This window comes from Lepisosteus oculatus, chromosome 8, assembly GCF_040954835.1.
Source record: "Lepisosteus oculatus isolate fLepOcu1 chromosome 8, fLepOcu1.hap2, whole genome shotgun sequence".
Classification (NCBI taxonomy): domain Eukaryota; kingdom Metazoa; phylum Chordata; class Actinopteri; order Semionotiformes; family Lepisosteidae; genus Lepisosteus; species Lepisosteus oculatus.
In genome coordinates this window covers 10,082,866-10,149,856 of record NC_090703.1, presented here as the reverse complement: position 1 = coordinate 10,149,856, position 66,991 = coordinate 10,082,866, and the positions used below count along the sequence as shown (strand labels likewise).

General features: G+C 48.0%; 1 protein-coding gene across 3 annotated transcripts; it reads left to right on the top strand.

Annotated features, from left to right (window-relative positions):
• Nucleotides 1-14,100: 14,100 nt before the first annotated feature.
• On the top strand, nucleotides 14,101-47,102 carry tmem260 (transmembrane protein 260). 3 transcript variants are annotated; one of them, XM_015350642.2, is made up of 17 exons: nucleotides 14,967-18,134; nucleotides 18,752-18,850; nucleotides 19,861-19,892; nucleotides 21,538-21,689; nucleotides 33,792-33,969; nucleotides 34,570-34,683; nucleotides 35,017-35,196; nucleotides 35,560-35,600; nucleotides 36,232-36,318; nucleotides 37,570-37,678; nucleotides 38,030-38,202; nucleotides 39,533-39,704; nucleotides 40,287-40,426; nucleotides 43,198-43,374; nucleotides 43,688-43,741; nucleotides 43,908-43,998; nucleotides 44,189-47,102. In XM_015350642.2, the coding sequence occupies exons 4-17, from the start codon at nucleotides 21,655-21,657 to the stop codon at nucleotides 44,441-44,443; spliced, it is 1,806 nt and encodes a 601-aa protein (XP_015206128.2). In that variant the 5' UTR covers nucleotides 14,967-18,134; nucleotides 18,752-18,850; nucleotides 19,861-19,892; nucleotides 21,538-21,654; the 3' UTR covers nucleotides 44,444-47,102. The 3 variants fall into 3 exon arrangements, with proteins under 3 accessions (XP_015206129.2, XP_006632442.2, XP_015206128.2); XM_015350643.2 differs by lacking the exons at nucleotides 14,967-18,134; nucleotides 18,752-18,850 and adding an exon at nucleotides 14,101-14,147; XM_006632379.3 differs by lacking the exons at nucleotides 14,967-18,134; nucleotides 18,752-18,850 and adding an exon at nucleotides 14,348-14,956.
• Nucleotides 47,103-66,991: the final 19,889 nt, after the last annotated feature.

The window sequence follows — 66,991 nt, the reverse complement described above, 5'->3', positions numbered from 1 at the left end:
TCATTTCTGCTTCGACTGTAGAATTTAGGTAACTTTGCTGTAATATAGCTGCATATATTTTAAAGTCCAAGACCAACCTTGCCGACTTGAGAAAAACTTTTTAAGGCCTAAGGTCTCTCTACAATGTAGGCCGGCTGCATTCCCCAGTGCCAACAGGAGCCCTCTCCTCGATGTGTAATTATTCCGAGCGTTTATTTGTATTTCCACCAGGAAGAGACTCTGTGACAAGAGTGGCCTGTACTGGCTCCTGCGCTTGAAGATGCCATGTCGACAATATTTCCGAGTGAATGTTGTTAACTTTTTTGCTATTAAGAAATCACTTTTTTTTTTATTAACGGGGTCTGTTGCTACAGTTTCTCTCCCCGTGGCAGTTCATCTGTGGCGGTCCTCCTTAATGTCTCCCTGCACGGGCAGCGGTGTAACAAGAGGGGCGGGAGGCTGGAGCAGGGGCTCGCTACCCGGGCGTGCTAGCCACTGAGGTAAAGGAGGGACGGCAGCAAAGCGAGAAGAGAGAGCGTAGCAGAGCCAGCTGCCCAGCCCGGTGCTGAATGCGGGACACGCGAAAGGGGACCCCCTGTTTAAAGAGGACGGGGAAAGGGAAAATGAGTGCAAAATTGAGGGCTTCAGAGTCTCGGGCTCAGGCTGCCCGCCAGTCTCCTTCGGGAGCGCTACGATATATTCGTTTCTAGCGTTGCTTTGACAGTCTCGCCACAACCCGAACTTCACGGGGGAGAAACTGACAAATGCGATCGAAACACAGCGAGCCAAAACCCTTTCCCGAGTCAGAAACGTCGTGTGTATTCCCGTTTTTCTGTGCGGAAATATTAAATGAATCGTATTGTAGGAAATAATAAGGCAACTAGCCCTGCTACGGCCAAACAGAATGGCTTTGTTCTTCATGATCGGAAAAAAAAAACCTGAAACGCGTAATTTGCAAGAAACACACTAGATGGAGACAAATACTAGCCAGAACTCACTTTCACACGCATCCCCCGAATATCTCCGCTGACTTTCCGGTTTTCACCTGGCGCAGTTCTGCCTGCTAACTTTGGGAGGTGACAGGCATTGGGACCGATTTCGATTTTTTTATTTGCAACAAAACTACGCGCTTGCATGCCATCGGTTTTCCCGACGCCCTATTGATCAATACTACTCGGTTAACGTTTATAATGTCAAGAAATAGGGGTGAAATTCCACTTTGTTCACAATGCTGAGATGGTATTACCAGTAGTGTAAGCAGCCTTACGGCGCGTTCGGGCCTGGGGTGGACATCGCACAGACGGTCAGGAAGAAGCCGGGGGCTCAATGGAGAACAGGTGTCTCATCCCGTTCAGTATCTCCTGGAAATCTGTATCCGTCTGCGAAATGCGCAATCCGTTTCGTCAGCGACGCATGATTGTTCTCGTCCTCCACATACACAATTATTTGTATGTACCACATAAGGACCAAAGATGCACACAGGCTTTGTGTCACTTCTTTCGGGCTCCCCTGTCTTGTGTAAACATAATTTTAGCTTTCATTCAAGTGGTGGCGGTATTTTTTTACGTTCCTCTAATCCCTAGCAATCGCATCAAATGCACCGAGAAACCGATATAAACACACACAAACAACAGGTTCCTTTTTTTTTAATCCCGATTCTAAGAAGCACAGGCGGAAAAATAAAGGCAGGAGCTGCCTGTATCGCCAAGTATCGCGGAGGGTTTTGTGGAACGTGTGCGCATTCCGGGGGTACAGATTTCCAGGTGATACTGAATTGGATACGACAGGAGGCCCGGGCTTCTGCCGGTGTAGCTCCGCCCGACCCAGCACAGCCAGACGCTGAACTCGATACTGAAGACCCTTGTAGACGTCTGCCATAGTAAATGAATCTTTAAGCGCAGAAAAAAAAAACGTGTTGTACTGTTATCATACAGTAGCATGATTTCACAACGTTCTAGCGAAACCGCTAGAACAGCTTGCGAGGAATCTATGAATAACGAGAGCGACGTCACGGAAAAGCCAGTCTGGACGCCATACAAATTCGGGGTGCTAACCTTTCACAGAGAAAAGGAAAAACAGGCCACTTTCTGCCAACGGATATATATATAACTGCATAGTAAAAGGGGGGGAAAATCAATAAATAAAATGTTAAAACACAGCGAATTACATAAATGGAATTGCTGTGCGTTCCCATGAAGGAGTAATCAGGTTATGAGGTCAAAGGTCGTTGCTCAGACGTTCGGCTCCAGCACTGAACGCCTCCGGCACACTGTCAGACCGGTTCGTACAGCATAGAATGAAATGAGTTCCTAATCTCATTTAAAACAGTTCCTGAGAGGTTTGTGAACGTGGCTCATTTCCTGTGCCTGTCATGCTGGCTGTGTGCTCCTCCTCTCCTCAGTAGTTCTCCGCCCTGGTGGTTCTGTCTGCAGCTGGACCCGGAGCGACAGGAGGAGAAGCAGAGAGCCTCCTGTAAGGACAGCCTGGGGCTGGTGGACCAGTAGGACCAGTAGCTCTTCGCTCCCCTCTACCTGACCTGCTGGGACATGGGGCCCCTCTGACCTGTCAAGTGCTCTGGGGTGAAAAGTGTTAGTGTTGTTATTATTAAACTCCCTAGAGGCTGTTTCTTTCTGAGGCAGTTCAAGACATTAGGAGTGTCACAGGAAGCAATGACCCCTTCCTACACATCTGTCATGGTGAGTGTTCTGACCTTCTGCATCACTGTGCGGTTTGGCAACATGTCTGTCCTGGACAAGAAGCAGCCTGAGAGAGTAGTGTACATTCCCTTTCAAACCTTTAATAATAATAATAATAATAATAATAATAATAATAATAATAATAATAATAATAATAATTCCTTACTCTTATAGAGCCTTCTGCCCTCTTCACTCCACTCCAAGCTCTTTACAGGTAATGGGGAATCCCACCACCACCACCAATGTGCAGCCCCACCTGGATGATGCGACGGCAGCCATAGTGCACCGATATTCTCACCACACATCAGCTCTCAGTGTGGAGGAGAACAGAGTGATGAGGCCTGTTCAGAGAGGGGATAATTAGGAGGCCATGACCAGTAGGATATACGTTCCCTCTGTGGACTGAAACACACAGCTCTAAAGACCCTGGCCAGCCTCTGTTCACTTTGCTTCCCTCTGGTAGGCGGCTGGGGTCTAAGCAAACTCCATGCACACTCCCAGTTGTTATGGCGATAAAGTGTTGAAATGATTATGCTGGATTGTGGAATGTGTGAGAACTGTGATCTGACAAAGCTGAAACATCTCTCTCTCTCTGACAGGAAGGCAGGCTGTTCCTTCAGCGGAGTGCCGCTCACCTGACTGCTCGCGATGGAGGCTCAGAGCCAGCAGTCCATCAGGCGTCCATCATGTGTCACTAGCTCAGGCAGAGGGGGAGAGGGGCAGGCTGCTCTTTCTGTAACAGGCCTGACAGCGATTGTTGGGATTTGTGTCGTCCATCACCTGCAGTCAGTACGGGGATCAAAGACCTGGAGCTGAGAGGCACCTGGATGGGAGACGTCGGCTTGTTTCTGCAGGTGAGGCAAAGCCTTCAACAGGAACACTGTCCTGTGAATTCCCCTGTCTCCCTCTCTCTCCCACACGCTCAGTCTGGGTCTGGGTCTAATCGTACAGCAGTGTGGAGGAGCAGGCGCAGAAGAGGGCTGAGGGGGCTGCTTTTGGCAGCTGTAATCCCAGGGCCGACAGCGCAGACTGGGGGAACAGCCACAGGACAGTGATCGTGACAGCAGCCCGTCTCACACTTCCTGGGCAGGGCGCTCGGTGAGGCCGCTGCAAGTCACGGGCGGGCACTGGACTCTACAGTGGCGTGCGTGTGGACTGGCGGGACTGGGCTGAGCAGCGTGCACAAACCTGGGACTAGGCTGGAACAAAACGAAGAACTCGAGTCGTTTCCCAGTGGGGGCGCAGCTCAGTAATTAAACCTTCATCTGGCTGTATTTGATTTTGTTTCCCTTTCTTTGGTGATTTCTGCTCACTTCGCTATCTGACCCCGCGTAGACGACCCCCCCCCCCACACACACACACCGTCCCCCCTCCCGCTGGCGAAATGCCACAGGTGGCTGGGGGCTGTGCGCGCGACTGTCAATAGGATACCTTCACTGGCGCGCGGTAATCTCTGTAATTTCCTTGGTCACACCACGAGCTTCTGAGAGAAATGATATGCATATCGCAGGCTGTAAATAAGAGATAGTTTTTTCTTCTTAAATAAAATAAAAACTCACGCGCTCGCACTCGCACCCGCGCGCGCACACACACACACAACAACCGCATGTATGTCTCCGTTTTAATGTAGTCAACTTGGCAGTAATTTTAATCTCCCGGCAAATTGAACTGGTAGGGGATCGTGGCAAGCGTTGGATGAATGTTATTAATTCTCAGCAATATCTATCTTGTACAATTAGTCACTGTTTGCCGCTGAAAATGTCTCATTAATTATCTCCACCCGTTACTGAAGTTTCGCTTACCTCCTTCAGCTTGAAACGCGGTAGTCGGAGGTCCTTGTTTCTCTGTCCAATATGAAAACGCACCTCCGCAAACAAGGAGAAGGTCTTTGAAAGCCTTTTAATTCTCCTCTCCCCCCCCCTTTTTTTCCTTGATTCGAGCAGCAGCGGGGCTCTGCTCGCTGTATAATAGCTTTCATGGTATAATTGATCATTTTTAGCGCGGTAAAAACGTAACGCGCTCAGCACAGCTGTATGAATATTAAATATTAAATTTGATTTCACACTCGGCGTTAAATTGAACCCATCTTTCACTCTCAAACGCCTGCCTTCTCCCCGATCTTGTGCAGTTCCACATTAAGGGCAAATAAAAATAAACGCGTTTGTTTACTCGTTTATTTGTTTATCAATGTTGCGACTTCAAAGCTTATGGCTGGCAGACGTGACGCCTTTTTTTTCTTTAATGAATGTTTCACCTCCGTACGTTGTTTTTTTTTAATCTTCATTTCGCATTTTATGTTAGAAAATTCAAACCGGCTCGGCTCCGCTGAAGGGTTATTGGGGGTGATTTCTTTTTTTTTTTTACCTGTGGAATGAGGAGCCAGGAAAGAGCTGGAATGTTCCAGGAGCTGGGCTCCCTGCCACAGGCCGTCATCGCCTGTCTCCTGCCATTCGCCAAGACTGAGCCCTCCCAGCCCTTCAACTGCTGCTTAAGACTGGAGAGTCAGGATTTAGTTCCTGGTGGGCCCGGTCTCTCTAGTTTTTTTGGTTTTGCTCTACATGTGCTCTCGGTAACATACTTGGTCTCATTATTTCATTAGGTAAACAGATGGAACACCTCTGACCTGGCTGTGGCCAGTTGTGAAAGCACTTAAGATTATTGTTCTATATGTCTGATCAAGATGACCCTAGGCCTTTCAGGAACTGGTTTAAGATGCTAATATGTGGCTATAGAGACAAATACCCTTCTTTCTTTGTGTCCTGTGGATTATACACATTATGTAAGAATCATACAAATTATTTCAACTGCTGTTTCCCAGACAAACACTCCACCATAGAGCACCACGCTGACTTGTTCATTGAGAAGAAATTTGAGAATGCAACAATCTTTCAAGTCTCAATATGCCGGGAGTTTCCAGTGTTTGATTCTGGACCCTCTGGGATTCTGTGTTTCGCACAGTCGACGGTGAATGTAGACGTTGATACTACGTGGTCAGAGGAGAATCAGAAACCTGTGAGAGGACAGAGGCGACAAAGCCTCTCGAATTCTAGATTTCCTTTCCTCTCCAGTGCAGAGAAGCAGGGAGGGCACTGGTCACATCCTGAACCGAGCACCTAATAACCGCTGGCTGTCCTGCGGTCAGCCGTGAGGGCAACGCGTTGAAATTCGCTCTGTGGTGAATTCATTCTGCTTCACTTCCCAAGACAAGACCACTGTACAGGGAGCAGACGTTTGGGAGAAGAAGTCTTATTTTTGTCCACTCTGTCCTCCTCCTTTTCTTCACTCCTTAATGGAAAAAAAGGTGTTTGAGACATAAATGCTGTCATTTACTTACATGTTTTTAACTAACTCAACTGCCCAAACAGTGTACTGGGGCAACATGTGAACGTTCGTATAAATGCCAGGTTATCTGGGGAAGCATTTTCTTCACGTATTGAACATTTTCTCTGGAATAATCCCAGTGAAAGTCCAGGAACTTGTCTCTTAGTGGACATTTAATCTCAGGGTGATGCAGCTCACTGGATTCCACAGAATGCTGACTATGTGAAAACCGTGATGTTTGGCAAAGAGTCCGACTCCTGATCAGGGGAGATCTCAGAATTCCCTCTCCTACTGTCCCGTTTCCCCTTTCTCCTCGGCTTTAATTCCGTCTCCTCTTCCTTCCCAGCTCTCTCCCCTCCTCGTTCCCTCGTTCCCCCTCTCGCGCGGTTCAGGAGCAGCTGTGCCGTGACATCCACGGCACAACGAGGGGGCCAAATTACTTTAATTACAGAGTAATTGCGGAGTGTTGTGTTAATTAAATCTTGATCAGTTTAAATGAGTGAATTGATTGCTCCCACTTGGAAAGCACGCTGCGCCAGTAAAAGTGTGAGCCTCTCTCCTTCTGACGTTCCCTCTATCCCGGGTGTTTTCCTCGGTGCCTCTCCCGCTCGGTTTAGGATTAGCCCGTATCGCCGGGGAGGGGGTGGTTCACATCAACTTTGTCATCGCAGTCAGTTCCGAATCGCCATAACAAATACGATGGAAAATAATTTGAGGGGGTGGCTTTTGCTGTAATTTAAATTCAAATTTTATCTTTAGGTCCTGTTGTTTTCAGAAATTGAATCTTCTGATTTTAATTTGCCCTTGTTACGTGCAGTAGCTCTGGGCTATTTTACAAGACTGCATGATGGTTCTGTAATGCATTGTTTCTTTTTTTTTTGCTCTGCTTTCTTTTTTAATTTTGTTTCTAGATGTTTCATTTAAAAATGATTCAAACCCCCCAAAGAGGCAGCCACTTCCTATTACAAAAGGCTTCATTCCTATTACCTTGCTTTGAAGAATTTAACAATAAAGGATCTGTTTAAAAGACCATGTCCATATACACAACATCTTGTATATACCAGCATCACCAGAAAGGGTACAAACAAGAGGAAGGCATTTTGAAGGCTCATTTGGATTCTTATAGCAAATTGATCCAAGGTCCTCATTCAGCCATTTCTCACAAAAAGCTAGAGTATCAGCTTCAACAACATGGCAAAGGAAGCTTGTTCCCTACTCCCACAACTCATTGAGTTAAGTAATACCTCCTGGTCTGTAAATTAAATACACTCCTTCCTAGTTTCCACTGATGTATTCTGGTGTGCGTTTCACTGTCGATTCTGGAGGTCTTTGGTTGACTTGATCAGCGCCGATGAGGATCTTCAATAATCTGTTAATAATTCAATAATTCACGTTTTCAATAGATTAACATATTTAATATATTGAGAAACTATTTCATAGCCAAAGTGCACAATATTTCAGATGTGGGGCAGGCATGTTTGATGGCAATGGTCTTAGTTTACGGTCCTGACATACCTGTTTCCACAGGTTTGTGCAATTGTGTATCTAGGTGAAACGGATGCATAAGAAACGTGCGTTTTGTGCACAAGATGCATTCCGAGTGCGCCTGTGTTTGTGTGGACATGTGCTGTTCTGTCTGCATGCAAAAGTGGGATTGTGTCTGTTATTTCTCGATGGTCTGGAGGTTTTAAAGGGGTATTAGTGGATTTTCCCTGGTTTGCAGGGTATTTGGGTGGAGATTATAACTGATAGAAAGCATATGGTGGCAAGCAGGGGACAGAATGAGAATGGCGCAGAGAGGCTGTAACACGTTTCTGGAAAATCCAGTAGATTACCCCTGTGAAGGACGCTGTGTCCCAGTGGCAAGAGCTCTCCTGCAAGCAGGAGAATCCCTCTGATAATGTCCAGCTCGGGGATCACAGGGAGACTTTTAGGAAAGATTATCACAGTAAACATGCATGGTATTTATTACCTTTTCCTCCTGGATTTGCCACGATTACGCTTCAGATTTATTTCGCCTTCCCCGTGGTTTCTTTCTTGGTTTAGCATACCCCTCTCGGTTTCGCTGTGCTTTTACTGTGCCTGGTCTGCGCCATGGCTTCATTTCATGCTGCTGTTACCGTGATGCCACAGTAAACACTTGGAATTGAAGGGGGACGGAGACGCCCAGTTCACTGAAGGGGACTGCAGGCCCAGACTCTTGTCTCTGTGACCTCTGCTGCGTATACAGTATCAGCAGGTCTCTCAGGCACCAGCTGGTGAACGAATCACATCTTCCACAAACTCTTTACCTGCATTCACAGCATTGCTCCTCGAGACCCCCTCCTATCACATCCTGTCTGTCCTCTCCCACTGCTTGTGCCCATCCCCGTTTCTGCATCCCAGATTCCCTGCACTGAAGGTTGATAGAAGGATCCCACCTGCAGGCCGACGCCTGGGTGAGCCAGGGCCAAGTGCAGACTGCTGGACGGTCTTCCCAGGCCCACAGCTTTTCAGCTCTTAAGGACAGCAATACTTATCTGTTCTGTTTTCGTTAGAAATGATCATTCCATGGAAAGCAGGCTACAATCATTTTCCTCGTTGATAAAACACACATCCTTCATGCTCATTGCCAAAAAGACACTTTTTGAGACAGAGTTGACACTTTTGAGCTTGTTGGCAGAAAAGGGCTGTTGTGGTATAGCTATGGTTCAGCACAGGAGGTAACACCTTGACACACACGGAGATAGACACCCCCCCACACACACACACACACACACACACACTGCTTGCTGTTCTGTCCCCTTCACTCTCCCATTTAATCCTCGCTCTTACACATCATCTCCCTTTCCCAGTGCAGGCTATCTGCAAAGATAATGAATTTAATACCATTGCGCTTTACAGCCCTCTAATATTCTCTAATAGCCCTACGCCATATGGAGCCAGGGCTTTGTCCATTTGGGTAATTCCCGTCGTCCGACGAGCCCTGGCGATAAAGGTCTCTTGATTACGGAGAGGGGCTTGCTGATCCCTGCTCATGTGACTTTGCAGGGCTGCTCATACAGGCTGGCACAGATACACGCTGTCCGAAAGCTCCAGGAGTGCACACACATGTGCAAACGTGTGTTTCTGACTCCCCACTCTGAATAATTTTAGTTTTCTTTTTGAGGATCCCCTGACTTTGACAACCTTCTGGGTTTGAAGCAATCAGTACTGCTTGAATGTTGCACAGTCAACAACTCCTTCTTACAGTAATGCTACACTACAGGCACTCCTAAATATATTCTGTAAATTAGGTAACAGCTGTCCAAAGTGAAACCAACCCTCTAATCATGTGTCCTTCTGAGATGTCCTCTTCCTTGCAGGCTGTGGGCATGACTGTGACCCTAATGAGGCACAGGGAGTGGTAAACCGAAGACTCCAGAGCACAACACCAAGGACTTTCCACTGCTTAGCCTCTTTGGGGACTCCTATGGCTTTAAACACCTGGTCTTTCCTGAGCTGAAGAGGTGTGGAGCATAGGAGTTGATCGGACAAACCACTGGACTAATGTCCCAGATTCATCTGATCCACTCAGGATGGCTCCTTAGCATTATTTATTTCTGTGGTCACCAGAGGAGGAGACGTGCTGCAGCATGAACACTGCACCGGGGTAGATAGGCCATGAACAACATCACCGCAAGGCCTTTCCTACAAATAGAACCCCAGGAGGACACTGCATTCACCCAGTCTTTCGTGGTATCTCTGGGCAGAGGATGCAAGCAGGAGATGAAAGAAGGATGGGGAGCCTCCAGTCCTGACCAGGAAGCCAATGCCAGGAACAGGAAACAGGCACAGTGCAGTTAAGATGGACTATAGGATGATAGGGTGTCCAGAGTGCAATACGTGTGACTACTGGAATGCATTTGCCCATTATGGATGATCTCAAATACAGCGTTATAACTTTTCCATCACAGCTGGTGCAGTACAATGTCCAAGAACAATTAGAGCCATCCTGTTTTGAGGAAAGAGGACATTTGCAAAAATCAACCAGGGTTGCAAGACAGAGCTGGTCAAAGCCTCTGGACCACTCAGCAGGGCTGCCCTATGAAGAGACGCTGCAGAGCAGCCTGAGCAACGCTGTGGAACCCAGGTTTGCAAGTTATGGTGTGCAGTTTTGGATAGAACTCAACAAAACCACAGAGAGACGTCCTTCTTGAATAGTGCCGTCCGCGACTGCATTCGTTTCCGAGCTCCTGCTCAAGGTCACCCACCTGCCCTGAGCGGCTTGCAGGACTGTGCTGGTTTTGCAGCAGGAGTGAAGCGGGCTGTCTGGCACACCACTCCTGGTGCAGCGTGGCTGAGCGATGGGCTCACCAGTCCACTGCGCCCCCCCTCCTGCCAGCACTGCAGCCTGCCTGATAACCAGGCAGGGGGATTAACGGTGACATCACGGCGCGCACAGAGGGCTGCACAGGGAGGCGGGGGGGAGCGCTAAGACTGATTAGACGGGCAGGGGAGGGATTAAGAGCCCATTTCTGAGTTCTGATATGGTGACACAACCCCCATCTCACCCTAACATCACCTATCTTTCCTGGTAGCAACTCCACTGCTACTTCCAGTAGTTCCACTTGTTTCTGGCATAAACCGCCTGAGCACATACGTTCCTGATCACAAAGAGGAGCGATTGCCTCTTTATCTTTTCCTTCTCTTTTTTCCCCCCAAAAAAACTCCCAGTTTTGCTACTCAGACCCAAGAGCTTTATAGATGTTCATTCCTGGAAACTGTATTTTAGTGAAATACTAAAATATAATTACTACGTTTTTTGACACTATTATCCAGAGCAACTTCCATTAGCATAGCTGGGTATCTTCACCGGAGCCACTCCACCAAGGTACCCCATTCCTCACCTGCAATTCGAACCCACAAACTTCGAGGTGGCGAGTCCAGAACTCCAATCACTGCACCACCGGATGCTGGTTTTGACTGGGGTTCTTTTGTCTTTTGTGAGTGGTTTGGTCACTTTACGACCGACATGAGATGTGCAGATCTGTTTTCTTTGTAATCAATCCCTTGAGTAACATTTGAACACGGAAGGGGTTTTAAACTGCATTCTTGAGCTCATCCTTTATCTAGTTATCGCCCTGCGAGCCCTAGAGTTTTTGCAATTATACACCATGGTTGCAGCACCGTTTAAAGGGCAGACGTGAGGCGTGGACACAGAGGGGACTCACTGTGGACCCCTTGTCTGCCGCCGAGCCCCTGCAGGAGCGTGTGATCAGGGCATCTATGAGAGCTGGGCTGGATTGGGATCGGTCAGGATCACACCCCAGGCTTATGCTGGGATAAGTCAGTTTCAATACAAAAAAAAATCAGGAATTTTCCAAAGAGTATGAAGAATTACCGAAAGAAGACAACAGCTCACTCGTCTCCTGCTCAGAGTGGGTATACAGTAAGAGTGGCAGAAAAACTACAATCATAATTTTTCTGGTATTTTGCAGCCTATAAAAGGGTCTATAGCTTTGACCTACTAAGACCAGAGCACTGGCTGATTAAACTGGAACGTTGAGGAACGACTGTGGGTCGTTATCAGGAAGCAGAAGTATGTCAGTAGCTTTTGTGAGCAAGTTGACAAGAATTCAAATCCAAAATGGGAAAAAATATCTAAATATTATAGACCACATTTATGATGTGCACTATTGAGATATTTGATAGAGGAATGCTTTACATTTGTACAAAGTGATTGCACTTGTAGAAACCTGTCAAAGAGGGTTGTGGAGGCTGAGCCACTGGTAGCTTTCAAGAAGACTGGCAGTGGACTTCTTGGTATACCAGGAAACTGAGAGCCAGGTGGGCAAGATGAACTGATGTCCATCACATCTGGGCCTTGTTTGCACAAGAGAGACGCAATATTCAAGAATCTAGACAGGACGAATGGCCTCCCTTTTTACTCTGTTTTGCACTAGTGCTAGTGAGTACATGCCTTCTGATGGCTGTCTGGATTGGTCACACGCTGGGCTCTCCGTCCACAAGGGCTGAGTACAGAGGACCAGGGTGTGGGGGTCAGTGCTGTGTTTCCTCGTAATGCAATATCTGTTCCAGACTTTTGTGAGAAAAAGCTGTTGGGAAAGTGAGAATCCGGTGTTTTGTTTTTTGCTTCAGACCTTAAACCTCCAAGACCACATCTCAGGGACTCATTCATGAGGTTAGTTACACATGGACAAAGAGTGGAGGAGCTAGTTCGGGAAAAGCTTTAAAAAAACCCAAACTATTCACTTTGTGTCAACATCAGTAAAATGAGAAAATGAGAGATACTCTCACCACCGAAAATGGGTTATGTGTATCTTAAAGTAACAAGAAAGCATCTGAACTATTAATAGATTTGTGACTATGTGCAGTCAGTCTTCTTTCCACATTTGCAAGTCCTGACTTCTATTTGTCGTGTCTTAGTGAACCTAACCAGTATGACAGGGCCTGTCCTTGATGTCATCAGTAATATTAATCTTGGCAAAGCCTAAATATTGCAGAAGTACATTATTCCAGCTTAGGAGGCTTGTTCTTTTGCTGTTAAAGTTAAAGATAACTGCAAAGTGTTCACTTGCCTGAAGTAAATATCCAGTCATCCACTTTCAGTCTGGTTCAGCTGGCGAGGATAGTGGCCTGAAGTAAAAAATACTCGACACAGACACATTAAACAATGCTCCCCGTCCTTACTGCGCCTCGGGTATACAAAGAGGATTGAGTGACAGCCACTCACCAGCAGAGGTCGCTCTCTCACTGTACGAGGCAAAGGTGCCAAGTGCCTCGACGACTTCACTGAGCTGAGGAGGGAGCCCTGTCTTGGGGCTGCAGCACTCTGGCGCCCCCTGCTGCACCTGGTCCGAAAACAAATGAGGCAACGGCCTTTGACAAAACTATCTTATTCGCGAAACAGCGAGCTCAACTGTTATTGAGGCTTTTACAGTCTCATGTCACCTGTTTAACTTTTTTTTTAATTCTTTCTCACACTTCTGTAAGATTTTTTACTTACAAATTACCGATCCCGACGCACACTTCGCGACAGGCATGTGTGTAAAAAGGGCAGGGAGGTTTGTGATAGTGTGTCGCAAACCACTATAAATCGGTTTCTTCCACCCTGACCCCGCCGTGAAAGCAGATCCTGGTTTAACAAACTGGGGCTTTTGTTAATAAGGCCAGGAGACGACGCCCAGTTCATACAAAACTAACGAGTACAGCAGCTCCTAAGATTTTAAACGACCACAACAGTTTTCAAAGGCTTTAAAACTTTTCGCTTTCCTGTGTTTGAATTAAGGTTTACATGGTTTGTCAATATTTTAAAAGCATTTTGCGTAGCTCAAGTAAAGAACCGACAGTAAACCTGTAGTTTGCCATTGTCTGGATTTCACAAAGGGCTTTAACCTCGTTTTGTAATACCTTGAGTTTAAGAATGGTTGCGGTATTTACCAGGGCATGCCTTTTACCAACAAGTGACATAAACATCTTTATCTCAGGAAAAGCTTCACTGCGATTCTGAGATTTTCTGTCCTTTTCTTCCAGGGGAGAATGAGCCAATCTCGGTTCAATAACCTTGTTTACCTGGTTGCTCTGTCCTGTCCTAGCTTAGAAAGTAGCGTGAGAGATTTTAAACCACTCCAGAATTGTGCACAATCCAGGAACTTGGTCTTATTTACCAAGCGGGCCAACAAGAAGAAACGAAACTTTAAACCTGTTTACTTTATTATAAATGGAGCTATGCCGGCCGATTAGCCTACCCGTGTATGATATTATGAGAGATTTATGATAGGCTAATCGGCCGGCATAGCTCCATTAATAAGAAAAGTGCGAAATATATGGTCTTAGTGTGTTTCCGTTTTTAATTCCGGTTAAAAATGAAACATTAATTATCTTTCTTTCATTGTTGGGCTTCATCAAAACGACGAGCCTCCCTTCGCATGTTGTTAGATTTGTCACTTTAAACCAGTGGTCGCTTCGCAAAAAACAACAACAATAAAATCACGATCCTCGATAGCCAATACAGCGCCGTGACCGGTTCACAGCCGGCTGAACCCCCACCGCTTGCCGATAGGAGGCGCCCGCGAGTCGGCGCAACACCTCGTACACACTGGCGGGACCCTCTTTCAAAACTGTCGGTTGTACCATGGAGCCAACAGGCAGGGTAGACGGTGATCACAGGTGAAAATCGCTATTCAGTTAAGTGAAGCGGACATTAAAAGAACTAAGTGTGTTTTTATGTTTGTGTATTGAGATTTAAATACAGTATACGCATGTGTTTCAGTGTGCTTATTTACTTTAGTAGCCGATGTGGACCTTAACAAAGCTCCCCCCCCACTACGGAAGCTCAGATGGTATAGACAAGGAAGAGGACCAAAACGAAGCTTGTTTGCAAACACATGGAGCCGAAAACTAGCGGTCTACTCGGGCGATTTTTAAATTAATATTGTATTGCACGCAAGGTTTTTTTTTTCTTTTTAGAGGAAAACTAAACGTAATCGTCCGAAAAGGCGATGTACGCAAGTGCTCTTCGCATGCTAAAAAAAAATACAGCGCCAGAGACCTTACTCGTTCTGTGGCTGGAGATTCTCCCTGACAAAGAAAAAGACTGATCTGGTTTAACTGGTTCTCCTGCTAGCCTGGGACTGGAATTTTTATTAAGTGGTAGCTTCTGTGGGTCGAGTAGTGTTCATGCTGGCAGATAACGCACCCCAATATTATACCTGATTCCGGAAAACGCAGCGGCTGTTTATCGGAGCGGTCAGCGGGGTTATGCGATCTGTTCCCTGCGGTTTAAAGACCGGACAGTCTGTAGTCATATATACCAGCCCGGCGGTAACACGTCTCAGCGGGCTCCAGCGACATGTCGGCACCGCGGCCGGGCGGGCCGGTGTCCTGGGGTAGCTGGCTGCTGAGCGGCGCTACAGCCGCCGGCGTGGCGGCCGTGTACCTGCCTAGAGTGCAACGGACAGTCCCGGGCGGAGACTCAGGTAGAGTGAGTAGCAGTCGGAGAGGATAAACGCTGCTTTGTCTTTGACGTGTTTCACCTTCAATATTGATTGAACGGCAGCCTGATACCTGTCTACTGTGTAGATAGACTTGTACCCTCGTCCCCCGAGCAACGGGCGTCTCTCCCTTGCGTTCCTTTCACTCTGATATGGCGTTTTAGTCAATAGAAACATACCCACAATTACCCCTTTCAAATTATATATATTGCAAGCTTCTGGTTTCTTTGAGTTGAAAAGTTACTTTCGTAAATATGCTGAATGTTTTAGCTCGTGTGAATGTGTGTCGTTTCTGTACACAGTAGTGGGGCACAGGTGTTACCTGCTTCATCATGATGATCGACGTGTACCGTGTCGTTTACTACTCGACTGTGGAATAGTCCCGGTTAATTTAACGCGTTTTAATATGTTAAGGCCCTGAATTTCATTGGAACAGAAGTCAGAGTTAATCCGACGTTCACAGTTCAGTTCATACGAACATTTGATTGATGTGAAAATGAAAGTGAACACCTCTTTCATTTCTTTTCTGGAACAAGCGTTCGTTTTGATCCTATATCTATATAAACATGCCCCTTTGTAAATTCAAATGAATTCCCCTTCAATTTGACGTTACTTTTAGTGTAGCCCGTAAGGTCTTCAAACGGTACAGAGGAACTGAAACGCACTTAGTCATGTTTTGATACTCAACCATAGCAACTGTGCTGTTAGTGTTGCTGACAAGTAGGTGTTTAGCTACGAGGTAGCTCATCTCCATGTGCACTGCTTTTTCGTCAGAGCACTTAAATTGGACGTCCTGGGCTACCAGAGCCTGCTAGCAAACAAGATGGAAACCTGCAGTGCAGAAATGTCCATTGCAGCACCTTTTATTCTTGAATTGTTTTGAGTGGAATGATTTCAGTTGGTGCTGTCACTGTGGAGGGCTGGTTTGCGCAGTTGCCTCACAGCACTCATAACTTACGTTCAGTTCCAGACTGGAGCACCTTCTGTAGGGAGTCTGCATGTTCTCCACTGTGTTTTGGAGGGATTAGTCCAGGTGCTCCAGTGTCCTCCCCCCTCCTGATGGCAGACTCGCTAGGTTAATTAGTGGGGTGGGGGATAAGCGTCTTGAGTTGACTTCAGGTTGTCACGACCCTCATCGGGAATTAGGTTTCCTCATAATGGACGGTGAAAAGTTCAGATGAGTTGAGAGTCTGTGACTATTGCCCCCTGTTTCCAAGCACTGTCCTACAGAACGTTGCCAGGAGAGGTACAGCATTAGGATTCTGGGGTCACCACTAGATTTACACAAAGATGAGGATCCTGAGTTAGGAGCTTAGGGGTGTTTTTCCATGAAAAGGATAGTGAACATCTTATGTTTTGCATCTGCTGTTTTCAAATTAAAAGTTATTTTGGTTTCCTGAAACAGAAACTCTCTTTTTTTTTAAGTCAACACAAAGAAAAAAGCTTTTCCATATCAAACCCAGCTTTGGTTGAATTGTATATTTGCTGATGCAATAGACTGGCCAGATTTCTGTCTTTAAAAAAAAAAAATCCCTGTACTTATTTAACATATGTTGCCAGCGATGGATATTGTACCTGGCTGCAAACTGCTTCACACCTGTTAACGCTGATTTCGCTAATCTGGTATTTGCTGCCACTTTAACAAATTTGAAAGCCCTCAATTTACAAACTAATCCCCAAAGCCTGCAGTGTGCCAGAAGCCAGGCTGGAGTAAAGCTGTCTGAGGTGGACAGAGATTAAAGACAGGCAAGGGAAGACAGTGGGTCTCACAGCTCCCCCGTCTCACTGCTGCCCCGCTGGGGCTGACCAGGCCTCTGTGATCCTCAGGACAGGTCTCTGGGCCTTCAGAAAGCAGCAATAGGTTGTTTGCTGGCCGTCGGATGCACTGGAACCAGTGTTGGCCAGCCTTAGCCCTGGAGAGGGACTGTGTGTGATCTGTTTGTGATTTTCCAAACCTGTAATAAATGCATGGACTCAATTATAGATCTCTCCTGGCCAGCACTGACACGTTTCCAAGGTGCTGTGGGGGTGCTCTTGAAAGTGGCCATGTAGTGGCTGTGCAGGATCAGGGTCTGAGCAACCTTCTGCTGACTGTGTGGACACTTCGTTGCCGGTAGGGGATTTGTATTTGTGACCAGTGGAGCAGGATTGTAATCTGAAAACATTTTCTGTCTTCATCTCGGATGTGGCCTGTGCCCCAGCTCCTGTGGGTGTGCTCGTATGACGGAGGAATTGCACATGCAAACAAGATTTTGCAAAACACAGTTATCTTCTTAGTGTCTTAACGCCATTTATGCAGCATTTTAACCTTGATTAGCATACAAGAGGTGTTACGGAGACGCTCTGAAGGAAACTTTGCCGAAAGTGGAGATGCATGTGACAGAAAAGTGAAGATTATGGTAATAGATATTTTATTGTGGGGGATAGTGTTGTGAAAATGACAATGAAGTGACAGGGGCAGCACTCGGAGCCTGTTGTGAATTAATACACTCATTATTCAGAAGACATGTCGCACTTGTGAAGAGTCAGCGGATTCTCCCGCCGTCAGAATTAGAATTGGAAATGTGATCATGTGTAGGGAAAGTGATTAGGGACAGCAGTGCAGTGGGAGCCCCAGAAGCCTAATCCCTCTGACAGTTCACCCAGGGGTGCTGCAGAGCTCTTAACATATCCAGTGCATGTGCCCCCCTATCACCACACTACATTAAAGCACCTGATATTTTTACTTCATTATAAAGCTTTTGATTTTAAACCACTGATTGTACAAAGTCGAGGTGACCCATAAATTAAGGCCATTTTCATTAATTCGCAGTGGATGGCGTGGTAGTTAGCCCTGTGGCTTCAGCTTTTGGGTTAATTAATTTAATTAATTGATGGCACTCGAACCCGGGTTCGGGTCGAAGCTAGTTGTTGATTCATCCTGCACCAGCCTCCCGTATCTGTATGACTTTGCTCACAGTGGATCATTTCTAATGACTTATTTTGTCATGATGAATTGGAGCCGTGCACGGACTTTTCCGGGTTTCATCTGGAGAGGAGAAGTGGGGACTTCCAAACCCCCGAGCATCAGTGCATCTAAAGACAGAATTCCAGGCTGGATATAGACCGACAGCACTGCGGCCCTGTTACAGTCTGCACATGAGACCTGATTTCAGATAGAAAGGTTGGTGAGGACTGAGGGAGCAGCTGGCGCCCCTTGTCAGTGAGTTTCCCCGAGGTTTGGCCTGGTAGGAGATGTTGGCGAAAGGGCTGGCTTCCTCCCCACAGGCAGGATGCAGATGAACTGCTCCTTCTACAATGCCCGTATTGAAGCACTGCCTGGTAGGAGCTGAGCAGCGCCGTTGCACTGGAGCGAGAGGCTTTGAAACGCCATCCAGCCCATCTCACAGTCTTTAGGGATGGTAAAGGATGCTGCTCTGATAGAGCCAGTCTTGTGCGCCTCTGAATTCTCCAGGTCTCGATTTCACATTTTTAATCTCTTTAGGTGTGATTTGCCCCCGAGTGGCTCAGTGCAGCTCACAGTGAGGCTGTTGTCTAGGAATGAGAGTGTGGAAATGGCAGGATTATGAACAGACTGTCTGCTGTGCCCTGGAATCACACAGATACTTGGCTCCTGATTTCCTCCCCATAAACTCCACGTTTTGCCACATTTCCTCATTCCTGCGATACCCCCGGTTTTGGATTTTTAAAGATCATTTCCATCATGTTTAGCCACATGAATGAGTTGCTTTCTTAGTGCATCAGCAGATGGTCCTTAGTAACACGTAAAACTGTTTTTAGATGCCAAGGAAAGGATTGGGTGAGAAATCGATTAAAGAGAGAGTGACTGAAGAGCTGTCGATGCCCTGTCGTGATGTTTTGAGCAGGCACGTCTGCAAGGTAGAAAGGACGTGATTAATTGGTGCTGTTCGAATGTGCCTTCTTTCTCTAAGATCAGTTGACCTAGCTCTAGGGGGGATCAGAGGTCAAGCAGAAAGACACTTAAAAAAATTCAGGTTTTTTCATGCCATCTTAAAAGTCGTTAACAGGAGAGGGCAGAACGCTGCTGCTAAGTGACATTTCAGCCTGTTTGAGTTAAATGTTTCAAACAGTTAATGAGGGGTGTCTGCATCTGTGGCCCTTCAGTGTTTGAAATGCTGCACCAGGGAGGCAGTGCTTGCCAGCAGCAACGTTTCTGCAGTTTTCTTCACTTATTAGTGTTAAAATGGAGGGTATTTTAAATGCAGTGACAAGATATTGTGCGCATCAGAGTGTGTAGTGCTTCTTAGGGGATCTGAGCATGGAGACGGGGAAGGGAGGCTCTGCTTAAACTAAGCATGCGGCTCCAATTCAGCGAGGAATGATGTTTGATGCAGGTTAAAGGGATGGAGAAATGAAGACGGTAAAGAGCTGGGGGTTGGCTTGCCGAGCTGTAGCCCTGCAGAAACTGCAGACTTATCCCCTGGGTTACTGAGCCTTATCCTTGCCCCGGCGTGTTTAGCGCTGTATCTCTCGGCGCCTGTGTCCTTCCTGCCGCGGGGAGAGGCTGGAGGCCTGCCGGGGCCGTGGTGGGGTACACTGCTAGGCGGGGAGAGAGGGGCTTTGTTGCCTCTCGGTGGTGGGTGGGTGGGTGTGTGTGTGTTTGGCGGCGGGGAGGGCGACCAGCTGCGGAGGGGGCACGCAAGGGGAAGGCGGGCGCTGGGAGGAGGGTCGGGGGAGCGGGGAGAGATGAAGGGAACAAGCGTGCCGCTTAGGAAATGTCACGCTGGGAAGATTTGCAGGTTTTGATCCAGGCAAATTAATGCAAAACCCCAGTGCAAGTATTTGGATTGGGAAAACTTTGGAGGGGACTCATCTCTTAATAGTAATTATTGGGTTTACATTAATTTCGCTCTCTATTTTTTCCACAGGAGAGCTGATCACTGCTGCCTGTGAGCTGGGGGTGAGCATTAGCCGTATTGTTTAATCAATTCACTCATTAACTCTTATAAGCATTAAGGAAGTTTAATTAAGCATGGGCAGAAAGCAGATTAATTTACTTTCAGGCTACAGGTTTTTTTTCTATACACTTATTTTACCAAGTTAGAAGTGCAGAATGCTATAATTTGCAACCCGTTTTTTAAATCCAATTAAAGTCAATGGTAAGGCGATGGCTTTTGTAGGCTTTGCCTTATGTACGGTATAAGGCTTATTATACCCCCCTCTTTTTTTTGTGTGTGTGTAAGCCGCGAAGAATGAACTAAATCGGGTTAACAGTTCTAATAAGTTTTATTATTTAATAAAGTTTATTACGCCGCTGTGATCCTTTTAGGGAGGCTGTGTCGGTGTCACTATGCCAGTAATCCTGCCGTTAGTGCCGCAGTCCGTGTGGCCCGCCTGTTCGCCACGAGCTGCTGCCGCGGCGCCGCTGCCCTCGGCCTGTCCTCTGCCCCGCCGCTCTGTGCCGGGTGCCTGTAGCTCGCACCTCTGCACCCAGCTCCTTTTCACGACCCTGGGCGATCCGCTGCCCTCTGCCCGGCCCTCCTGCGGTACCACGGCCCCTCTGCCTTGCTCCCGGCCCTGCTGCTGGTCGGCCTCTGCTGTGCCTCGCCCTCCCGCGCGCTGTTGTGCTTCTGCATCTCCCCGTCCCCGTCTCTTGTCATCCCCCCTCCCTGCTTCCCTCTGCGGCCACCTTTTTCTCCTGCGGCTGGTGCCTCTGCCCGTCTCCTCCCTGCCAGCTCGTCCGCAGCTCCGTCAGCTGCTGCTCTCTCCGCCTGGGTCTCTGCCTGCTGCTTCCACCCTTCTCTTCCTCTCACGCTCTTTCCTGCTTGCTTCTCCCTGCCTCCCGGATCAGTTCTGCCTACCTGTGTCTTCGCCCCATCTGCCCCTCCACCCTCAACTTCTCCCCGCGCTTTTCCCACAAAGCTGGTTCAGTTTTCCTGGAGGGTGACAGAAGGCTTGCACGCTGAACTGGTGTCAAGTGCACAGCCTTCATTTGAGTCAATTCTCCCAGAGACCCACAGACTAAGATTGAAGAGACTTAATCAGCGATGGGGATGAGTTTGTCGTTAATAACTCTGTCTTATCAGTCTTTATGAGACTTAGGCTAATTGCTCAGATTGTGCGTGTCCCTAGAGGCAGCGCTGTCGGCTTGCAGCAGGTTAGCAGTGTGGAGCTGGCGCTGAGAAGCGCCGGGCGTGTTGGACTGGCAGGTCACCCTTGGAAGGAGACGCCTCGTGCTGCTGTGGGGGGCAGGGTGAGCTCTTCCGTGGAGTTAGGGTAGCTCTGTAGGAGCGCAGCACAGCCCTTTCTCTCACTAGGGACGCCCCTTTAGAAATAAACACGCAGCTTTCAATAAGGAACCCTAATTAAGAGTACAGACGTTTAATTAAGTAGCACTCTCCAGTCTGTCTTTCCTCTCCTGCTTTCGGGATCTCAGCTTTCCACAGCGCTCTCCTCCTCCTGTTTCTCTGGCTGGCCGTTTCCTTCTGCTCCTGTTCTTTTCCCCTTCCCGCTCAGCCTCGTGTTGAAATTGCGGTTTCGGAGCCTGGGCTGCGGCGCTCCTCGGCGTGCCCGGCCCTGACGGGAGTCCTCCTCTGCCCCTCCAGGTGGCCCACCCTCCCGGGTACCCCGTGTTCACCCTGCTGTCTCGCCTGGCCCTGGACCTGCTGCCCCTGGGCTCCCCAGCCTACAGCGTGAACGTGCTGGCCGGCCTGCTGGGCGCGATGGCAGCCGGAGCCTTGTGCTTCAGTGTCTGCAGGTACGCTCGGCGGCGCCGCCTTCATGTGCAGAGCTGGACTGCTGTTCTGTTTTGGCGCGTTTTCATTTATTTAGTTTCAAATGTGAAGTTCTGTACAGCTGTGGGTGTCATTGGTTTATCTGTAATTTCTCAGACCGAAGACACACATTCCCAAAATGACGTCCAGATAATGATCGTCTGTAAATTTTTGATTGGTTGATCTGTTAAGCAGAGACACATTGTGTTTTGTTATTTCTGCATGTTTTGTTTTCCAAACTGAATTGGGATTTCCAGCTCATGGCCCATTACTTTTGGTAATTTCTTTGATTGTAATTTTTTAATTTTCTGAGATCCCTAAAGCACCCAAGTTTCACATTACTATTATTTCCTGTACTCTTGATACAGATATTGCAATGTTCTTTGGTATACAGAGATATCCAGTGCTTAAGGTATAACCACTCTAATAGATGTAATAAGATATCTTGTGCTTTTAGTTTAATTCTGAAACTCTAGTATTCATTTTAAAACAGCGCTATAATAAGATTATAGTACTATAATTACAATAAGAGAATACTTCAGATTTTTTGTACCTGCTTGAAGGATAGGTTTGCTTGATAATGTCTTCGCTTAGACCACAGGTGAAATCATAGAGCCAGCCTTGTGTCAGTGGCATGTGTGAATTTATTCTTGTATTGGGCAGACCTTGCACTGCACAGCTGCAGGTTGTTTAGATGCTTTCCAGTCGTTAGTGACAAAAGCTCTGGAAGCAACGACAGTGTTGGCCAGGAGCTCGGTCTGGCGACGAACCAAGAAGATTCTTTGGTGCCACGTGGTCAGAGTTGGCTACCTGGTGCTCTTGAGGGCGCAGGACTGCGTGACAGCAGAGGGGTAACGTTAGGAGTACTGCGTCCAGGAAGTCTGGGGTAGCAGCCACAGCTGGGAGCTTCAGGGCCTACCGGGGTTGAAGCTGATACAGTTACCAAGGAAGGTGATGATCCCTGGTTCAGAACTCAATTTCCTGCTAATCCCCCCTGACCTGGAAGTTCTTTATCCTCTTAACCTTTCTGTGCTGTTGGGTGGAAGGTCATGGCCGGGACTGTGAGATTGCTGGGGGAGGTTGCAGACTTTCCCCATCTGTTTAAAAACACTGAGATCTTGAGTACACAACGAGTGAGTCTGCATACAAAACGGCATTGGAGGACTTCTGCTTCTGTTATAGCACATTGGCAATCACTAATTTAAATCTGTTACATTTATTTTTTAAGAACATTTACAAGCCATGACCTTAAAGAGTCTAGTACTGTTTTTAATTATGTTTTAATTTAAATATAGAATAGTTGGAATGGGTTGCATTTTAAAAGTCTTAGGTAAGACTGGGTTATGGCAAGTCGTAGACAGACACTCTGCTTTCCCCAGAGAACAAAGGATCTCGCCTTTTCTCTGCTTTATTTGATAACATCGGGTGAAGCTTCTGTTCTATGTAGACAAGCTTCTTTTATGAACAAGTAATAGGTTTATTCCATGCTGAAAAGAGAAGAAAGAAAACACAACGTTTCGGCTATGGAGCCTTGTTTGGGTGTGAGCGTCTCACACCTGAAGAAGGCTCCACAGCCGAAACATTGTTTTTTCTTTCTTCTCTTTTCAGCATGGAATAAACCTATTACTTGTTCCTTTGCAGCCTACGTAAGTTGACGCAGCTCCCCACCTGAAGAGCTTCTTTCATGCCTATTGATGTTTCAGTTAGACTGCTATAGCTTCATGTGTATCTTCTTTCTAATCCTCCCAAAAACCGTACCACTCGATCTCTGTCTACGGCCAGATTGCCATAATCCTTGTATCTGAGTGGTTTTTAAGTAATTAATTAGTACAAAAGAACAATTACAAATGAGCCATCATGCCAATTTGGTTGCTAGTAGTTTCCTGGTCCACTGCGTTCTTCAGGGTCAGCTTCACCCATCTAGGCATTTGGTTAATGAATCTGCTGTCTGAAGATGTGTCTTCAGTTTCTGTATTGATTTTCCATACGTATGCTGGTGTTTAGAAATGTGTGTGCTGTTGGAAATAGCAGTTTGTATAGAAGGCGTTGCTACAGTTCATAATTCCCTTTTGTAACCTGTGATGACCCCTGGCCCGTGACCTTTGAATGACCCCAGAATGACCCTATTTTCAAGGGATTAGGAGATACAGGGCAGGGCTTTCTGATTGTGACACTACAGTGGACACCTTACAGCATATCTACAGATAATGTAACCTTCTGATTACTGGGAGGACAGTATAGATTACAACACTTCATGTAAGATTTGTAGTTATGTATAAACACAGCATGTTGGTAAATAATAGAAGACAGGTTTATTTATCAATTTCAGGTTTTTGAAAACACTTGAATCTGATCTCTTCATTGTAATACAGGGCTGATGATTTTTTTCAGATTTTTCTGTGGTTCTGATTTGACCCTTTTCACCAAAATGTATCACAGAGACCAAAACAGAAGATACCATGTGGATTTGTTCACAGTTTGTGTACAACGGTGACACGGTGTTGCTCAGTACAAAGAGTCGAGCAAGAAATGTTTGTTCAGAGGCTCCTGGCTTCGGCTGCCAGTATATCTGCTGTAGGCACTGAAGGGCCCAGCTGCCCTTGATCCCTGCTCTGTATTCATCGCCACTGTCCAGACCCCCCAGACTGCTGCGAGCTGCGCTGTTTGCTCAGTGTTGCACTCCTGTCGCGTGTGTCACACCACCTACTATGCCTCAGCCTCCTCCCTGGCTCTGTTTGTCTAGCTGAGCACCGTGCTAATCTGCGCTGAGGGTCTCCCGAGGCCGACGCAAGGCCAGGTCGTGTCTCTGATCCGCTGGCTCATGAAAGCTGTGACCTCTGGCAGAAATCGAAACTGCCGTTTTCGCTCCCCGCAAGTCCAGAGCGCCATCGCTGTGCCTTTCCCCGCGATGGGGCTGGAGGGCGTGTAGGGCCTGGTTTACCTGTCCTTTATGGACAGCAAGTTGAGTGTTTTTTTCCCGTTTGGCCTGTCCTCCAGCCTGCTCAAGCATGCGCCCCTTTTCAGGCAGAAACTTATCTTGTGAGGCTTTTATTTTATGGCGGGGTTAATTGTAGTTCTCGGCCAAATGGAAAAAAACACTCAACTTGCTGTCCATAAAGGACAGGTAAACCAGGCCCTACACCCCCTCCCGCCCCATCGTGGGGAAAGCCAGCAGCCATATCACCCTGCAACTCACAACTGGAACCCACTGAAGCTAAAAAGGTGTGAGCCTGGTCAGTACCTGGAGGGGAGACCTCCTGGGAAAAACTAAGGTTGCTGCTGGAAGAGGTGTTAGTGTGTTAGTGGGGCCAGCAGGGGGCGCTCACCCTGTGGCTCACGTGGGTCCTAATGCCCCAGTGTAGTGACGGGGACACTATACTGTAAAACAGGCGCCGTCCTTCTGATGAGAAGTAAAACCGAGGTCCTGACTCTCTGTGGTCATTAAAAATCCCAGGGCGTTTCTCGAAAAGAGTAGGGGTGTAACCCCAGTGTCCTGGCCAAATTTCCCATTCCCTTACCAATCATGGCCTCCTAATAATCCCCCTCTATGAACTGGCTTTATTACTCTGCTCTCCTCCCCACTGATAGCTGATGTGTGGTGAGTGTTCTGGTGCACTATGGCTGCCGTTGCATCATCCAGGTGGGGCTGCACATTGGTGGTGGAGGAAGGGAGTCCCCATTACCTGTAAAGCGCTTTGAGAGGAGTGTCCAGAAAAGTGCTATATAAGTGAAAAGTGCTATATTATTATTATTATTATTATTATTATTTTTAACCCAATAATAAATTGCACAGCAATATGCGCTCGTTTACTCCACTATAGGGCTGTAGTGAAACGAATCCTCAGCTATCAGACAGCGGGCGCAGGGCAGGATGTGCTCTAGATGGGACAGCAGTCAGTTACCGGGCAGGTGCACTCACACTGCCACGATTCCTCATGTGGACCCAGGACCAGGACCCAGAGCTGTGGGGCAGCAGCGCTAAACCCTGTGGAACTACACTGCCACCAAATAATATCCATTTATGTATAGTTCATGTTTCTTTGTGTGTTTACTTTCTAATAGCTTCCAGTTTTGCTATGTAAATGTTTGCCATCTGGGCATCTTGAGAGGTATGTCACGCATTGTTCAGTATGCAGTCAGCTGTTTTAAAGTGCAAGGTGGGGGTTTCTCCAGAGGTCTGAATATAGTGGTCTGTCAGCGCTGCACGCCGAGAGACCCGGGTTCAGGTCCTGCTCGGGTCACAGCGGTCTGGAGCGCTGCGGGGTTCTGGCTCGACCCGCACTGGGCTCCGTTCCGCTTCCTGAAGTCGGCCCCGGGCCTGGCAGCGCCGTGCGGGCTGGGGTCAGGGAGAGGAAGCTCTCGGCGTGCTGCCTGACGGCAGCCAAGGCAATCGCCTCTCCCCCGCCGGGAGGAGGCCTGCGTGCACGCTGCAGGCCCTCAGCATCGCCGCGCGGCGAAGCTGCTGGAAGGGAAGCTGGTGTGCGTCACAAAGCGGTTTCAATCGACGGACTCGGGAGCACTTTCAGTCGTGTGGTTTTGTTTGCATTTTTCAAATCAAGAAAAGATTGAAACCGTGAGTAGTTAGTGAGCCCCTGTAAGTTTAAAACGGAGGGGCACATTTCTGTGAAGACTTTTCTTACAGTATGTAGCTGCACAACAGCAATGAGGGTAAGCTGAGTACACTAGGTGGAAAAATGTGTCTTATTTTCAGTTCTTGGGGAAGAGATGTTTCTTTTAATTGATGTTGAATCCCAAACGAATGGTGGCTGGCGGCACCAGTGGGTAAATCGACAGTGTCAGAAGCTGTTACTGATTCACTTTGTGCCCAGACTAACTAGATGAGGCCGTGCCTGCAATTGAACGAGCAGTTATAGATTTAAACACCTCTTATCCATTGTGTTTTTATTATTTATCTTATATTCTTTTATTGTTGATGATTTCTGGCTGCTTTGTGTCACAGAGACCACATCAACAGAAGACCACAAAATATAATCTCTCTCACAAGGGGGTGTTCTCCATCGTGGATGCAGAATGTGCCTTCTAACTTTTAATTAAGGGCTGGGCAAGACCGAGAGAAAACCGCAAGCATTTGTGCGCAGGACGTAAGGCTGGGCTGAAGGGGGAAACACGGCCAGGCTGTGGCCTCGTTGTTTCAAGGCTGCATTAAGTCGGACACACTCCCTGCCTTAGCACGCATGAGCACTAAAGTTGTGCCGTTTCATGTGCTGTTAGCTCTGTTCTAGATAACAAGTGAATGCAGATTTGTCAGGAAACAGCTCAGTTCAGTACATCAGCTGCCATCTCTTCCCATTTCTCCTGAAAATGCACCATTATCTTCTCTCAAGAGGTGCTAGACAGACAAGAGATCAGTGCCATCGTTATTTGCTTAAATATCCTGTTTCGTAGCTTATTGGTCAGTACTGAAAGAAGCACTCACTGGTCAGCTGTGTTGCCCCAGCACTGGACTGTGTTGCCCCAGTATCTCTTTTGAAAGGTCTAACTGGCCACATGTCCTGGAGGGCAAGACAGATCTGAGGAAGCCTGGACTTTATTTCAAATCTCGACTGTGCAAGTAATCCCCAACTGAACATCCTCCTATCACAATTTATTACAGGGACACCACTTTTAATGGCAGCAAAGGATCACATTTTAGTCGAGCTGGCTGTCACACCCTTTAAGCCCTTAAGTAAAGGCTTACATGGGGTTTAGTTTTTTTTTAATCATCCATGTTTTTCTCAAATGGGGAAAAAAAAATAAAATGAAGGTTTATGTCATTATCCAGGCTGAGGCGGGACTGGCTGATGGCTGGAGATCAGAGCAGGGCAGGGAGTGAGACGGAGGACCGGGGGGGTTTTGTGGGAGTGGGTAATTTCGGGGTGCAAGTCCAAGGCGCTGGGATGAGGCTCTGTGTGATCGCCGCCGTGGCGTCATAATCTCCGCAGGACTGCATCCAGAAAGGTCTGGCTCCTCCGCCATCACCATGACTTTCCCAGGAAGACAACCAAATGAGACCTCAGCCCACTGTTGTTTTCTCTGGGAATTACTGTATCTGCCTTTGTTAACAATGTGGCTGGTCAGTTTGCCTGAATGGGACATTTTCCCAATAATTGCAAAGAGATTAAAAATACCAGGACTGTCATAGGAGACCTCTTTCTGATGGTTCTCTTGAAAACACCGATGTCACTCATTTGATTGAGATTTAGGTTTTACAGTTCGCAGCCAGCTGGTTTTAGTAGTTAGTTGAATTATTTTTTTCATTAAATCAGATGAGGTGCTACACAGTGTTTTCTTCCTAATTGCTTGCTTTGATTTTCAAAGCTGGATTGGCATTGCAATCTATTTTATTCTCATCTTATATCCAAGGCTATAGTTTTCGGTAGTGTGAAGTAGATGGTATTACCCTTCGCTTCCTTCATCAAAAGGTGTTTCTCAGTTCTCACTGTAGCGGTGCCTTTTCAAAGTCTCGCTGTTCTAGTTCTCTCTTGCGGTATGAAGCAGGGAATTTTTAATCACGTTCAGCCCTGGTCTGTGTCAGCCATATCAGAAAGGAAAGAGCAGAGTCACATAACGGCTTAACGTATTGATTCGGCAGACACATAATTTCTAAAACAAATGCAGTCTAATCTCTCTGTACGCCATCAGCTGACTGCATATGTTAACTGTTAATTACAGGCCTTTTTAGAGCGGTGTAGAGGAAACCTGCCTAAATCAGAGGATATCTTGGTAGACTAAAGCAGCAGCATGCTGGCAAAATTCTCCAGCAAAGTGGAGGGTGCATTCCTTATAAGGTGTGTGACCATATGGTCATACCAGTGCTCTCGCTCCAACCATCCAGACATCAGAGAGCAGAGCTGGGCGTGTGCCTGACTCTTTTTGTGGTTTGCTTTTGCATGAGGGAACACTGACGTTGTTGTTTCCTCCGGTGACAAGAGGTTAGCAGACCACCAGTCCACGAGCTGGAGCCTGCAGGGTGTGTTTGAGAAGTGGGGGTGTGCCTGGCACTGACGCTGTGCTGAGGGGCAGATTGAGTGGCCCCCAGTACCTGGGCCCCACGCTGTACTCGGGGAAAACAGCTGCTGTTACCAGGCAGAAACGCAGCCTGGCTGGTGGCTGCCAGTGTGCAGTGGAATTCTGCTGAATTCCGTCTGTTTTCCATTGTTTCGTTTCTCCTCTTTCCCCTTCGCTGTCAAATGAGCCGCGCTGAGCTCAGACTGAGCGGTTTCTCTGCTTTTTTAGTCTGTCTAATCTTACTCTTTTCTTCAGCGCTCAGGGTTCCTGAAGGATGGTTTGGTACGGGCGAGCAGGTCTGTGTGTCTCGCCCTGCCTGGCCTGGTGCAGCAGGAGCTGACAAGCTTCTTCGGTGCAGCAGCAGAGGGCATGTATCGCTTTATGCCCTTTCCCCACAGCCGAGGAAATGCACTTGATATGAATGACTGTACCTAGTGCACATTTCTGCCTCTGTGGTACTGGCACAGTAATTCTGGCACACTGAGACTCGTCTTGCACCTGCCCCCCAGGCAAAGCAAGCTTAATGCAGGCCTAATTTATTAACTGTGCCAGTGTTGTGTGAGGTGACAGTGTTTCATAAACATGGGCAGCTGTATTGTTTCCCTCCAATAGGAGCATCAAATTCATAGCGCTGTAGTGTATTCCGAGTAAGTGTGCAGTGGTGTTAAGGAAAGGCAGGATAAAGGAGGTGTGTGGGGTTTTTTTTTGTTGACGTTTGTTGGCAGGAAGAAGGTGTACGCTACTTGAAAATTTGTCGGGGCAAACAGCATGCCCATTAGAAAATGTCCCTATGGCTGCAGAGACTGCTGGGAGTATAAAGTTGAGCTCAGCTGCTGTACTGTAACCTTGCAGCATGACCAATGCTGCCCTGAGGAGCAATCCCTTTAATGCCATGTAACAGATGTTTAATGAACATATTATATCCTCATTACTGTATGGAGTTCGGCAGTGTACTGTACCAGTTAATATTCCTGCCCGTAGGCCAGCAATTGTCTCCATTCCGCGCTAGCCATGAATATTACATTCTTACTTTTCAAGCTCTTCTTAATGACACTGCTAGCAACACAGTTGTTGCCACCGCAATTAATGCAGTCCGAGATCCATTTAACCGATTGGATAGAACAACATTATGCTGTAATTTAGTACAGCTCTGTGGGTCTGTCTGGGTGCTGTCTAAATTATTCAATTCAAAACATAATGTAAACATGGGCAAAATGCAGATTAACAGCGCATTTGAAAACAAATTGCAGTATTGTGTTCTGGGTGTTATATTTCCAAAAGAAGCATATATCGACTTATTCTGTTCGGTACCAGTTTTTTTTAATTCTCTCGTGAGTTTTTTTAACATTAAAGTGAAATTTAGACCTAAAAGACTGATTTTGCAATTAATTATTTTGCATATAAACTAGCAAAACAAACCAAAAAAATTAACACACAGTGAAACCCTCACCAAAAGCTAAGTTGGAGAAGTGGGATGAACAATAACAAAGACACAAAGTCTTCTGCACACCATTCCCCAAGAAACATTGCAGCACTGCTTCATCTTCATCTATCAGTGCCACACTGTGAAGAATTTGCAGTCTTTTAACGAAATACTAGGTGTCAAATATTGTATGCAGGTAGAAGTACCCTCAGTTCCCCAAACAGCCCTGGCTGATTAAGAATTCAATCGCACTCGGGGGAAAATTATTTTTGATATGGACCGTTTTGTTAAGGTATCTCTTGCTATTCTGCTCCCTTGTTGCCTGTGAGTGCTGGTTACTTGTGAAGACATTCCTGAGATGATGGCAGGTGGCTGGTCGTGGGCCGGGTCAGTGCTGTATGGTATTGAGAGGGGAGCTTGACAGCGATGAAGCAGATGGAGCAGAGGGCGTGGTTATGCTGTGTTCTAGTGATTGCTCACTCATACTGTGGTGTCTTGAGTCCCTGTCACAGGGGGTGTTGCTGCTTTATAGGTGAGTGAGAAAGGAAAAAAATGTTTTGCCCTTTACGAGTTACTAATATAGAGCAGCAGTACGCAAAGGGTTCTTGAAATAATATTTTTATTGGAGAACCTGGAAAACTCTTGTAACTCTTTGTGTAAATATCACTGTAGTTCTAGACTTTTTTGGGGTCGTGAAAATGTGATGCATGACAGTCTCTTTGTCATTTACCACAGTGTACCAGAGTGTACCTCATATAACTTTGAGTTACGATGTGCCCTTTAGTTTTTGTTACAGCGCCTCCTGCTGGTGGGGGAAAGGAGCTCTGAGTGTAGTACTAGGTCTGTATTGTGGGGAATGTTTCCTGTGCTCTCCTTAGTGGCTGTCTGTATGGCGTCTCCGTCAGTGTGCACAGGTGTCGCCTGCAGGCCGGGGACTTGGTTAAAAACACTGGTTGTTCTAGTTAAAAAGTCTTTTTCACAGTATTGTTTTCAGACACCTAAGTCAGTGCTTGTCAGTGGGCACGTCAGCCAGCCGGGTCATGATTAAGGGCAGTTCACGTCTTCTCTGTGCACCTTTAGTAAGGCGAACTTGTCCTCCCTGTCCAGGGGACTCGTCTCTGGGAATGGAGGTGTCATCCAGGCGGCACTGTGAACCTTCAGTATCATGATCATATTGCCTGGAAAGGGCCCCCAAACAAACTGCCAGATTCAGCAATGAACGTTTTGATCACTGACACTTTAAAATGTCTCCCTGGTCCTGGTGGTGCTTTCCTCATGGGTGACCTTGAGGAGAGCTCGCAGGGGGACAGGGGCAGTCCAACGACAGGCTTCTCCCGGTGCTGCTGGGAAACACTCTGCACTGCAGAATGGCTAGCCATTGTGTGCCCAGAGACAGCGTTCTGGCATTGACCTCATAAGAATATTTCTGCATTTCATTTTCTCGGCAGTGCACGGAAATTAATGTGTCTCTGCTGCAGAACCCGCCCTGGTCTTCCAACCTGTATCCGACCTCTCTGCTGTGGCAGAATTTCGGCTATAAACCTGCCGCATTGTGGCGAGAGAAGATTCCCAATGGTGCCGCTTTGGTTTAGATCCACTGAAGCAGATGTGGAGAATTCTGTTCTCTTCCCGTGGCCTGTTGCTCGAATCGGAATGACTTTCACAAAATGTCTATTTTGTAACACATTTTCGAACTGAGAAATACATCCGCATAATGGAAGAGAGTGAAGTATCGGGGAGTTCTGGGGTGCGGGGGGGGGTGGGTGAACGGCCTGACTGGGGCTTGTGGTGTCAGCAGTGATGGCCGTGTTGTAAACGCTTGTGACAGCGCAGCCTTAGAGAGATGTCAGCCTGCAACAGGGAGAAAAAAAAAAGAAATCTCCTGTACCGTTGAAACGGGAGAGCGAGCAAGGGGTTTGTAAAGCAGCAGTGTAGAAGACGACGGAGGCTCTGTGAGAGTCAAACCCCCCCGGCCCCCAGGCCCAGCTCAGAATACGGGCCCGGGCGCTGCGGGTTAATTGCCACACAGGGGGGTAGAACTGAGGGTGCGGGGGGCCAGGGCACCTCATCTGAAGTCCCTTACTCCCTGCGCCTGACTGACAACAAAATCCCCAAACAGTACAGCGACTGGGGAGCAGCCCCCCCGCATTTCCCTGTCCCTCGTTCCTGTCTGCGCACATGAGACGAGACGAGAAGAAGGAGAGCGGCTAAAAAAAAAAAAGAAGAAGTCAGCGAGAGGGTTTTTTTTTTTCTTTTCCTGATTTACTGCGCTTTCCCCAGAAAGCTCTATTGTTCCCTTTCCTAAGTCTCATCAGGCCTTTTGTGGCAGAATATCACAGCGGCAGGCAGAGAGCTGGAAATGTATAAATGGTATCATGCCTGTGATTAATAGCGGTGCTTATGAGTCAGGTCTGATAACAGTCCTGCTCTCTACTCAATTTCAGATACCGTTAATGGAATCTGTCTTCTGCGATTGTAATGTGAGAGCGCCTAATTTGCTATGGAGCTTGAAGCTGTCACCGGCAGGGGATTGTGGGGTCATAAGGGACCTGGCAGCCGTTTGGCCTGCAGCTTGTATCTGCAGCTTTGAATAGAGCAGCTCTCTGCCTGTCAGTTAGCTGATAGGCTGATGAAGACTCTAAGCCACTTCACACAATGGAGGAGAGGGCCATACTGCCTGACTTTCCTAATTGTCAAGCCTGCTCAAATTTCAGAGCCAGCGTGCTGGGGACTGGGCTTTTTTTCTCCCACTTTTTTTGCCTTCATTTCCATCTTCCATCCTCCACTCCTCTCCTCCTCCCTCCCCCCCCCCACCTTCGTCTCCCTCTCTTTTCCTTTTTCCCCTCTCCCTTTTCTTATTTGTCATCTCTCTCTCCCTCTCTGTAATAAGTGGTGGGGTTTTAGTGTATGACAGATTATCCCAAGTTCGCCTCAATTACCGAAAAAGAGACGAAGAGAGGGGGGGAAAAGAAACTTTTTCTTTTCCGGAGACATTTAAATTGCTAAGGAGGTCTGCGGCGGCGGCGGTGTGCTCCTGGCCCGTTCTGGAGGGGCGTGTGACCGCTGGCTGGCAGAGAAGACGCTGGAGATCCTAGCTGGAGCTTCGTCCAGCTGGACATTTGTAACCTTATTCTGGAACTTTGTGGTTTTTAGCATTTTGTCCCCGCTGGTGACCTCACAGAAAACACATTTCATTGCCAGCAATTACTGCTGCATGCTGCTGTATTGTTGTGCATTTGATCTATAAACTTTAATTGATTGTGCAGGGGTTCAGCCCCGGGTGCCCCCGAGCCTGTTGCCCTGTCATCACGGAGAGGGGTGCTCAATCAATTTGTTTTTATTTCAAGACCCTGCTTGTCCTGGATCTGTGCAGATCCTACTGGGAGGTGTCCGAGGCTGGGATGTCAGCTTTTTATCTATTGCAAAAATCTGTATCTTTTCCACTTTGTGCATTGACTTGGTGAATGGGTTGCGAGAGCATTTTGATCCAGACCTGCGAGGTTCTCGGGTCATCAGTGTAGATGAAAGAGCCCGGTGTCTCTCTCTCTCTCTGTGTGAAGATCCAGTTCTTTTTTCCTGCTCTGCCAAGCGGTTCATCGCAACAGTGCTGTCCTCTGACACTGGTTTTGCTCTCTCTCCCTCTGCCTGTTCCCAGACTCCATGACGCGGGGCCCGGCGCAGTGTTGGCCGGGGGCGCCTTTGCTCTGTCCAGGCTGGCCTGGCAGTGGGCGATGGTGGCCGAGGTCTTCTCGCTCAACAACCTCTTCGTCGGCCTGCTCTTCTCCCTGGCCGCCTGCTTCCGCTCAGCCGAGACCTGTGGCCAGAGGAGGAAGGTATCCTGCCCGGCGAAGGACAGACCGCCCGGGCTCATCCGCCTTGTCACTCAGAGCTGGGGGTGTTGTCTCTTCAGTTTGTGCAGGAGATCACTCTATTTTAGTACTTCCCCCTTTATAGCTTCCCTAAGAATGGTTTTATACGTGTCTAAATCCCTCTCCTAGCTGGGGTCGGCTCCGATTTTGAGGAAAGAAGTGTGGTCTGGTGTTTTCTTATTTCTTCTTGTTTGACTCGCCTGTTCTCTTTTGGTCTGAATTCATTATTTGGAAGTCTGGGTTAAATAAAAAAAGGAACTATTTCCGCAATGGTATAAATGTTTCCCTTGGTGTATACCGCTGAGAGCTCAAGCAGAACACAAAAATGGAAAAATCCTTCTGGCCTCAAGAGCTGCCAGAGATCACCTTAAGCCAAAGCCTGTCTCAGATAACAGACACTGGGTCAGGGTGTGATTTTTCCATTTGGGCTGGGGACTCTGACGAGAGAGCAGATGAAGGAGCTGTTCCCAGCTCTGCCTCTCAGTTGAGGATCAGGAGTCACTGAAGTGTGATCGACAGGTGGGGCTTCTGTTCATCTGCTCTGTGTATGTGTGTGTGTTTCAGTATGGCCAGCTGGGGGCGCTGTGCTGTGGCCTGGGCCTGTGTAACCAGCACACCTTTGTCCTGTATGTTGTGGTCATTGTGCCCTGGGTCCTCCATCGGCTTCACACACACCAGGTGAGCCCTGCACACACCTGCAGTGGAGCATTTAATTTCCATAAATCATGCGTGATCAAGACAACAATTAAGATGGAACAATTGCACATGGTTGGTAATTTTATGTGTTTAATTTTACTGTAAATATCTGAAGCTGTTTTAATGATAATTTAAAAAGTCCTGGTTTGAAATGACTGTATCTTGGGTGATTAATGGCATTTCTTTACAACGTGAGTTCCTCAACGAACAGTTCTGAATCTGGAGGCTGTGTTTATGAGTACAAGCTGTGTTCACGGGGCATTGACACTGGAGCTGAGCGCTGTAAGTCATGGCTTCTCTCTGCGTCTCTTGTAGGAACTGTCAGTGCGCACTGTGGTGCTGCTGGGGACTTGCTTCCTGGTCGGCTTCCTGCCTTACCTCTACCTGCCCTTGTCCTCAACCCTGAATAGAGCGCGCTGGAGCTGGGGAGACCAGACCACACTGTCTGGCCTGGTCACTCACCTGCTGAGGGCGGAGTATGGCACCTTCAGTCTGGTAATCACCATCATTGACAAAACACTGGACACAGCTTCCTGCTGTACTTCACCACTCTTTATGGGTCTGGTAATGAAACTGCAGTTTCGCTCTGAACTACGTCCCACACTGTCCCTAACCCTAGCTTCACAGCTTGTGCAGCTCTGTGGAATAAACGGCCTGCTGTATAGGTTTACTTTCCCAGCTATCTGTATGGGATACGAGCAGTCCTTCTCTGCAGTCCGATGTTCTGTGATGTAACTATCAAGGGGGCAGCTGTATTACTTCCAGGTGATCTATATGGTGTAGCTTGGAGGCACGTGCGAACTGTGGCTCAAGATTGTGACACTGCTGTCCGTGTTTTGTCTGCTTGTGTGACAACAGGCCAAGACAGAGAGTCGAGTGGGAATGGCTCGGATGTTAGAGTGAGTTCATTTTTCATTTCTAAAAACATTGTCTAGAGATCTTGTTTGGCCACCTCAGTTTAATGTGCCCCTCTCTCCAGCATCAAATTCTAAACTCTCCACCTTGATCCATTCCTGACCTAAAACCTAACCCTGGCTCTAACTCCAATCCCAACCCCAATCCTAAGCCTCCCTCCAACCCTAACCACAGCCTTCAACTTATTCACAGGTCAGAAATACTAACGTGCACATTCTCTGTCTCTTTTTTTGTCCTGTCTTGTTTGTTTTCAATACAACATTACTGTTTAATTTTAAGAGCGCTTCCACATTAAAAAAAGGCAGATACTCAGCAAGTGTATCAGTGTGGTTGTGGTCTTAAGTTTTCCATCTGAGGTTTTTGACAAACATATATGTCTAGAAATGCATCCCTAGCCAAGCTAGAAATAATAGAGACACATACAGACCCACCTGCAAGCAGGGGTTTCTTATAGGCAGGAAATTCCTATATTTTGACCAGTATAGTGAAGCCAAGGAACTTGTGGTTGCGATTCCGAGTGAGAGACCCCTGTGCAGAGAGAGGACATGGACAGTGATGACAGGGAGACAGTTGCTGCTGTGCGGGGTTCCTCTCAGTGTATCTGTGCTGTTGCAGGGCTCAACTGGATCACTGTGTGAAAGACCTCTCTCCCCCAGTCCTGGTTCTGGCTGGGATGGGCTTGATTATGCTCTCCTGGGACAGGTAAGACATGGGCTGTTGAGCACCTCACTGGAAAAGACAGAAGTCCTGTACAAAACACCTCTGCCTACTGGAAACGCATGATTGTCCTGTATTTATCATTTCCAAAGACCGGTATCATCAGAGAATAAAGAGTGTGTTACTTTAAAAAATGACCCCATTTGGCAAAATGAAAAGAATGTACTGTAATGTTGTAGAACTGAATTGGGAAAGGGATGATGTAGTCATTACACCCCATCTCTTGTATTTTCGTGGAACCTGTGAGCTTCTCAATCAGTCACAAATTGCACATTTAAAGCAGAGTGTAAGCTGTGCTGTGTGAGTTCTGAGACTCCTCCTGCAGCCGGATATTAAAAATCTCCACACCGCTTAAACACCACATCACATATTGTAAAAACAGGAGAAAGGCAAATGAGACCAAGGGATTGGGTGAGGAGGACGTCACTGCCTCTGTCTGCTTGGCGAAGCTGGTGGAGGATTGTGGGGAGACTGGAGCCCCAGTCAGCAGGGGCTGGGCGTCTGTAGCCACAGTGTTGCTGGGGGGGAGCCGCGCGTGTTGAATCGGTAACCCTTGGACCGGATCACAGGGGTGTAATTCATTAGCGGAGCTGTGTGCGCCTGCGTCTGTGAGGCTGTGCTGATAAAGGCTGGCGGTGCCAGGGGGCAGGCTGCGCAGGGGAAGATGGGTGCACTCGGGGCACTGCCAGCCCCTTGCCCTTGCTCATTGAAGAATTTATTCAGAGCGCTTTAATGTGCGCAGATAGCAGCCGCATCAAAGGGACTCCTTTCAAGACCCTAACAGCCGTTTAGGGGAGTTTTTACAGCAGCTTGTCCCGAGAGGCCGGGGGCCCGGGCTGCTGGGAATACAGCACAGAGAAGCACATGCACGCGTGTGCGCGCGCACTCCATTTCCTCTCTGAGCGAGAATCGGGGTGCTTTCACCGGTCCTCCTGTGTGCGAAGACGACCACGCAGTTCACAAAGGTATGTGTATAGACACAGAGAAACACACCAACAAACATGCACAAGTCCTGACATCTTCTCTGTCTTGACATAGCTCTTCCAAAAATGAGAAAAGCAGATCAAGGATATCAGTATCACAGGTTGTGTGTGGTGGATTTTTTTTAAAACCAGTGTTATGAATTGCCTAACTGTGCTCCTGGATCTGGAGCAGGTGCTGAGTTCTGTTGCCATTTGCCACAGGCACCGTCCTCTGCTGTCATTCACAACTGCCATGCTGTTTGTGTCTCTGCAGGGGGCGCCGTGCCATTACCTGGCTCCTGGCTGCCATGCTGTGCCTGTACTCCCTGTTCTTTGCCTGGAGAGCCAACCTGGACATCAACAGGCCTCTGTTCCTTGGAGTGGTAAGTATTGACACTGGAGTGAGATCCTCTGTATTCACAAAATCAGAACATTTTGTAGCAGAAACAGGCCATTCAGCTGATTAGAGTTGGCTGCTGTTCTTTAGAATCTGGATTTGTGATGAATTTTAGAAGGACGTTGCCAAACTATTGCTTTTAGAAGGTATCCACTGCTGAAACATGGCGTAAAAAGCACGTTCTCACTAAAATAATTCTAAAGCAAGTGTGAATAGTGAAATAGCCATTGAATGTCTATTGATTAGTGTATAACTAGTGTGCAAAAATGCAATAAACAGGGGAATGTTTCCCAGTGTGACTTCAGGGGAGCCCAGTTGTGTTGCGTTGTGTGTGCAGGTGGAGCGCTTCTGGATGCAGAGTGATGCAGTGCTGTGTGTGCTGGCGGGGCTGGGCCTCTCGGCAGCCTGCACGGGACTGGGGCAGTGGCAGGGCGGCGGGCCGCTGTGGAGGGCTGCAGGCTGGGCTGTCACTGCAGGGCTGCTGGCACACCTGGCACAGAGCAACTACAGGTGAGCGCTGCAGCTTCGCAACGGCGGGCCGAGGGGCGTGAGCAGGCTTTAACCAGCGGAGGGGAGACCGACTGTGAGCGAGGAGCTCAAGCCATTCAGTTCACAGGAGGCAATTTAGACTCCACAGGAAGCTGGTGCTTCAAATTAATGTGCTAAGTCTCAACAAAGATGCAACCTTAGTATGTAAAGACCAGTTAAGTTAATGTCTGTCCCTTGTGGTGATTTTCAACAACGGTAGAAGTGCTTGAAGCACCAAGTTTGCATTTATGTTGTTAATCCTGCTGTGTCTTGAATATTTCTTCATTGTTCCCAGGGCAGGAAGAAAGAGTGTAGGCACTGCTATTCAAAAAAAGCCCATCAGCAATACTGCTAGTACTTCACTTTGTTCAGCTGGGAACTGTCTTCAGTGGTGATTAAAATATATATTTGACAAAGCCCTACAAAAGTCTGCTGGGCTCATTGGCACTCCATGCTCCTTTGTGCATACTAAATAAAAGCCCGGCTCCAGAATAATGAAGTCATTAATGCATGATTTCAAATGTTAGTGATCAGAGTCAACAGATTACACTAACAAGGTACTTTATGAAACATCAGAGTGGTCCTTTGATCAGGTGTAGAACCTGGACAGCGCTGTCAGTTCACATTGCGCCCGGCTGACAGTGATTATAAAGTCAAATCGCGCTGCATCTCAGCAGGGTTTCTTCCACTGAGGGGCTCAGAGCTGATGGACTGCCAGGGAGGCCTGCATGCAGTACACACACACACAGAGACACACACATACGCCATGTCTAAGTCAGTGCATGCAGTGTTCCAGTGAGGGTGTGTGTTGGACCAGTATCTGCGTTGTTGCAGTAAAATACACACCTTGACTGCAACACTTTTTTGTGTCTGTTTGAGTGAATCTGGGAAACAGTCTGCTCTTGGTGCTGCGGACTGTCTTGATAAGGACTGTCCCTGAGGACAGATTATCCAGCCGGGCCACCTCGAGCAGACCCACAATAATAAAGTCTTAATCCCTCCCCAGCGCACTCTCTCTTGCCTGCGTTCCGACCCCCTTAATCCTCTGTCCTCACACACCCACCCCAGGGTGGCTGTGGAGTGTGGGGTGAGGTGGGGTGCATGATTGTAGTCTAGTAGGAACAGAGGCTCCCAAAGTAGGGGTTCTGAAATTGGAGAGATTGCAGCAGACAGCAAGAACCCTGCTTACAGAGCTTTGAGTCCATGATAGGGTTAGGAGTCACGCAGGGTAGTGTCCTCAGCGTGTGGAGAAATGCGCTGCCTGTTGCTGTGCATTGAGTGAGAGGAGGAAGCTTGCTCTAAACCCTTCCAGGCTGTGCGATCAGAGGGACAACACAGTGGTGGACCGGTTTGCCCGCAACGTGCTGAGGTCCATCCCCAGCGGCTCCATCGTGCTGACCCGCGGGGACCTGCCCGGGAACAGCCTGCGCTACCTGCACTTCTGCCACGGGCTGCGGCCGGACCTGCGCCTCGTCGAGCAGGAGGTCAGTGCGGCAGGGTCGCCGACGCCCTGCTGACCTCATGCCTTTTGCGGAGGCGGTTGCGCCGATCTCCTCGTCACCGGTCTTCTTCCGCAGTTCGTCGTCTAAAGAGCCACGATGAGAAGTAAGAGACGAGTTCTCCACGTCGTCTTGCACGGCGAAAGGCGCCGGTCCTTCGGATGAGATGGAAAACCGAGGTCCTGACCCTCTGTGGTCATTAAAAATCCCAGGGTGTTTCTCGAAAAGAGTAGGGGTATAACCCTGGTGTCCTGGCCAAATTTCCCATTGGCCCTTACCAATCATGGCCTCCTAATAATCCCCCTCTATGAACTGGCTTCATCACTCTGCTCTCCTCCCCACTGAGAGCTGGTGTGTGGGGAGCTTACTGGAGCATCATCCAGGTGGGGCTGCACACTGGTGGGGGTGGAGGGGATCTCCATTTACCTGTACAGCGGTTTGAGTGGAGTGTCCAGAAAAGCGCTGTATAAGCGTAAGGAATTGATTAATGAACGGGTCGTGGCGCTGGAGCTGTGCTTCCGCTGCAGGACAGCGGGTGACTGGGCTGCGTGTCGTTTGTCCTCCCAGATGATGACGTATGGCTGGTACGTGGCTAAACTAGGCCGGCACCTCCCAGGGGTGCACTTTCCTGGGCTGTGGTGGGACCCCGTCCTGTCAGAGCGAGGCGAGACCTTCAGTCTGGAGCAGTTCCTGTCCCACAATTCGCAGTGAGTGCTCCTGCAGCCCCAGCTGGCTTTTCAGCACTAAGACGTCGCAGTCTGATCGGGATTTTTCCTCCCTCTTCAAAGGATAAACGTGTTGTATGTCTCAAGTTAATGCTGCAGAACTTGTATGTTGAATTGTGTTGATATATTATTATGAATTAGAGGGTTTTGTAGGATAAGTTGACACCAACTGTAATTAATAGGGGGATGTGAAGTTATAATATACTGTAAATGAAAATCAACTCATCTCTTTAGCTTGCTTAGCACACATTTAAATTGAATTAAAATGTGTTTTTTGTTTGATTACATATTTTGAAATAATTTTCCATACATAAATATAAATATATATATATTCATACATAAATATAAAAATGTATGAAATTACATTATTTTGATTTTAATACAGTTTAAATGGAATTTTTCTTTAGATTTGAAACTGCACAGAAGCAGTGTACACCGTACATGCCCTCTAAAACCTGGAGTCTTCATGTAACTGCTGATGAAAGACAATAACAGTTCAGATACGTGTGACTGAAGCAGTACACAGGGCATAACAGGACCTTAGTTTGTTTGCTTTCTGTAGCTGTTGCTTTTGGAAGTCTGGCCTTGGCACAGACTGATACGAGTATACTTGTCCAGTTGTTTCACAACACGTTCAACAGTTATCAAAAAACATGAACTGTAGTTGTCAGTAGTCAAAAAGCAAAATGCAGAGTATTGTGTAGGAGCTGATTAATAATCAGAGACAGTAGACAGCAAATCTGAGAAGAACTGAGGAAAGACTTGCAGCCCTGTTGGTTGTGACTGCGAAGAACTGAAGAGACATGTGGTGGGAACTGGGCCCATCTTGAGGACAGACTGATCAGCTGGAAAGGAGGTTGAAATCAGAGCTTTGGAACAGGCTTTGCATGCCGAAAGAAACAGCTGCCAGTTTCTTTCGGCACGCAAATATCAGGAGATCTTTAAACCTCAGTTTTGCCCTTTTTATTTTAATTCATTTACATCACGTATATTGCAAGGCACGAGGAAATTAACAAGGTCAAGTAGGGAGCTGCGTCAGCATGCGCAGGCTGCAAAGGAACAGGTAAAGCTTTATTCCACGCTGAAGGGGACAAGAAAAATATAAGAAAAATAAGACAGTGGGGTCTTCTTCAGGTATATCAGAATGAGAATTTAACAAACCCGCATGGCCCCTTCAGTTTATTGAAAAATGATTGCCCTCAGTGCCAAGTGGGATATGGAGAAAAAAGCCGCAGTGTACAGTACACCCTCACACTTCTTTTCCTCCATATCATTAAGATTTCTTTCCTTAAACTGCTCTGGTGCTGAAAAGCACACGATAAAGCATTCCACCCTGACTAGGGTATTATATAGATAAAAAATCCTGCTACCCAAGATTGTGCTGTAACAGAAACACGCAAGTGCTGTCTTTTCGGCTGGATTAGCAGTGTGCAATTACAAGATCAAAAAAAAGAGGTGAGCTTTATTTGCCTAGCGCCGTGAAGAACTCAAGTAAGATTCTCAAACAGTTTTGGAAGGGTTTAAATTAATGTGCAAAAAGGTTACTCTGATTTATGTATTCATTGTCTCTCTGAATATGAACCCCAGTAAGTGATTCTGTATGGGATTCCCAGTTCCTCTAGCGTTAAGACCCATTGAGACGGGAGTGCAGTGTTCTGCACTCTGATTCCTCTTCAAACCGGGCTACTAAATCTTGGACTGTGCCGACCTCAGATCCGCTGAGATAAGCAGCAGATCAGATTTTGCATCTCTCGCTGCTAAGCTGAGAATCCACTAGGCTCAGGCTGTTCCTTTGGCAGATATTTTGTAATCCCTTCAAAATAATATTAATAACCATCATCGCCACCATTGCTGACCTGTTCTGGTTTCACTTGCCTTTGTCTTGCCAAAATGGATACGAGGAGGTGTTTGACAGGAGGCACTTGCTCTTCCTTGCCAGCTCCTTGTCAGTTAATTAACTTTGTTGTTTTGTCCGTCTGCCATCCAATGTTGGAGTTTCAGTGTAAGGAAGGCGTGCTCAGGATCTCTGACTTTTCCACCTGATGTGTATCAGACATCCACAGGTGTCTAACTACCTTACCTCCCGGCACTGTGGCATTGTGGTATAGAGGAGGTCCCTGCAGAGGCTGTGGCTGTGCAGAATGTCGTCCTCCTGACATCAGTGGCTTGGCAGAGTCCTCCGATTTAGTTTGTTATGTGACAGCCAAGAGATAAAGTAGGAGATTTGATCAGTTGTACTGAGCAGCTGCTACTAAGTTTTTTTATTAATCTACAGAAACTCAAATTTAACCTGTACACTGGGTAAAATTGAACAACTGGAAATTAACAGGAAACAAAATCTTCAAGTAAAAACTGTCTATGTACATGCTGATTTAAATTGCTGTGCAATATCTGACCGACCACCAGGTGGCAGTGTTTACTAGATGAACAATAACACCTCAAAGGGGGAAGCTGTGCTTTTAATATTTGTGGTTTTATGGTTTTTGTCATTTTAATGATTCATGTCAGTAAAGAAAATGAATATTTACCTTGCGCACCCCATAGGCATTCTGTGCCTTCTGTCAGAATTAATATCATATGTATTCTATTTATAGTAATAGCCTTGCATGAGAACACGATTAGTTCCCAGGGCCACCAATGTTAATTTTCTTATCTAGCTGAAAAAGAGCTAAGCGCAGCTGAAAACGGTGAGGGTGCAGAGTACAGTGCACTGGTCCGAGTGTTTCTCAGGGCCTGTGTGTGTGGATGTCCAGGAGGCCTGTGTTCGCCTGCATTGGGCTGCCAGAGGGGGACCCCAGCTGGGAGAGGGCGTTTTCTCGTTGGCCCTGGGGGGTGTGTGACCAGCTGGTGCCCTCCAGCACCCCCTTCCACCCTGAGGAGTGGGCTAGACGGACCCGGAACCTGTACAACTGGACAGAGCCGTACAAGAGGTAGGGGAAGTGAGCAGTGAGTCTGCACCGATGATGCAGGTTCACACAGGGGTCAGGTACTCCTGTTTCTGCTTTCACTGTGTCTACCAAAAGCATTAATGAGCATTTAAGAGCCTCGTCCTCGTTTTGTTTTTAATATGAAAATCAGTTCTTACTACCTTTTGTCACTTGCTTTTTCCCTCTTCATCTTTTTTCCTTTTGACTTATTCCCTCTGTTGTTGTCTCCTTCCCGCGGTCAGTTTGTAGTGTTGCACAGCCTGTCCGCTATCCCATCAGGCATAGCGGCCCCTCATGTTTCTCTCCGTGTCCGCAGCTTTCCCCGAGAGTCCTGGGAGAAGGTGGCCAACGAGGAGATGTGGCAAGCCAGGTGAGGCCTCGCTGGACGGGAAGATACATCGGCTGAAAACCACTGAAGCACTTTGGGAATGGGGCGATTTTCTAACAGTATTTTTCCCTTCCCCTGTCCATCACCGATTGGCTCAGCCAGCTTCCTGTCAGAGATTTCTCATCCTTCAGCCCTTTCTGTGTTTCAGGATGAAGACAGCCTTCTTCCTGTTCGACCTGGCGGAGCGACAGAGCAGTGCAGGAGGTGGAAAAACGCACCTCTATGAGCTCTCCTACTCTGTGAGTCTACAGCTGCTGCAAGTTAGACTCTGACTGCCACGTTCCCATACGGGCTGGTCTACAGAATGGTTCAATATGGCTGCGCACACTCTCCTTCCCCGTGGTATTTTGCCCACCCTGACAGTGTAAGTACTGTATGAAATGCTCCTGTGATAACCAGCCTTCTTCTTCTTCTCCTCTGTGTTGACAGCTGTACCGCGAGATAGTGGAGACCCACAGCGACTACCCTTCCAACTGGGACAAGAACCTGGCCCTGGCCAGCGAGAGGCTGCTGCGAGCGGGAGGCGGGGGCCACAGCCCGGAGAGTCTGCTGAACCAGAGCATAGCTCACTTCTCCCTCTATCTCGACAAGGAGGGGGGAGACCCCCAGGCCAGTGCCATCCGAGAGGCCATCGCGCACCTGGAGAGAGAGAGAAGGCGACTGAGAGAACTCTACACCACCTGAGGGAGGGGAGGGGCTTGGGGCAGGGGCGTGGTCTGGGGAGGGGAGGGGCCAAGAGAGAGGGGAGGGGCTTAACTAACCTGGCTCTCTGAAGCAGCAGGCTGTTTATAAAATTGGACAATAGAATAAGGTGGCAAATTGAAGGGAGTCAATGGAGAAAGAAGCTGAGAGGGAGAAGCTTTCACGAAAAATGTGAGGAGCCTTTGGAACTGTGACCTCAGACAGGTCACATGGGAGAAAGAGAGTGAGTCTCCCACCTTGACCAAAGAGGGAGGTCTGTGCTGATTTAAATACCTTATTTTCTTTACATTTAGGCATTGTGTGTGACATATATATGGACTTTAATAAGGAGGAAATTGAGATTGATAGGAATGCTGTAATAAATGGAATAATGAGGAGTGGGAAAGGGCAAGCAAAGTGCATGGTGGGAATTCAGGAAGTGGAGAAAATTGGGAGGGTAGGGTCCAATCAACTCGTTTCTGAGTGCAGCTGTCATCAAAAGACTTAGGTGTTGCAAAGCAGCACGTGGTTTTATTAAAATAACAACGGCAAGTGAATGATGTCAACCATTTGTTCTTTATAAATCTCTCTTCGAAGATATTTATAATATGTATAATATTGAAATAAATGAGGGAGAGAAGAGTGGGTAACAGGCACTCCTGTGTTCGTCGTCAGTGCTTACAAGCACACAGCAGGCTCATATGAGCATGGGCTCTGTCAGGCCTGTTTTCGCTTTTGAGATAATAATTACAAGGTTCTTCCTTCCTGCTGTTCATTTTTTCCTTTCACACGTTGCAAATGCCTGCTTCATTTCCCATAACCCAGAGATCCAGGGAGGCCCAATTTGAGCACAGAAGGGATTAATTTCAACTGTTAATCTGGGACAGACATGGGAGCTTGCACTTAAAACAGCTCCATCTCACCACTCCCCATCCTTTTAAACATTAAAAACTAATGGATTTTTGACTCCCTCTCTAATCCCTTCTGCCAGGATTTAAAAAAGAAATAAAAAAATGTCAGAGCCAGAGACCATTTTAGAGGCACCCTCTCTGGATTCCATTTCCACGGGAAACAGACACCAGGGCAGAACAGCTACCCTCTCACTCCCAGAGTTCATGTCCCAGGCCAGCAGACAGAGCAAACCTTCCTGCAGTGCGGAAAGCAGGGTGTAGTTCCACTACAAGAGCAGAGAGAGACAGGTGAGGAGGGGGGCAGGGACTCACTGTACTTTACATCCTGGGATGCTTTTGCAAAGTGTGGCAAAGAACCCAGGTCAATTGCTTGCAATTTGCTCCCTGCAGAGCTGGGAAAGAAATACCTCCACCATGAACGGAGGCTTGTATGCCCTTTTTTTCCCACCTGTTCTTGCTGTCCCTAGACGCTCAGATTTCACAGATCCCAACCTCCAAGTGGGAGCTCACGTTGTCTTTTAACAGGCCTCTTGAGTGGCCTCTGTCAATACACAACGAGAGTGCACACCTGTGCACCACCGGACTTGGTTGCCATGAAGATGCAGCCCTGAGATTAATGAGGGAAGCGCCCTGGGGATCCCCAAGGCCTGGTTCTGTCCCCAGACGCTCTGTCTATAGCTCCTCAGCCCCCAGCGCCCATCAGGCTTAGTTTCCTGAGACAGACACAGCGGCTGTTGAGAAATAACTAGCCAGGTGATGTGTGCAATGGGGAAGTCAGAGAGGGCGGGCTTGCCCAGCGTGTCAGTGCAGTGGGGGTCCTGCTGGTGAGGTGGGGGGGGGGTGGTCTCGGGCTGCCCCTAGCCTCTGCCGTCATCACGTCTCTGAGCAGCAGCGGACTGGGGGAGGCTGGTATCACCTGAGCAGCGTGTCGCCTGTGCTCTCTCAGACTCTGGAATGTCCATGAACAAACTTGGCCTTGTTTGACAGAGCTCTCTGTCGGCTACTTCTTCCTTCTTCCTTACTCTTGCCTTGGAGACGTGATGACAGCATCAGGCTCTCTCTCTCTCCCTGGGGGAGCTGGACTGAGATACGAGCTGCTGGCGAATAAGGGGAAAGGGCTGTGTTGTTACAGCTCTGGCACAGAACATGGGCCAAGTGGCGTTTCCCATTTTATCTCAGTCCTCTGTCCCATGGCCCGGTCGCTTCTTATCACACCTGAGCATTTTAAAATAAATCCAAGGTAGAAGCTTCTTGATGCACTGTGTGTTTTCCCATATGAAAGCAGTCCACCCCCCCATGATTGCAAGACTGCAGGGTTTTCCAACGTGATTGCAATATTGCTGTTGCTCTGCCGCCTCTGATGTGTGTGAAGGACCTGGGTAGTTAAGGCACCTGACTGGCCGGTTGGCGAGAAGGCAGCGGTGTTGGGGGTCTTTGGAGGAAGAGGAGAAAAACAGAGGCAGTCTCTCGGGTCGCTAGAGCTTGTGCTCGCAGCCGGAGCATTGAAAATCAGAGGTAAACAGAAATGACAGTCTGTGTCCGTGCAGGAGGACATTAGTGCTGAGAGGTCAGCTAAGTTGATGAATTAGTTTGAGGTTTTATGGTTTTTACCAGCTGTAACAGAGTGCCGAAGGTGTACTTGCCATTGATGAGTGGTACGATGCATGTGGGCAGATTCTCTCATGGCCTTGCCCTGTCCAGCGATTGACAGTGTTTTTATTGTGGTTTTATAATAAGGCTTTTGACATCTCTTTTTTTTGTGGCCAGTTTGTGATAAAAGACCATTGGGTTACCAGAATGACACTTTTAGATAAGGATTTAAGCCTAAAAACGTCCACCAAGAGGCCAAGCCAGACCGCTTCCAGTGGTCGGACAGTCCTGGGGGGTCTTTTCTGTCGGCTGTCACTGTGGGGGGGGGGAAGAGCGACTGAAAGATCACAAACGGCATGATAACACTTTTAAAAATGTCAGTTGATGCTTCTCTTTCTCAGCCTTTTTTTTATCTTTTTCCAGGATCCAGCTCTTGTTTTTGTTCCTTCTCGACCTTCTCAGACCCGTGTCGTCTGTATTTCCAGCTTCAGGATGTTCAGACACAGCTTCCCTCTTTGTCTCCCTTGTCTTTTCTGTTTTACTCCCTGCTTTATCCATTTCCCCTTCAACCCCACTCTCTCCCTGTCCCCCTCTCTCCCTCTGTCCCTGTCCTCCTGTCCCTCTCTCTCCCTGTCCCCCTCTCTCCTTCTCTCCCTCTGTCCCTGTCCTCTTGTCCCTCTCTCTCCTTCTCTCCCTCTGTCCCCGTCCTCCTGTCCCTCTCTCCTCCCTCTCCCTCTGTCCCTCTCTCTCCTTCTCTCCCTCTGTCCCTGTCCTCCTGTCCCTCTCTCTCCTTCTCTCCCTCTGTCCCTGTCCTCCTCTCTCCCAGTCCCTCTCTCTCCTTCCTCTCCCTCTGTCCCTGTCCTCCTGTCCCTCTCTCTCCCTGTCCCTCTCTCTCCTTCTTGAGTGTCACTTGCCCACCACGAGTCAGCGAGGTGCTGCTGGGATTACTGTGGGATTGTGGGAACCCGTGGAATTGCCGTGACCGGGGATGTAGGCAGGCAGCCACAGCAACACAGGAATGTGGGGCGTCTGAGCTGATAAGGGCTGTGAGCCCAGCCAGAGCGCGCGGGGGAGAGAGATACAGAGGTATGAATGGGGAGTGGAGAGACACGGCACTATAAACAGCCGGAAGAAGAGAGAGAGAATAGCAGCGCAGAAAAGGCTGGAGATGGAAAGCAGTAAGGAGGGGAGAGGGAAAGACGGGGGAGAGGGATGGAGATGGGAAGCCTGCCTTATTCGTCTTTGCATTTCATTTACATGCCTGGCCGTATCGTCCAATCGGATTGGGAGCAAAGCCCAGGGCTTAGGAGGGGAATAAAGAGACAAAATGCCTTTGCTGCTCTCATCCCTCCCTGATAATACCCCTTCTGTTTTTCTTTTCTCTTTCTCTTTTCTATAAGTAGATACTGTCCGAAATGCCAGAGGAAAGTGACACCTCCGCTCGCTGCGCGTCTCAGATAGAACGAGAAACGGGCTGAAAAGACGGCTTTAGCTTCTGGGTCTATCTCTGCGGCTTGATGTAAAAAGAGGGGAGGGGGGAGTATAATGTACGGAGCTGGCCGTGAATGTTGCACTATCTTATGCTCTCAAAAACTCCGAAACAGACCATTCCTAAAGCATCAGAAAATGTTTCAGGGATGCTTAGCACCGGAGCAAGCACACACACCAGCATGCTGCTGTTTCGTGTGTGTCTAATCATGCATTTGTTGGAGCACCTTTTCCTTTGATCATTGATACAGCTAACGTCTTGCCAGCACGTTAAAGCTGGTTATCTCTTATAACATCTGGTTTTGAATCCATGTGAAAATACAATAGTCTCTGGATCCAGGATGGTTTTAAGTCTGTCGAGCAGTAAAACAGCTTAGATGCACCCATAGCCATGCAAAAGTATAGCTATGTCATACAGCGGCTTGACCGTATCATATGCACGTCCATTTAGGACAATAGGGAGCAGTTCCTTTTTAACAGAAAGAGTTGTGAGTGCATGAACAAAACTACATAATCCTGTTGTGGAGTCTGATTCACCAGGGTCATTCAAGATGCAGCTTGACATCAGCAAGTTATTAACCACCAAAAAAGCAAATATTTGACAAATAAATGAGTAACCTTTTGTATAATCTTCTAGTTTTATGTAAAATGTAATGTAATCCACCTAAAACAGATTTTACAGCTGCCACACATCACTGCTCTCATTCCTCTAGGTGCTTATAGATGCCTTTAAAGATAAGGGACCATTCAATCAACACCAGCTGATGCCGTTCTGTGTGGTATGTCAGTACAATACCCTTTTTCCTATCATCTATCCACTGCCTGCAAACGCTCCAGGCTGTCTGAATTGACACAGCAGCCAGGAGTGCTGTTGCCATCAGTGATGCATCGCAAGCAAATCCACCAACAAGTACAGGTTACTTGCATCAGCTTATTTTGTCATAGCACACTGCACTGTTCGACTACTTTTTTAAATACTCAGAAATTAGGGGACTAACCAAGGATGTCTTTCTCACCACGTCAGACAGGATGATCAGTACTGGAATCCTTTTTTTCATGAGATATATAATATATAATAATAACTGTGATACCCCCCTGTGTAGCAAGGAACAGAAAACTACTTGTCATAAGAGGTAGTGGTCAAGATATCATGATACTTTCCTTATTCTTCCAGACACCTTAAATTAACAACGTGGTCATCAAGTGTAAAATACAGTAGTTCTTTCCAAACCAATTTGCATTTGCTCCTTGTATGTCTGTATGGACCTGAGATCCTGTGTGCTCCAGTGAGTGCTGGTGTTCTGTGGGGCTCTATTGTAGTGATATCTGCGCCCCTAGACTGCCCTGTGCAAATGCAGGGCAATGATAAGGTGACCCCAGTTCCTATCAGTTGTCCAGGTCTCTTTCTCAGGACCACTCACAGACAGAGTTGTATTAACCTCCCTGGATAATCCCTGCACAGACAGAGGACAGGGTGTATACATTCAATACCTCTGTTAACCATCATCATCATCATCATCATCATCACGTTTCTCTGTAGCGATGCAATTCAATACAATACAATGGGAAAAGGAGGATTTTTTTGGGGGGGTGGGGTTGTACAGTTTACATTTCCATCCTTAACCCCGAACCTTCTGCTAATCGCCCTCCCAGCCCTGGACTGACAGGGTGAGGGGATTGCCTGACTCTGCTGCTTGGCTGGCTGTGTGGATTCATACAGTGCTTATGGCTGCCTGACAGTAAGACGGTATTTATCCCTCACTCAGGGAGGAAGAGGCTTTGTGCTCTGGAGGGGGGGGTGGAGAGGAGACACAAACTTGGGCCTTCTTAAATACACAAACAGAAACCAAAGTATCCATTACCGACACATGTCATAACGACATCTACCAGAATACAGCATTGCAGGACAGAAAGGAATGACACAATAAATGACACTCACCCATGTGGTAGGCAGTCTGGCACCACGCATCACAGGAGCACCTAGGGGCTCAGAGAGCAGTACCAGAACACAACTAGTCCGTGTCCAGTTCCCTCCTATGCACACAAAGCCTTAATTACAGTGTCAATGGTTGAGGTGTTCGCCAGGTATGCAGAAGGATGCCCTGACAAAGATCACGGTGCCATCAGTTCTAGAGTGGGTGACGAAGGTGGGTTTGTGTAGGTGCTCCCCCCATTCTTATGAATGAAGCCTAGTGCGCCAAAGTTAGTCAAGCTTTTGCTAACAAATAGGGAAAGCCCATTCACTTTGTGCAGAACCTCAAATCCAGGTTTGGGGAAATACACTGTAGTAGCAGGACACCCTGAAAAGTGCTAATACGAACTAGAAAGCATAAATGGGATAAAAATATTCCTCCGAATAAATCTGTCAATATCTTAACCAAAAGAAAAACTGCACCACCAGAAAACCATTAAGAAGGAGTGAATTAACTCCCAATCTCCTTACTCCTTGGCTTTGGAGATCATGCGGTGAGCATGTTAAAATATGGGGCTTGTACATGAAATCAGGTGTCTTTAGCTGCGCTCTCAAATTCCACCACACACACACACACACACCCCTACCCACTGGTTCAGCATGACACACACTGACTCCCTCGCCCAGCAGGGAGCTGGTGCCTGCGCTGTCTGGTTGCTCTTCGCGAGGAGGATGCCAGCTGTGGAGCATTGCCGTAATGGGTTTATCACACCTGTTGTGAGTGTGCTGCATTATCTTTGAGCCCAGAGTCGGCCTCGCAGTACCGCAGCGACAGGCAGCTCCTTCTGGAAGGCGTTCAGTAATTTCCCCCCTCAATCTCTTCACCCCCTGGTGTCTGCCTGCTCTGCAGAGCTGGTGCTGCTCTCGTTTACAAAGCACAGCACCTTACTGCCTCATAAAGAAAGAGAGTTTTCCTGCAGGATTGTTATTTGTGCGTTTCAGGACTTTTCATATCTTCTTTAAACTGTTGAAAAGAGCTCAGATCATTCGGATAGGCATTTACTAAAACATGCTTTATTAATACGGTATATTATAGACACCTGAATTCATTCAGGTTTCAGTGCATGGGGTGCATCAGTGGGTTACTGACCTCCAGGAGTGTAGTTTTTGGGTTTTCATAACCGTAACTCAAATATATATATGTAGGGTAAACTGGAGGAGTTTAGCCATCTGCATCTTTTAATGCCACTATTGGGCAGAAACATACTGCACTGTCTTTTTCTACAGACAGATCATAGAAAATTCGAGATACTGAGCATTATTTTCGTACTGTATGTAGCAAGTATATAGCCATCTGCCTTTCGAAAGCTTTGATAGTACCTGCATGAATTAAAGTAGGTTGTGTTACAAACAATAAGTGTATAAACGTCGGTTCGTAATTGCACTCTGTGTGAAAAATGCAGTTATTTAAAAAAATATCAGGTGTCTCTGTCACAAATGTACAGTGTTTTACTTTTGAAAATATTCATGACGGTTAGCATCCGTGTCTAAATTGACGGGAACTGAAGGCAAAATTGCCTGCACATGCAGTAGGGAGCTCTGATTCTCGATTCTCTGTGTGAAGACATTTAAATAATTGAGGGGTAAATGAAAACATTAATGCAGTTTCGCACACAGCCCTCAGCCATCACAGGTCTGGTTGTCACTGTGCACAAGAGCTCACAGTGAGGCTGTGGATAATGCCTTTGTAGGAGTGGTGCAGGCTTTCAGGGTAATGAGACGGAGACAGAGGCTTTGGGCAGTTTTTTCAATCAAGGTGAATGCTCCCTCCCTCAGGTAGTAATTTTGTGCTGCATTAAATTCGCCCTCTATCCGCTGCGCAGAGCTGTTTCGTAATTCACTCCCTCTCAGCTGGCACGCTCTCTCTTTGCTCGTGGAAGGGAGGGAGTTGGGAGATGCTGACCAGGGTGAGAATGAGTTTGCCCTCAGTCCCACGACCACACTCTGCGGTCTGTGTGGGTCCTAATGCCCCAGTATAGTGACGGGGACACTATACTGTAAAAAGGTGCCGTCCTTCGGATGAGCTGTAAAACCGAGGTCCTGACTCTCTGTGGTCATTAAAAATCCCAGGGCGTTTCTCGAAAAGAGTAGGGGTGTTACCCCGATGTCCTGGCCAAATTTCCCATTGGACTTTACAAATCATGGCCTCCTAAAAACCCCCCATCTCTGAACTGGCTTCATCACTCTCTTCTGCTCCACACTGAGAGCTGGTGTGTGGGGAGCATTCTGGTGCACTATGGATGCTGTCGCATCATGCAGGTGGGGCTGCACACTGGTGGCGGTAGTGGGATTCCCCATGACCTGTAAAGCGCTTTGTGTGCAGTGGCCAGAAGAACGCTATGTAAGTGTAATGAATTATTAATTATTACACCGCGGTGTGCTTCCTGAATAAAAGCTTTCTTTGGTATATCATGGTGAAAACAGAGTAAAGTATGCAGTAGCAGTAGGATAACACACTTAACTCATTGTAGAGGTGAGGAAAAGCAGAGAGGTGTGATAAGCCCATGACGCTGTCTGTGGAGAACCCACTGCAGCATTATCCATGCATGTCCACAATGTGTCAATGATATTATATAAGCAACTAAGACCAGAATCACCACAAGGACTAAACAAAGCCTTCCGGTTTACAAATGAAAATCCCGGTATCCAATTGAGCTAATATAAGGACTTGAATGGGATAATGAGATATTTTGTAATACGGGCTAAAGCGGCTATAATTCACCGTTGGAGTCTCAGTACTGTAACTATGGCTTGGCATCGCAGCGGAAGTCCCTGGGCTGAAGAACTAGTGAAAACAACCAGGTCACATTTGTGTGTTTTTTATCAAGACTGGAATGAGAAACAAACCATCCCAGCCTTTTTGTTTTGCTGTTTATACTTTATTAACTGTATCTAAAACACTTTGAACCATTCCGCTATCTCCACGTTGCTCGCACGGAGTGATCTATACAATTTTTCACAACAGTGTAGTGCAGGAAGTTCAATATGGAACCAAAGCCGTATTCTATACGCACATACAACAACACGATAACGAGGTGGAAAACAAAGCAATACAGAAAAACAGGATTAAAGGATAAGGGGCATTGTTGAGCTGGCACAGAGTGATTAAGAGCAGCGCGCTGTCTCTCTGTCCCCTGTCCGTGTGTCCCGAGCTGGACGGTGATTGGTCAGGGCCTCTGTGTCCATGTCTAGTGGGGGGGGCGCTGGCCAGGAGTAGTCTGTGGCCCCCTGCTAATGGGATGGAGGATTGGGGGGCACGGGGGGGGGGGAGTAAATCGTACCCTGGCAGATGGGCAACGCTCTCCCAGCAACACGCAGGACCAGGGGCGATGACAGGGCTCAGCACAACTGATGGCAGGCAGAGCTGCTCATACCCCACCGCCCTCCCTCATACTGGAGCTGTGTCTCCCAATTGTTTCCTTAGTCTTCTGGGCACACGTTCATGAAGCTCAACCACTGTTCAGTTAGTGGACGTCACACCTGCTTCTTCACATCATGCAGTGGGAAAATATTTCACTTTGAAATGCTGCACGTCTGACACTGCAGCAGCTGATTCAAGCCATCCGTCTATCCATCCTCCCATCTTCTAACAGCTTTATCTAATTCAGGTCATGAGGGAGTCAGAGCCTATCCTGGCAGGCACCAGGCGCAAGACACCAGTCCATCGCAGGGCAGACACATGGAGAAAAGCACCCTCACCCCAGGGCCAGTTTTTCCAAAAGCCAGCCAATTAACCTGCCACTACGTCTTTGGACTGTGGGAGGAAAGCTCATGTGAATTCGGGGAGCACATACTAACTCCACGCAGATAGCGCCCCAAGTCCAGAATGGAACTTAGTGCCCCAGCACTGCGAGACAGCGATGCTAACCACAGGGCCACCGTGCCGCCCCAGCTTCAAAGGTTTCGGAATTGCAGATGCACTGGTTGTTGTCATGACTTAGGTCGCAACCCCAGCAAGAGTGGCTCAGACAAGTCCCTTCACAGGTCCTTTCCAGACTCCAGCACCACGCAGTGTACAGGCTGAGAGCACTATCCTGCTTTGACATGGGCTGTTTCATACACACGCCTTCTGTTTCTTAAGCTCTTCCTATGCTTTCCTACAGTTTTATCATTACCCTTGATATATCTCAAAGATTTCTTCTCTGCCACTAGTTTTCATCATTGCACCTAAGTCTTCCTCTCTTTCTCCCTCAAGTCATGCTTTGTAAATTCCATATGCCCCTCAGTATACTGCAAATCTGAATGCTGGGCTGGAACGTGGAGGTGATGTAGTTGTTAAGTACCCTATCTCCACCTGCCCCCCCAATTCATGACCCCTCCCCACTCGCTGTCTGTTTTGTAATGGAAATGACAGAACACATGCTTATGTTTTGTGTGTTAATAAAAAGTAAAGGGGAATGGGCGAAACGGTAGTTAGAGGTTTATACCCATTGAGCAGCACTGGAAGTCCTTGTGGTCTGTCCCTAAAGGTGAAGGGATATCACCTTGGGGTGACAGATGGCCTTCCAGTGTGAAGTACATGGGAAGTCTCCTGTGAAAGCAAGGCAGGTGTCCATTGCGGGTTTGTAGGAGAGCTGCTTCACAGGCCGATGTTGACTTGAATCTGGAGGGTGTCTTGATATTGAGGTTTCCCACTGTTCTGCGGTCTCCAGGAGCGTCTGTCTCTGACAGGAGCATGGAGGAAGAGGTTCACGAAGGCTTCCCCGTCGAAGTGCACAGAACAAAATCTGATTTTCATTTTTGCTCCGGGAAACGTGGTTGAAGACTCTAGCAGAAGGGGGGGGGTGTCATCTTCGAAAGTGCCAGGGGCAGGATTGAGAGATGCATGCTGATTCAATGGTTGTATGTAGGAATGTGTCAGTGACGTCGCATTAACACAGCCTTCTTCAAAGGGAGCTACAATTAATCTTTTTAATGCAGGTTTTTCCTCTGGCGGAAGTTTGTGTGATGCAGTCACCCTTTCAGGACGGTAGCTTATTCTGGTGTTATCCTGAGGGATGGATGGGGAAACAGTAGAGGAATCTCACAGAACAGAAGGGTTGTGCACAGGCCTCCACACACTGTAGCTGTAGCTCGGATTCCTGCTCCGTACCAGAAGACAGCAGATCGTATGGGGAGAGTATGGGAACAAATCAAAACAGATTGCCACCTCCATGTATGTTGACATAAAAGCCTCTGAGGAGCAGGGCTTCTTTTTCTTGGCCCTTTGCTTTGTTCAGCTCTTCTTCCCCTCTCCACAGAGACCTGACAGTGGGGCGCTGTAACGTCACAGGAGCCTACCGGACCCCCCCCCATCCCACTCGCAAGCCGGGGCTGAGGCCTCAGGGTGGGGCTCTGAAGTTCGAGGAACTTCAGGTTTAGGAAGGCAAACAAATGGAAAGAAAATTCTCCGAACAGAATGGCTGTTGTTCTTGAAAAGCTGTGTTTATCCCGGATTAGAGACACAAAACTCATAATAATTGTTCCTTACAGAAATGAAAAGAAGCGACTTCCTAATCCTCTAATCAGGCATTACACCTCTGAGCGAGCCCGCGCTCACACAGCTGCGAGCAGAGGGGCGGACAGACAGCTCCCCGCTCGCTGATGGCTCCTCTGCCTCAGCACCCCACTACCTGCCTGCCTGCAGCACAGGGCTCCTCTTCTCATTAGTAACCGCAGATGGATTGCATTAGCCTTTCTTCCTCTATCTCCTGCCCGTGGCCCCCTGGGAAGGCTTAGGGAAGGCTCCTCAGGGTCTTGATACCTCGCCTGCCCTGTGTCTCCTCCCTCTGTGTCATATGTTGAATGTCACCTGACCTGACCTACTTCCTGTCTTCCCCACAACGGGGGACCATGTTTCTGCACAACTGTCTTTACTGGGATGGATCCTCAAAGGGAGTCAAAAATCCCTGCACAGGTTCAACAAGGAGACCAACTACCAGTCTAACAGAGCAAGTGCAAATCTGGCCTTGGCTGCACTCAGCCAGCTGAAACTTGAGGCTTTTTATCCCACAATGGCGGCAAACATTTGTATATGGGGAGTCAAGACATGGCCATGAGTATCATGGAATTCATGTTGTCATGCCTTGAGTGAAATATGCTCAAAACATACAAAAAAGAAGTGTTAATTATCCCTGGTCCCTGTTACCTCCCAGCCTGGGGGTCAGCATGCTTTGAATAAGTCTGGGCCAGCGAGGCTGGCTGCTGAGGCACTGCGGGTAATGACTGAACTGGTGTCAATCAGAGCGCCCTGTTGGCTCTTATAAAAGATCACAGGGGTCACGAAAGCTCCATTCTTCACCTTGTCAGCAGCCTGCAGTGTGACATCACAAAGGTCAGGAGGTCAGCCATGGGTCTCGATGACTGGAGACCTGCTCCCGTTATTACTGCCCTGCCAAATTAAAGTGCTGCTTTCATCAACTTGTAGAAGTCCGTCTGGTGCAGACAAGTTCATTTCTGCAACAAACAAAAAAAAGTTTGATTCCAGGTCTTCCAGAAGGTTTTATGCTCAAGAGGCACCTACAAAAAAATGCATTTCTTCATTTAAAAGTTATAAATGAAGAACCTGATCTCGTCTTCTGCAGCCGCAGTCCTTCAGTGTAGGCACTGGTGATCCAGCCCGTTGGAGACGAGCAGGAAAGACAGCGGGGCAGTGCACTGAGTGTGGTGCTGAGGGTTTCTTCCTGAGGAGAGAGGGGGTCTAGAGAAGGTCTCTTACAGGGCAGACATGGCCTGACACATTGGATGTGTTTTTATGATATGGCAGGGCCGTTTTAGGGGGTCAGAAAGCTGAGGGCAGAGCAGCAGTCAGACTGTTCAGAATATCGGGACACTTGGTTATTTGGACTTTCAGTTCTGCTCTTGGCCCTGCTCACGAGGGACTCAGGTATGGTCACACTCAGCTGCCGTTTGGGTTTTTTCTCCTTGGCTCGGAATGAAGCTCCGATGGCGTTTTTAGCCATTTTTCTTCCTGCTGGACTCCTCACAGCGCGGTCATTGGAGAACGGCCTTTGAGCCTCCCTCCTTCTCGTGTGGCTTTGATTTGGTGTGTGATAAATAATTAAGATGTCATCTACGCTGGGAGCAATCAACAGCAGGAGCCTCCCTCGTTTGCCTTTGTTTAAACCTTCCTCCACGTTGTCCATGACAAATCACCTCATTGTTATTTTCTTCTCTTGCAATTTTCGGGCCCGTTGTTCTCCGGCTCGTTTATTATTTATTCCCCTTGCCTCTCCCTCCTGGCTGGCCTGTAAACTGAGATCAGAGGCTCTGTCAGGATTAACCTGGAGAATTTAATTAGAGAGGCTGTCATCCCTGGCCTTAACAATTCAATCTCGCTGGCCGCGGTCTCGGACTTGCTTAGCCACTGACGAGCAGGCTGTCACGAGCCGGCGGGAAGGAGGGAGGGGCGGAGGGAGACAGATTAACGCACCAGCTTGGGCGCACGGATCGAGCGATGAAGAAGTGGACGGAGAGGAGGATGGAGGGATGCAGCAGATTGTCTGGCTGGTAAAGGGGGAGCAAGGGAGGGGGCTGGCGTGTGCCGACAGAGGGTCTGTACTAACCCCCCCCCCCCCACCACCACCCCACCAAGTGTGGACGGGGGCAGACAGTGCACAGAGTAATTTGCAGCTCAATCCTAGGCTGACTCGGCTGCTTTGTAATCTCATTGCTAAGCCTTCCATTAACCCATCTGGGACCCCCAGCACTGTGCGAGAAGCGTGCCACGCCCCTGGGACACCTGCTGCTGCCCGGGCAGCCCGCATGGCTTGCATCATCCAGCGGGGCCGTCTCCCTCTCCAGACGTGCCCCACCACTCAGACACGAGCCCCTACCGAGCAGACACGTGCCACCAACACTCTACACCCTTAAGGACGTGCGGTCTCTGATACCAGTGTGAAACAGGCCCCAGGGTACTTTCAGTGAACCAAAGGTTCTCCCATATGGTTTGTGGGATTTGGCTGTAGAGTTCTAGATCGCATGGTCAATCTAGATTGATTATTCTATTACTGGAACATATTCTATTTATGGTTATATTGATCAATGTTGATATGTATGACAGTCTTGTTACACAATTCCACTATTATAGAACTATGCATCACTTCTGTATCTGAAGCTAAGCCACACTGTATTTCGACCTGTGTATCCTGTACAACACAGGGGCGGTGGAGGTATAGAACTGTGGGACACTCCCTGTCGCAGTTCTCCACCTGAGCTTCTGTGTCGAATGGCTGTCGTGTGTCGGTCACCCAGCTGGGAGCTGCGAGAGTCCCCTCATATATGGTCTGTAAAGCGCTTTTGGAGATTTTCTAACTAAAACTAAATGAGTGCAGGAAACTGTTACGGATTAATGAGGAGCAGGGCAGAGTTAAAGTTTACTGCAGGTGGGGGGGTCTTAATGAGCTGATACCCTGGCTTCTTTAAAAGGGCTGCACGACAGCCTCAGATCAAGAAGCTGCTAACTTTTGTTGTTTTTCCCCCTGTTTTAACACCCAAGGAAAACAGGTATCAGGAGGTGCTTGTTGTGGAGCTGCTAATCTTTGCACCTGGATGCCGTGCGTGACTGAGCTGGGAAGAGGTGCCGGCCAGCAGCACGCGGTGCTCTCGGAGCGCGGCTGGTCAAGGCTGGGCCTGCGGACAAACACTGGCCTGCCTGTTCTCTTCCCCCAGGGGCTGCTCATCTCCGCACAATACCCTGTCAGTGCGCCACTAATTAAGAGAGCGGGCTCTTAATGAGCGCTGCCTTGGGTCTCGTTAGCCGACGAGTGCATCTTCCCTGTCAATGAGGGGGTGAGTGGGTGAGGGGGGTGGACAGCACCGAACAGCTGATTCATTAGGAAACAGCCTGTTGCCTTTGTTTCGACACGCATCGCTCGCGTCACAAGCCCCTACACAACCTCGGCGCCTTGCTCGCACAAGCTGAGAGGACAATGCAGCGCCCGCGGGGGGGGGTCTGGCCCAGCCGTGGCCGTCTGTGTTCCACAAGACATCGGGCATTTCAGTGTCGCCAAAAGGCCTGCTTGTCCAGTGCCCTGGCTCTGCTTCCACCCTTGAAGGAGTCACCCTTGCTCGCCATAAACGTCTCGTCCTCATCGTGCCAGTCCCGAGCGAGCAGGCTTTTGGACTGAGTGATAACAAGGCGATGAAAGTGGCTGTGTCTCCCAATTGTTTCCTTAGTCTTCTGGACACACGTTCATGAAGCTCAACCACTGTTCAGTTAGTGGACGTCACACCTGCTTCTTCACATCATGCAGCGGGAAAATATTTCACTTTGAAATGCTGCACGTCTGACACTGCAGCAGCTGATTCAAGCCATCCGTCTATCCATCCTCCCATCTTCTAACAGCTTTATCTAATTCAGGTCATGAGGGAGTCAGAGCCTATCCTGGCAGGCACCAGGCGCAAGGCAGGATACGCCCTGGATGGGACACCAGTCCATTGCAGGGCAGACACACGGAGAAAAGCACCCTCACACCAGGGCCAGTTTTTCCAAAAGCCAATTAACCTGCCACTACGTCTTTGGACTGTGGGAGGAAAGCTCATGTGAATTCGGGGAGCACATACTAACTCCACGCAGATAGCGCCCCAAGTCCAGAATGGAACTCAGGGCCCCAGCACTGCGAGACAGCGATGCTAACCACGGGGCCACCGTGCCGCCCCAGCTTCAAAGGTTTCGGAATTGCAGATGCGCTTGTTGTTGTCATGACCTTCACAGGTCCTTTCTAGACTCCAGCACCATGCAGTGTACAGGCTGAGAGCGCTATCCTGCTTTGACATGGGCTGTTTCATACACACGCCTTCTGTTTCTTAAGCTCTTCCTATGCTTTCCTACAGTTTTATCATTACCCTTGATATATCTCAAAGATTTCTTCTCTGCCACTAGTTTTCATCATTGCACCTAAGTCTTCCTCTCTTTCTCCCTCTCTCCCTCAAGTCATGCTTTGTAAATTCCATATGCCCCCCAGTATACTGCAAATCTGAATGCTGGGCTGGAACGTGGAGGTGATGTAGTTGTTAAGTTCCCTATCTCCACCTGCCCCCCCAATTCATGACCCCTCCCCACTCGCTGTCTGTTTTGTGATGGTAATGACAGAACACATGCTTATGTTTTTGTTTATGAAAGTAGGCCAAACATCGGCTGACAAACAAGAAGGGAGGTGTAGCTCAGAGACATGCAAGCGAACTGAGAACCCCCCCCCACACACACACACAAGCACATGGAAAGTGACACACAACTCCAACCAAACAGACACACATGCTGCCCAACTGGATACCCCATATGGACAACAAACGCAAGGAGATGCAAGTGTGTTTTAGTGATGTACTGCACTATAATGAAACAAAATTGACACACAAAGAAAAACAGGATGAACTAAATATGTTTTGAAATAGTATATTCCAGTATATTTAAATATAATAACTGATTTTAGAATTATGTAGATAATGGGAGTAAAGTACATATAGCAGTCTATATTTTTTAAAGTTAAAAAGATGCCATTTCCACAGACAATGAACATGAGTCTAACAGAAGTAAAAAGTTTGTTAATCTTTCACTTCAATAAATTATGCCTTTCCATGATTTCATTTTGCTTTGCTAACAACAGAACATTTTTGTCAATTACCCATTAAAAATGACAGTTTGTGGTATGTCCTGTACTTTTTCAAATTGGATGTTTGTCAGCGTCTAATCTGTAAAAACTATGAAGTGCTGATGATGAGCAGAAAAAAAGAAGCTTTTAGAATCCCTGTCTGGGAGCAGAAAATAAATATTTCAAGAACTAGCTTTCCCCGCACTGGTTCTTGTGAGTATTTCTGATCATGCATTTTCATTGACATTTTGGTAATCCTCATTGTTCTTAATCTGCGGAGCAGGTGGTGAGGAGCGCAGACGATATTGAACTCTGTAATGCGCGGCCGGCGAGATCTACAAGGCAACCTTTGCAACAATTAAAGCCTGTAAGTTATCACAGCCAGTCAGCGCAGTGACAGCATTTCAGAATCTGCTCTGAGTCCCTTCTCCTCCTTTAGCTTTGTTCTGTGAAGGATGTGGACCAGTTGTCAGGTAAACAACTGGGGCTGTCAGTGGGCATGTTGTCAGCCTTGTCCCCTCCAGGATCTGTAGCTGTGTTAAATACTTGGTTTTATCCATTTTCTGGCCTTTATAAATCATTCAATGAGAATATATTTGGATGTCCTATAATGTTATTTTTCAGAGAATAATGTGGGTGAAATTCCATAAACAGGAGAGTATAGCCTGTGCTACAGTTTCCCCCCAAAATGAGAAGTCTTTCCTGTGATGTGACAGAAAAAATGAAGCCTATAAAGAACACAGCTCTATTTTTTGAAAAAGGTATTGTGTGGAAACTACTTCAATGGATCCTCCACGTTTTATTAATAAGGAGGGCTAATTACACTCTCCTGCAGTAATTCAAGGAGATGGGTTTCATCTTTGTCATCTGAATGGAATAATGAATACCCAGGAACAATACAGAGGCTTCCTGGCATTGATTCATTCCCCAGTTGAGCTGACCTGGTTTTCTACAAGTGATGTTAGTGCTTTCCATCTTTCCAAGATCTCCAATCATATCATGTCACATAGTCGCGGGCACTCCTGTGCTTTGGCATTGTGGAATCGTTCGAATTGTTTGATGACATGTAGATTTGAGCCTGACATCCCAAGGGGGAAGACTCAATGAACTTGGGGGCTGTTTGTTCCTAGATCCCCATTGCTGATTTAATCTGTGCTTATTCAAAGTCAATTAGGAGCTCAATCCCTGCTGAATGTCAATGAGGTGTTCAGCACTCCTGCAGGAAGTCCGCGCTGGCTCACACAGCCTGGGGACAGAGGTGTAGACCTGTTGCTGTTGTGGAAGAGTCCCGTCAAGAATCTGAGACAATGTATTCTTACAGTGCCAATAGGCTAAGGCCAAGCTGTAAACCAAAGACAATGCATTTGATCAGAGTGCGGTATGTAGGCCCTGCATATATCCAAGGGCCTGTACCATAGGATCCCATTTACCTCATCCCAAAAGCCTGGTTACCCCTGTCTATCAAATCTATTTCTTTGACAGCACAGCGTGGAACTGAGCAGAACAACAGGCTCTTACAGGAGACCTGAGATGAACTTTGGACTTGTCTGGGTCATAATGTGGCCATGCCTCCTCTTAAGAGGCATTTGATCAGTGTGTTTAATGAATGGGCAATTCTCTCTTCACTGTCTTCTATATGCACCAGCATTCAGGGAGGACAGCACTGCGAATAGAGGTTCCAGTTTTACCCACACTTGCTAGAACCTGCTGCAGTCCACCGACAGCAGCACTGTAAAGGTTTTCTAGAACAACTGGAAGGCGCTTTCTCCTAGAGCTCCAAGCATGACGATTTTCAGCCTGGCTACTTCCCTCGCTGTCTCGCACACAGCACCGCACTGCGCGTCTGTGGGTGACCAGACACCAGCCAAGGCGCGTGCTTGCAGGAGGAAACAGACGCGCAGACGCACACGTGTGCTCACACAAGGCACGCGACCAGGTCCCGGGGCAAGCGAGTGTAGCCTCTTCCTCTCATTGTGTCCTGGAAGCAGAGGCTGGCCTGCCCTTCCTAAATACCCTCTTTGTCTGGGGATAATGACCAGTCTCTGTGACGCTGGTGCGGCCTGCAGTCCCCGTCAGCCTGGTCTGCGTCCCAAACAGGTGGGCATCGCGGGGGAGGGGGCGCAGCATCTGTCCCTGTACCCAGCGACTCTCTCCCTCCGCTCCTCGCTCTGCCCCATCTGCTCTCAGGAGAGGGAGCGCGGGGGGGGCAGGGAAGGGCCTGCTAGTGATTAGGAAAGGGGGATGGCATACAGGTGGGTGGAGGAGAAGAGAGGGAAACAATGGGAGAGGGGTGGAAAAACAGGACAGAGTGATAGATACAATAGCAAGAGAAGCGACGTTAACACCCTTTAACAAAACGCCCCGATTTACAGCCTCTCACAGGGGAACGGGCACATTGCCATGAATGGTTGAATTGATTCAGAACATCAGCACAGACCAGCGTAGTGTTTAACTGGGCAGGTCTGACTGACACGTCGTGCTTTACGCCTAACACACACAGCTGATCAGTGAAACTGTGCATTGGACAGAGGAATACTGATCAGTAGAGCCTGCAATCACAGGCTCCTCTGAGTCCACTGGTCTGCTGCACATTTGCATTGGACTGTTTAATCGCTTGATTAGAAGAGCACCAGGAAACGGGTGTGTGTTTAGGGGTGTTGAATTCCTGCATGCACGCACCGGTCGAGTGATTAAGACGACATTGTCACCATGTAGTTCGCTGACAATTGGTGGGGCGCATTTGTTTTAATTGGGCTGCGTGTGCATATCTTTCCGGCAGTGTTTTTCTGGGATTCGCAACAATGGAGGCAGGATCTCAGAAGGGTGGGTGTGCAGTTCTCCGTGGGGCTTGTCTGTGCCGTCCCGGGGCTGGGAGGGCGTACAGTAAGATGATTTGGAGCACAGTGTCCATTGTCTAATCCTGTCTCAGCTAAGCATGCCGGCGACTGGGGCTGAGCGACAGCTGATGAGGGCATGACAGCTGGAGCTGCCCCCCCCTCCCGTCTCTTACTGTAAAATAATTAAAAACCAAAATGAAATTAGTCGAGGCCTCCTGGAGGTGGGAACAATGCTGTATTCTCGCTGACGCCTTGGCTGTGGTGCCGGAGGTCCCCCTGCTCCCAGCTCCTCTCTCGCTCCCAGCGCTCCCAGCACCCCACCAGCTCCGGCTCTGCTCTCCCTGTCGCCTTGTCGCCACTGCCGCCCCCTGCTCCTGCTCTCGTTCCTGTCCCAGCATGCTCTCTGCCCTTGCCGCTTCTCTCGGAAGCTCCATTCCCTCATTCCCGTCCCTCTGCCTCTCCTCTCCCGCTCTCGGAGCCCTCCCCGTGTCGCTGTCTCTCCTGCCACGGAGGCCTGCACGTGCTGTCCACTGCCTACCCAGAATGCCTCGCTGTGGGTTTTGCGAAAAGGTTACGTCTATCCAAATGTGGCCGGATCTCTCGAGCGTTAAACAAGAGCAACAGATGCAGCTCGTCTGAGGAGGGAAGCAATCTTGTGTTCTCAAAAGCTAAACTGGCTGCTGGATCGTACGTTTGTGGTTATGGCAGCGTCCTCGGCCCCTGGCTTCTCTCTTTTTGCTCAGCCAGGACTTCAGAGTGCTCCCAGGTGCCCCCCGTGTGTCAAGTGCCCCCCCCCCACCGCTGCCCGTCCTGATGAGTGCTCTCAGGTGCTGTCCCCTGCTCCTGAGGCAGGAGCTTTCATCTCAACAAGAGCAAGGGAAGAGACACTGAAATAGCTAGACTTGCTTTGCCAGAACAAAAGAGCAATTTCTCTTCTGGGGCTGCAAATTAGAGTTCAATCTTTAGCAGGATGCAAGGCCCCAATCCCAGCTGAAGAACTTGGTTCCCATCACTGTTTGTCAGCCTGTAGAATGAGAGGCAGCGATGGGAGACAGAGGGCTGGAGTGTGTATTGCTAAGTGTGTTTTACATTCATTTAAAACTGATTCACTTGTTTCTTGACATTCAGAAGGTAGTTTTGCACTGGTATTTGGATACGTGCAGGCTTAAATGTTACAAACAAATCTCTCGAGCTCTGAAGGCACTGCTGGCCAGAAAATGTGTGGAATCCTGACAGGATCCTGGATCTGCCCTGTGCCCACGAAACCAGCTAGTTTGCAAGGTGAAGGGAGATCTGGGACAAAGCACTGCACAGTAGTGCCTGTATTGACCTGGTGAATGCTGGGAGCCAGCTAGCTGCTGACAGCAGACTCTGATAAAGGATCTAATTTCTAAAGCCTTTGATCAAGATAATGAAGTATTCCTCAGGGTGCGCTCTTGCCATAATTTACAAACAATTAGCAGTCTTTGAGCACCAATTATGAGCTCCAGTGTAGTGTCAGAGTCAGGGGATGAGATAAAAAGGGAGAAGGCTGGGGTGGGTCAGTAATCGACAGCCCCCCCCACCCTCAGAACGCGCTCATACAGTCACCCCCCACAACACTCACAATGCAGCTCCCCTGAAGAGCACTCAACCTGTATCCTCTTCAAATTCCCTCTACCCTTTCCATTTCTACAAAGAGCGCTCCTTGAATTCTGCCCTGTGCGTTCACAACTGGCTTGTCTTCTGGAGATTTTGCAGGAGGCTTAGATTAAGCAATTGTCAATGTATTCAGGACTACCCGGCTGCTGTTTTTTTTTTTGTCTTGTATCAGAATAAAAAAAGGCAAAGCGTTCTGTACAAAGTATTGAGTTAAAGCCCTTTGAGTAAGAGTTCAGTAGCAGATCATCTCAACAAGCCTTTCCCAGCTTGAAATACACAGTCCCAACGATCTATTCGGAAATAAAAGATTTTATATTAAAGCGGAAATATTTTATTTGGAGATTAATGAACATTTCGGTCAACCAATTAAAAGGTTTTGCAGGTTAATTTATTTTGATGGATACTGTATGCAGCTATAATGTCATATACATTATTTCTTCAGTGCCTTTTTGGTAAAAAACAGCAGAGAAGCAGGTCTGGCAGCAGTAACAGCAGAAGAATGCTGACTCATCAGGGTCTTTGACTTGTTGAGCACGTCTGACTCTCCCAGAATAACTGAGGGAGTTACTGTTGTCCATCTAGGGGGTCTCTCGGCTATAATCTGTCGGTCTCACCTAATTAATTTCTGTTTCCCGGTCCACTTTCTCACGAGTGTATCTTGTTTGCAGGAGATTAAGAGACACACACACTTCATTAGAAAGGTGTAAATTATCGGAGAGACCTCTTCATGCACCTGCTTAATTGGACTAATGAAGTGCCTCTGCGGGCTCAAGCTGGAGAGACAATTCTCGTAGCTCCCTCCAGGCTATTCGAACGCACCACTTAGGCTGGGCTGCAAAAGAGTAGAAGCTGTAATTAAATCCAAATGCTCACAGCCTCTTGAAATGTTTTTTTTTCCCCCCTCTCTTCATTACGCTCAACAATCTGGCTCCTATACGCGGCGCACAACTGAAGAACCTTTGCATTCTTCGCTGCGATGGCTGAAGGCAGCTCGCTTGCGATACTGGGAGAAATGAAATATAGGTTACCCGCATTCTCCTCTCTACCCCCTATTGTTTACACAGCCGGGATTAAAGGAGTGCTTATTTTCCTGTTTGCACAAAGGATAGCTGTTTGTCTACGTGTTCCTGCGGGGGAGGGAAGAGTACACAAACCCAGCCGGGTTCCGCCGACCCGCTCCCCGCCTCGTCCGTTGGTCCAGTCACGCAGGTTCGGTACGCGATGCGGGGAGCGCGGCCTGGAAAGGTCTCGGGGGTCGTTGCACAATCTTTCTTTCTCCCTCCCCAAACCACCCGTCCAAGCAAAAATTAAAATAAAATCAAAATGTACGCGAATTTTCTGGTCTTTCATGGGTTTTTTTTTTTAAAAAGGTAAAGAAGACATGTCTGAAACGGGGAGTCTCCAGACCGGTTTGTGTAGAGCCCCGTTTCAGCAGATGTAGTAGATAAGCTGATTAAATATGAATTTCTAAACTGTTGTAAATGTAGTTACTGCTAGTTACGAGGTGATGTGATAAATTAAGCGATTTAGAGATTATTGGTATT

What these genes read in the sequence shown, in the direction of transcription:
- tmem260 (XM_006632379.3), top strand. Translation starts at nt 14,830, where the DNA reads ATGTCGGCACCGCGGCCGGGCGGGCCGGTGTCCTGGGGTAGCTGGCTG. An exon ending in AGTCCCGGGCGGAGACTCAG is followed by an intron (nt 14,957 to 19,860) that starts GTAGAGTGAGTA and finishes TTTTTTCCACAG; the next exon opens with GAGAGCTGATCACTGCTGCC. An exon ending in CCTGTGGCCAGAGGAGGAAG is followed by an intron (nt 33,970 to 34,569) that starts GTATCCTGCCCG and finishes TGTGTGTTTCAG; the next exon opens with TATGGCCAGCTGGGGGCGCT.